Raw genomic sequence first — 53,608 nt, 5'->3', positions numbered from 1 at the left:
TCAACTCCCGAAACAAGTCCGCTGTGTCCAAGCTCAGTCTCGAACTGAGGGCAAAGGCACTGCAGTGGAACAGTGTTGACTGGAAGCTTTACAAACATTTCAATCGGAGCTTCTGGGAGAAAGTGGAGGCCTATGGAAGAGAGCGTATGGAAAGGGACGTCGCTGAGCTCAGGAGGAGGAATGCAGAGATGGCGAAAATTTGCATTGATGGACCTCAGTCTGTGGCAGCTGGAAGCATTCAGGACAACGCCATGCAGCCCTGGCAGCCTTTTGGAGAAAAGTTCATTGTGGGCTATAACCTAAATAAAAACATAGACGAAGCCAATCAGAAGCTGTGCCGAAAGATGTTGACCCAAGAAATTCAATATTTGAAAGACCTGGGAGCCAACGTGTGGTTCATCAACATTTTGAGACAGGTGCGATATATCATTAATTGGTGAAAAGCTGGGTTTGAGTTAAGAAATTATTAGGGAAGAAAGTTAATAAATTATTATAGATTGATTATAAGACTGGTGTCTGAGTTCAACATTTTTACTTAGTTTATCTGTAAAATACTTAATTTTAATTTTAATTATCTGACACTTTAGGTGACTGTATAATCAAGATGTGCATGTCGTGAATACCTCTTTTGAACAGCTCATCCTTCACTGCAGCTCTGTAAGGAGGCTAACATTAGCCTGTTGTGGAAAAGTTCCTTCCTCTGAGCAAAAGCAATATGCTGATAAATCAACCTTTGCTGGAGCCCCCTCCCACAATCAGTCTGCTGAAAAATTTCCTTGATTTTTCTTTCCAGATATCTGGTCATCTGTTGTGATTAGAAATTTTGGTGATGGCTTATCCTTTTCAAACTCTGGACTATAAATGGCTTTGCAATTTTATCAAGGATTCAAACCTTCTCACAAGCTGCAGCAGCAGATGTGGTCTTGGTGGTGGTCCTGGAAAAAAAAACTGGTTGAAGGGAATTACCACGAGGGGTTTTTTTTTTTTTGGTCTGGTACTGCACAAGATACCGTCACGCGGCATGTGAAAGCCAAGTGTGCTGAGTACTCAATACTGTTCAAATGAATACTGACAGCTCATGAGTTAGAATGCCATCACTTAACTGTTTTACCATCCAATACATATATTACATCTAAAACTGAGCACCACAATACATCGGTTTGAATGTAGAGAAGGGAATTTTATAGGTCAGCAGGGTGAAGGAACAGCGAGTGAGCAGGGCAGTAGGACTCCGGCAGCAGTGAGCATGGACCAGGAAATGCAGGATCACCTGGTCAGACAACATGCAGGTGGATTTCTTTCACATGCAGTTCTGGGTGCAGGCAGCCCACAACACTTTGCCAAACCCAGCAAACCTCCACATCTGGAGAAAGAGTGAGATACCCTCCTGTCCACTTTGATCTGGAAGATGCTCATTAGAACATCTGCTCAAAGGCTCTGGCAGATGGCTGCTATCGCTGGCAACATGACTGAGTGCTAAAGGCAGTTGCTGAGAATTTAGAGTTAGTCATTAACACTAGCAAACACCACTACACATCAAAGAATGTAGTCACCTTCATCAAAGCTGGAGAGAAACCCCAGACTCCAACCAACTACAGGCCTTCTCCACGCAGCCTCTGGGAAAGAGGCTGGCATTCCCACAGCACATTGCAATAACTTCCCTCCATCCAGACATGATCATCACCTCAGCGGCCTGGAAGCAGATGATCATGCAGGAACTGACAGTGCCTTGGGAAGAGCGCATTGAGGAAGCCAATGAGAGGGAGCCCGCCAAGTACCTAGTGAACTAGTGGAGGAGTGCAGGTGCAGAGGCTGGAAAACATTCTACAAGCACATAGGATTTGGCTGTAGAGGATTTGCAGGACATTCTTTCTGCAAGGTCCTCACTCAGCTGGGTGTCACAGGAGCAGTCAAGAAGAGGGCCATTCAACCTGCCAATGAGGCCGCAGAAAAAGCCAGGTGGTTTGATTAAAGAGGGCTGATCTGCAGGTAGCTGCTGGGACACAAGTCAGGACCTGACCAACCCTGGCTGGGTCGACTGGACGAGGGTGTATGTGGTGAGACCCAAAACACCTTATGAACCCAGGTCACAACGCTGATGATGCATCCCAGCGAATTCTGGAGAGGTTTCCTCAATACTGAGGTGACACTCTAATTTCCACATGCTGGGTTTTTAGTTCAGGTTTTTTTTTTTGTTTGTTTGTTTTTTAGCTTTCCAGCAGCACAATCTGAATCTGTTTCTAAAGTGTACATCACTTTCAGCGTCAGCCACTGGGAATTTCTCTTTGACTTTTCAAATCAAAAAAATTATTCACTTAGATGAGATTGCAGTTTTTGCTGCTGTTTTTTATATTTCACTCTTTCATTCTTGTTTTTCAGAATTGGTTGTTCATTGGGCTTTGCAGTTGTATTGCTTTGACTGATTGAATTGTGTTTTTCAACTGTAAAATGCCAAAAATTGAAAACAGACTGAGACTCAAGAGATTAAGACTGAGTGTGCACTGTTATCAAGACCTGCAGGGAAACTGGCTGATATCTCTGCTGAGATGTCATCTCACTCAGTGGGGCATTTGGCAGTAGTACATTTTATGTTACCGAAAATACAAAGTTATTGTTGGCAGCAGGTTAATCAACATTGTGACAAAATGAGCAGAACATTAAAGGGCTCACAGAGTTTTAGATCAGATACACGCGGACCTGGTTCACTACGGTCTTATTGCTTTGTTTAATCTCTTAAATAACGGTTGGGCCGGCTGCAGGGTCAGTCTCCAGCAGGGCGGCCATGCATGATTTCACCCTCCATTAGATTTTCTTGACAGAGCCACATTATGGTGCTGTCAGCTCACATTACCATTGAAACAACTGCCAAGCCTGAAACACCAGAATATTAGGAATGAATGGGTAAAGCACAGCTCGTCCATTCTTCTTAGTGATATGATTTTTATCGTACTTCAACCCAGCGACCACACAGTGAGATTGTGCACAGATGCTTTGCCATGAGTTGCACAGTAGATGGCACTGGAGTCCAGCATTACTGTTGCTGCCATCCAAGGAGAAGAGGATGACTCACTCCACAGACGAAGACCTTCACAGTGACTTTGGAGAAACGTGATTATGTAACCACCACAGACACACATGCATACTTGTGTACCCTCACAAAGAAAGCGAAAGACACACATTTAGCTATAAAAGAAAGAACTCAATTACACTCCAATGTCGTCCTTAGCAGAGAAACGATATAAAGCCTCCATGAGACTGAAATGGCTCAGACAGAGCAGATAAGAAAAAAGTAAAATGGCCTTCACGTAAGAGAGAACTGATGGGAAGCAATATCAGGACAACATTACCAGGAAGAAGGTGCAGTTTAAAGGACATTGTGTGAGGAGAAAAGTAGAGGAAATGGGACACGAGGAGATGGGCAGAAGTTTCTGATGCAATAAGTGCATTGAAATGAACGGACTGAAATTAGGTCAAAAGGCTTGATTAGTTAGGAGTGAAAGTCTAACTGCTGGTCCAGATGCAGCTTGTGTTGCATTCTTCATGAAGTGACTGCACTTACTTGACTGTTAATTTAAAGATTAAAGATATATTGTATATACTGATAAGCAAATTCAAATTAAATTCAAATTAGTGTTCTAGTTTCACTTCTAATTGGTTCATAGCAAATCATAATAAATAGAGTATTTTGCTGGAAAAAGAAGAGCTGGTAGCACTCAAAGCAATGGTGGTTTGTTTTTTTTTTTTTTTTGGTTTGGTTTTTTTTTTTTTTTTGGGGGGGGGGGTTGGTTTGGGTTTTTGTTTTTATAGCACATGAGCATGCCAGTGATGGCATTTCTTCTGCCTCACCCAGACAGAAGCAGCTGACTGTAGCATGTGTTTCTGTGTAATGTCTGTGGCTACCCAACACTTTTTGATTCCCCTCATGTGAAAACTAAATCAGAATTTTTGGTTTGTTTGTTTGTTTGTTTGTTTTTTGGTATTTTCTGGCACATGGCATCTTTTCCAATCTGGTCTCCAGAACTTTCAAAATGGGTCAGCAATGATTTCCTTGAGCCAAATTCTTTCACTTCAAAACTTCATATCCACATGCATTTCTCCTTGTTCCTTTGTTTTTTGATACTTGAACATAGTCAACACCAGGCTAAAAGATCCCTTAGGTTTTTACTGAGACTGAACATGGCTGGCTCAGCATTGATGAAATACTGTAGTTGATTTCCCTATTACCCCGGGCCAAAACCATCACATAACAGACTTATCTCTATCCCTGACTCATTAGTCCAGAAAATCACTAAACCAACTTAATCTGGTTCTCAAAAAAAAAAAAAAAAGTCCAAGCACGTGTTTGTGTGTGTGTGTGTGTGTTCCTGTGGCTATTTGTAGGTCTTATAACTGTGTCATGTTAGTAAAAAAACTTAGTTTTGAACATTATATTATTTATTCTTTGATATTTTATACTTCATTTTTGGGCAATGTGTATTTCTTATATGTAATATACAAAAAAACAAGATAGAATAATTTGCTTCTTATCACTTCTTTTATGTCAGATTTGCTGGTGTCCCTTAAATTTCCCAGTAGTAGTAATATTAATGATAAATCATATTCTTCATTCCTTATAGCTTATTTTTGTATGCCATTATGAAAATGAGATGTACAAAAAATAATCGACCAAACAACATGATTTTTGGAAAGGGGGGGATTGCAGTCGTGTTCAGCAGTCCTGATCCTTTTCCCTTTCCTCATCCCAACTTCCCCGCATGGCTCCTCCCACCTTCCTCTTTTCTCGCACGTGGATGTAGCAAGAGCAGCATGAGGGTCGATGAAAAAAGAGGCTCATCTGTTCTTGACTGGGGCAGCTGTGCTGCTTGACTGTCCCCTCTTTCCTTCTTCCATTTCCACCTATCCTATTCACCTCTGCTCTTTCTCTCTCCTCGTTTTTTTGTGATTTGTCTGTCAGTTTTCTAATCTCCGTTCCTCGCTTTTGACCTCATTTGTTTCTTCTTTCTGTATCCTCCTCACTGTGCTATGGGGCTCTTCCTATTTTCCTCTCCATAATTTTTCTTCATCATTCATCTTCCTTCTCTGGGGATTTAGAGGTCACTTGTAGAAAACTCATACACCTTTTGCTTCGTGCCTGTGTGAAGGCCCTGCAGTCCCATCGTTGCCAGATTTAGCTTTGATCTTTGAGATGAAATATCTTTTATTCCATCCACTGTCCAATAATAGATCCAGCTGTACAATCTTCATTCAGCGAAAATTAAAACTCTCGTTGTATTCCGGGAGCTGCGGAAACATGTTATTTCACAAAAGCACAGGCTGCACTTAAACTGAATCTTGTGGTTCAGATAGTTAGACACAGTCTCCACAATGATTACCGGAGAAGCATTGAAACCAGCAGAGGACTTTGAACCAGTCTGTTTTCTTTTATTTTTTGGTAGAGTGGGTCTAAAGGGGACAGGCAGCGCTTTACTTTGTCTCACGTCATTCATCCACTCTTTCACCAAGAGCAAAATTTTGGGAAATGCCCTTCCTCGTTTTTGTGCTAACATTGTTTAAACAGATCACGTTTGAATTTCTTTCCTGCCATAATTACACTGTTTTTGTGCCGAGCTGAACAGGCAGCTTATGTTTAACCTCCACACTGCACATGGTTAAAAATTTATGAAGACATTCAGAGGTGAAACATCTTCATCAATCTACAACAAGTCCAGTCCAGATTAAACTCTCATAGAACTATGACCTGGATGACTGAGAAACTAAACAGACTTCCTCCAGTGTCAACTGTAACTAGAAATGTGCAAACAGATATGAGGGTGGTTTCAAGTTTCCTGTCAGAATCTCAGAAGAAAGAAATATAAGTCAGTGATAACTGTGGAGCTAGTTCTTTAAAGTTCTGATTTGTTTTTGCCATGCTAATGAATATACCAGCAATGATCCTCGCTCTCCGTTAACCTCAAAAGGAACGCTGTGTTATTCAATCGCTTTTCTATAAACCCTCCCTCACTCAGTATTAAGTCCTTCACGCCGCCCAAAATAGCCAAGGGTTCTCCTTTGGGAACTACAGCAGAGCTTTTCTGCAATAATCTCTGCATGCCTGTGTGTGTGTGCGGTGATTTATATATGTATCTACTTGTGTGTTTCCTTCATGCTTTATTGTGATTTTGAACCATCTTGACCCCTCCTTAAAAACTGCTCATTCACAACAGTGAAACCATCTGAAGTGCATCTGAGGAAACTGTGTCAGAAAAGATGCCGAGGTTTCTGTGTTCATGTGTGTATAAACAAGCCTTTTTTTTTCTTTTGTTTTGTTTTGTTTTTGTTTTTTTTTTACCAGACTTGACACTAAGATTCATTATATCAATCAATGAAAAGTACATTTGTTTTTCTCTTTCTCTTGCTCTCTCTGTATCTGTGCGTGCTTTACATAGGATACAAAGTGTTGCTTAGTCAGCAGAGTCAGACAGGGGCCCTAACAGGAGAAAACGACCACGACAGCAGAAAGAATGAAAGAAAAATATCAGACAAGTATTCCAGATGGTGGGGTGAGAGAGAGAGAAACACAAGTGTGTGTGTATATGTGCACACACACACACAAGCATAGTGGAAAAGAGAGAGAAAGACAGAAAGTGAGTGTAACTGGACAAAAAAAAAACAAAACATAATCTTTCCCCAAATATGACACCACCTGATCCCAAAGTCAGAGTTGGTCGTTGGACAGCAGGGGGATGATGTAAAAGCCTGGAGCAGAGAGAACAATAGAGACAAACACATTCCTGTTGGTTGGACTGAGATAATCATGACAGGTTAAATGTTTTAACAACACAAACATTGTCATTTGTCTCCTGGTATTTTTTAAAACTAATAATCTAACATCACTGAAATGCTGATAAATCTTTGTTTGTGTCATGAAAAGAAATTCAGCAGTGTGCATATGCTAAAATAAATCTTCATCAGTACAAATATAATCTCCAGGACTGGAAACACAAAACTCAGCAACAACATGTTAGTTCATCGATGCATGTTTACATGTATGTGAACGCACTGCAGTCACCCCTCTGCCTGTAGGCTTCCTTCCTTCCTACAGTCTCTCCCTGCTGGGGCCTGGGGACCACAGATAAGGATCACCAGAAAAAAATGGTTTTCTTACTCCATTATTCAGGGTGGTGTAGGTCAGTCTCTCTCTTGCCTCCCCCCTGGAAATTTGGGTGCTGGTTTTTTTTTTTTTTTGTTTTTTTGTTTTTTTTTTTTGCGTGTGCGTGTGTTTTTGTATGCTTGTTTTGTTTTGCTTTCTGCACAATGTAACATTCCTAAATCATCCCACGCTGCTAGACCGATGTTGCAAACAGCTTCCCCAATATTTGTTCACTATTGCTTGATTTTGCTTCTTTTGTATTTTATTGGCTGGAAAAACATATTTGCAATATACAGATAAATAGAATAAGGAAACGATTAGCAACACACAACAAGAAGGCTACAGTTCATACTAATGTTCACATGCAGATTGACAGGCTTGTCAAGTTTTGTTCAAGAGGCCAAGTCTACTGTAACTACAGAGTTATAAAAACTTATGGATAGCACTCTGGGACTGCAATATGACCTTTTGGTTGAATGCATGTCAAATAGGTTGTTTTAAAATGAAGCATGATTGTGAAGTTTTTATGAGTTTTTGGGTGGGTCAAACTTATCAAAACTGACCTGGTAACACAGTTACTGTAACTGATTCACGGACATCACGTCATCATCAGCAGTGTTTCAGCGTAGCCACAACCAGCGGTAGAGACCTGAACACTCAGGCTGGGAGAGGAACAGCAGACAGAGAAATGAGAGCGAATAAACAGGGGTCACAGTGGCTGACAGCTGTTTGCGATGAATGGACCATTATATAGAACAGCGGGCACAGACGGCTAGTCAGCAGACTGATACACACAACGCTACTGAGTTACAGTTTTAAAAGGCTTGTGAGGTCACAAAACATAAAACACTGACAGTTTGCATGTAATAGATTTTTAGAACTGAGATGAGATTTTAATAAAAAAAAACACTTGATATTTTTATATTTTGCTGTTTTATCTCTCAAGGTCTTTCTTGTGTTAATACAGAAAGTAAAGCCCATATGATTGATTTAGAATCAGCGATTGATGTGCGGAAAGCTTATCAGCACTGATGGACATGCTTATAATCAGTATCTCTCATATTAGTCATGTATTCATCACAGCCACTCCAGTGCACATGCACAAACCACAAACTGTTATCTGGAAAAAAGAGCAGGTTCAAACAAAATCTCTCAAGCCCAGCCACGGCAGATGAGAGTTGATTTAGAAACACTCAGCATTAAATGACCTCAGCTGCAAACAGTAACAGATTAACATGGCTTTTTTTTAACTTCTAAAATGCTTTGTTTGAGGAAACGTTTTGGTGTGCATGTGATTTCCCTTTGGCAAGTTCAGCTGACTGGTGAAAGGCCTTGACCCCTGAGCAGCTTCATATTAATCTCAAATCTCATGAAAAAAAGCTCAGAGATATTTTGGTATTTTGGTTTATGTGTCCTGCTGGATAGGTAATGGAACATGACATGCTTTAACCATTAACCTTGGCAAAGGGTTTTTTTCTTTTTTTGCACCAATGGATGCCTAAAATATCTTTACAAATAGTCAAACTCTTGATAGAAAATGACTGATTACCTGAAGAATAAAGGATAATGTGAATAATTGTTCACATTGTTTATATTGTTTTAAATATTATCATTGTTTTTTACTTAATATGCACATTTTATTGGAATACTGATTTGACTTGTTTCTGGGCTCAGTTTTTAAAAAGTTCATTTTCAAAACCTGTTGGTCCAATTTTAAAATGATACACAATGGATCATGTGGACCATTTCTTTATGTAAGGAAATGTTTAACCCAGTTCCTCCATGACTAAGAACAGTGATCGCTGATGCAAGCAGCTGAGCATTTGCCCACAGCGCATGACTTTTTCTAAGACACTCTGAGACATATTGTTGAAAGAAAGGGGATGTTTGCTGATGTCAACACAGCATGCAGTCAACAACTTGTAGACTCTTTAAACAAGCCCAAGATGCACACACAAATGTATTCAAACACTTGCACACACACCCATGAGTCTCACCTGCTGCTCATGCAGGCCAAAAAGATTCAATCTGAGTCGGTAGCTGTGTTTGTCAAAGCGAGAGTGAAGGAGAGCATTTATATTCGGGCTGTGTCAACGAAAATCTGTTGACTTTGGAGGCTGGTGCATCACAAGGATACGGTCAAATCAGTCACAAAGCTGTATGAGCATGATCCTTTGTGCAATGACAGCGTTACTGGTGTAACCAGTGAACTATTCAGGACACAGTATCTTACAACAGAGCAGTGTCAGGAGCAGATCTGGAGCATTTATTACACTTCATCAACTGTGAATTTCAGTGAGACAATAATAAGATGTTGGTGTTTTTCCTGAGGACATGCCGAACTAGACTATCCATAGTTGATACAATGTTTCACTTATGCCATATGAACCCGCTGATCTGTGAACAGACGTCAATGTGTAGAACGAGCTATAGCCACAAAAATAATGATCTTTCAACACCTCTCTGGCATAATGTAAACAAAAATTTTGAAATTAATTTATACAACCAAGTGGATTTATTCTCAAATATCATCTGAACCACATTAACTAGAACACTGATATAAAAGTAAAAATAAAGTCCCGTTTGTAAAAAAAAAAACAAAAAACTGCAGCCATACAGTGTGTAGAAATTGGTCGGTGGGGTCACAGTTTATTGGAATGAATTGTTTCCAAGCAGTTCCCAGAACATTTAGAAACACAGTAGCTCCAGGAACAGTGACCTCATTCACTGACTTTGTATAAGTGGGACACTCCACGAGGAATGCAAGAGAATTCATTCCTCTCTATGAGCTTATAAGTCAGTAAAACACTGTGCACAGAACAGTATACATAAATGGGACAAACACATATCTTTCACAAAACGCTGTCAGTAATTGAGGAGTTGTGGTAATTAATAGTGCATTGTGACTCGTAGCCCGCAATCCACACATTTTAATTCCAGTGCATACAGCACAAACACACATCCTGCATATATCATGTACTGTAAACAGCAGCTTTGAACATCATCAATGGGTTTGGCTGCACAGTGGCCTATTCAGCCACCCGTTAATGTTTCTTCTGATTTTATCTGATGAATTCTTTCTCAAAAATAAAATAATAATAATAATTTCAAAAAGCACTTGTGCTGTGATAGGTCCTTTAACAGCGCTCTGTAACAGGGTGATGCATGCAAAGTGATGCCACTGTTCAAAAAGTTCCTCCGACATTTGATGTCAAAGCAGAGAACATATGATTTGTTTCCTATCTGTTGACAAAGACTAAAATCGTCAATTTCTTTTCAGAAATTGCTGTTAAATCTTTGTGGAAGTCTTTCTGGCTAATCCCTCGCCAAGGTTTTCCATTGCTAACCTGATTTTATTCATCATAGATGGATGAAATAAGGTGGGGATACTACAGGATTAGGAAATGTACCTGAGATCACTGTATGATTATAACATTGGGGCATCTTGAAAAATAAAGTCATTTTGTTTACCAACCATTTCATTTTGCTTTTGAATACTGTCACTTCAAAACTATTGCACACCTTTCAAACCCTCTGCTTGAATCAACCAGGTTTATATTCAGTTATCCTCCTGTTGTTCACAGACATGACACATTTCTTAGCCGATAAGATTGCTTCTCATTGCTATGCTGCTAAATAACAATTTCCAGTGACCCAGGGGCAGTTTTTGTTCACCTACGTCGCTCCCAGCCAAACAGTGACGTCATTCCCCTTTCACCCAGTTCTCTGATGGCTGCGGTCTCTGCGAGGTAACCAGCGGTCAAACCGACGGTGCATTCACGTACTCCTCCACAACTCCAGCATATCCTGCATCCGGGTAACACTCGTGAGATACATTGATTGTTTTAGCCAGAATAAACAATGATGAAAATTGGCATACGTCACATATGTTGCTATACGGATTGTCGGTGTGTTACATAATTGAAGCCATATGTGAAGTCGGTCTGTGGGATGTAGGAATGCATTGCCTTTAATGGATTACCAGAGAATCTGTAAACAAAGTTGTTGTCTCGGTAGCTGTGCTATTTATATTTTAACTCGTGTGTAATTTAAAATCCTGCCTAGCTGAATCCGCTTTGGCTGATTGATTTCCTCTGTCCTCTTGATCAATGCTTGTCCGCATTTCAAGTTATTTCCGACAGCACTTTAAGGCCACATTAGTGTCGACGTTGCGAGCTAGAAAAAGCGACTGGAGGAGAAACTTGGTCGGTGTTTTTTTTTTTTTTTTTTCCTTTTTCGATCTCGACTCGCACAGCCGAGATCAATCTTTGCGTCGGCACCACGACATTTTTGATAAATACAAATGATCGATTGTTCATCGGCCATTCGAGCCATCCAGTGTTAACTGCGACGTGAATAGATCTGAAACAAAACCCAGTGCCCTCCTCTCAGGACGCTGACTCTGCCAGCCAGTCTGATGTGGCATTGACATGGTTTCAAATGATGAGTGCATTTTGAGAGAGAGAGAGAGAAATCTATCTTTTCTTTCAGCAAACCAAACAGATGTGACACATTTTTGCACAGCAGAGTTAAATATAGGCTTTGCGTGCACCAACCCCCCCTTCCTACCACCGGGGTTACTATCGGACAAATCTCCCCTCCTCCTTCATGCTCTGTGCTGGGGTTACTATCAGACAAAGCCTCCACATTCCTCGTCTTCCTCTTCTTCCTCCCATCCTGGCCGTGTGTGCCAATATCATACACAGATACAGACCCCTATCTGGTTTCTGTAGCACAGGCACAGCTTTTGGGAGACAGAAATGACACAGTGAAAACAGAAATGTACACGTTCTTTCCTCTGAGAGAAAGACTTAAAAAAAAAAAGACGGTCTGTTTCAGTTTATGTCTGGGGTTACTATCGGTCAAATTAGAAAACTAGGAAGTCTTTCATTCCAACTTGACGAGTCACGTTAAAAAAAGGAAACCATTCGTTTCCATGCAATGAATTCAGTCATCTACGGGCACATTTTCTCAGAAATCGACTGACTATTACATTCCAGCGTAAAACAGCTGCAATTTCTCCCGAGCCCATAATCTCACACCCCCAAAATACAAGCTGTTAGTCAATAAACAAAGACTGTATGGGCCAAATGAAGTCATGTGTGGGCCAGGTTATTCACTTCATCCTCCCCGCTCAAACGTTCACACCACTGTGCTCCATTTTCTGATTTCCCTTGATTGTGCATAGACAACTCTCTAAATTAAAAAGCTATATGAGAGACTCTCCAGAGATCTCTGAATTGGTTATAGTGGATTTTTTGGCCAAATGAGGACTCAACCAATCTTATCCTGTTTTCAGCTCCTAGAGACGATCACAGCGATGTACCACGGTCAGCATCGGGGTCCATAAACAAGGTTATTGGCTTATAGACTATAAATGGTCAAGATCAGCAGCTACTGTGGATTATAGAGATTCTTTCGGTGCGCTCTTTGAATGGTAAAGAGATTGCATTGGTTCAGTCAAGGCTGTAGGCAGCAGACGAACAGAAAAGTTTTAATGCGTCAAAGACTAACATTTTACCTTTTCATAATCACACCCCAGCTGAAGATAAGAGCATGGCATTATAGAGAGTGAAGAATCCTATGAATGTGCACTTTGACTGCTCTAAGATGAAGATGTGTATGAATTTTATCTCTGACTGAAAGGCACAGTTTGGCTCTTACTTTTGTTAGATCTCTGAAATGAAAGTCTGACATTTTAACTCTCTTTTGGCTAAATTGACTTGGATAAACTCTTCTAAAAAGAAGCTTAACTATGAGGAATGTGGAAATTTGATAAAGATGCAGCTCAATAGTTAAACAAATGCCCATCTTCATGATGAACAAAGAACAGAAAAGGAAACTGACTGATAGTCAATCTAAGCCTTTGTTTTATAGATCATGCCAATAAACTACACGTCCCTGTTTTTCTGTACATGCTGACAACATTCAATTCCCTCACTTTTATGTAATCAGTGCTTACACCCCTTTTTACGAAGTATTATCATGGCTCCTTTAGAGGAGGAATCACCTATTAAAATGGTAATATCATTACATGAAGGTATTAAATTGTTCTATGATAAAGTTAATGTACGCACTCCAGTGCAAGTTATTGCACAGATTGAAATGGTTGCATGAAGCCAGAAAACGATTAACTGTGAGTGCTTTATTTGTTGTTCACTCTCACAGTATCATAAAATAAAATAACCCAGTGTATTCTTACAGAACATGAATAAACAACTGTTTTATAGCAGATTGACAAAAATCCTGTTCACCAACCGGTTCATCAACTTTTTACCTCTTGCCTTCGAATTACCCTGAGTTGCCCTATTTAAACAAATATCCTCCTTTCAGCTATAATAACCACAGCTTCTGCACTTTCCTTTGTGTCTTTGTTGAATTCCACCTTTTTGAACACTGTGTACCATTGCAAGAGGCCCAAGTTTGGGACTTTCCCATCTTCGCTGTTGTGTCCTTGCAGCCACAGCTCCAAGACAGTCCAAGTGGGTTGTCCTACAGTGATCCCATAAGCGTTGACTGTGTAGGTTCGCTCATGCTGCGCCAGCCAAAACAAACCATTGTCCTCCGGCCAGCGGGAATAACTGCACTTGACAGTTCACTCTATGCATAATCACACCGAATGAGTGGTGAACTGATGAACTCTCCACAAAAAAGAGATATTTGTCAGTTCCAAATACTACCAACTTTATAGTCAAGCATTTTCTCTGTTATTTCAGTCTCATTTGAGGAAAATTGGCTTCTTTGCTTGAATTCATTATCTGATTCCAACTTTTGTCCTGGTAAAGTTAACACTTTGTATTTGTAAATTTTACTAGGATTGTATTATGTGATTACAGTAAGTTTCATACTTGCATCTTTGTGCCTTCAAATAGCCCGAAATAAGACAATGATGCTCTGTGTCTCCAGAGTGACCTCTGACCTGTTTATTTCCAAGAGTCAATGAATCATTCTGTTGTTCTGATTTAACCAAATAAATTTCGCACAAATTATTAAATGAAAGAAATCATTTAGAAGTTATTTGCATCACTCTCTTGGCTGTAGAAATAAATCATTAGGCTAGTTTATTATATTTTAGTACCAAGAACGACTTTAATTATTCTAAGAATCCCGGGTTCATAAAATCCGGCCTTCCATTAGACTCAACCCTGTAACTTCACAGTAAAGGTTTAAAGCACTTTGGGAGTCATATTTGATAATAATAAGTCATATTTCATTCTCTGTAGCCATTTTTACACCAATAGATTTCAACACCTTGAAATACCCAACATCTTTGGTGCACTTCACTGACTTACTTCTGAGAAAAAAAGATTTGTTTTATAATCCAGTCATCTTGGATGATTATCGTCCATCTTTGTCAGTGTTCTAAAGCTGATCAGAGAACCTGTTTTAATGAGACCCCACAGGACACAGTGTACCCGATCCACGGTGGAAGAAGACGCAATCAAATGATATACGTTTCCCAACTTTCGCCATGTTGTTTGGGCTTCAGGGAACTAGGCAGGTTTTACTATGCCATATATGCATGTTGGCATATTCACTTATCAACTCCATTCAAATGTTTCTGCAAGACTCCGTAGTTAATCCAGACAAACTTAGAATGTGTGAAAGGTTTGTGGTATTTGAGTAGAAAAATTAAAATAAGGTCTCATTCTCACCTTACTTAACTTCAACAAAACCCGTCAGGAAAATGTCCTGCATTTCATTTAAGGGCTGTTATAATAGGCTTGAGTGGAAACGTAGGAGTAGCAAAAGAAAGGAACAGTTTAAATGCCCACCATCTTTAAACTAATTGTACCCTTAAGCGAAGAGAACAGACAGGCTGAGCTACATAATCAGTGCCAGATGGCTGCCAGGTTGTGTACATTAGTACACCAGACCAACAGCAAAAACTAACTGTGACACAAAGCGGAAAGGAGATGGGAACTGGTGTGATTTTGGTTGATTTCTAATTTATTTAAGGTAGTTATTTCTTCAGAATAATAATGCACTGCATATAGGATGGAGGAGCAGAGACAGACTGACAATGAATCTCAGAACCAACCAGATGAAGTTGCCACTGCACTTTGTATCTGATGGACATCTTAGCTGTTTTGACTTGAAATATGAATGATAATCAACCGACTTTTCTAAAATGAAACATGAGGAGTGTGCAGCCATGCATCCCCTCTGGAGTACGACTTTGTCTTCATTAACGTAAAATTCCTACTGTGGTCCCTCAGAATAGCTTTTCACTTCTGCTTAATCTGTTGTGAGTGGCAGGGGGCCACTAGGCCTTGGTGTCCGATGACATGTCAAGTGTTTACAGTGGCTCCTGAACAGAATGTTGCTGGATGGCAGTGCGGTCCTGCGATCCAGAGGCCATGTCAGGACAATCAAGTCATTGTTTAGCCACACAAAGTGGGACAATTTGTACAGGCAAGAAGACTGTGGAAAACCGAATGATTTTAACTTTAAGCAGGAAAATGCACCAGTTCATAGTTGATACAAATATCTGTCTCATAAAAAGTCTAGAGAAAGAAAGACATTCATTTAGCTATTTGAATTCATATACAATTTTATGTTCATGTTTGGCATTTGTATTGTAGTGTCCTGTGTAAACTATTCTCAACTTAATAATATTTGACTATCTTAATATAGTATAATATTTAGTTGACAAAATAAAGAGACACTCTCTTTTAAAACAAATGATCTCAGTGTGGAAGCTTTACAGGAAAATGCATTATTTAATCAGTCTAACAATCAGCTGCAAATATCACAACAGGTATTAGATGTAATTTTACCAACAACATAACAGACATGAGTCACAGCAGCTAGACTAAGGCAAATAAGATGTTAAAAAAATCTGCATCAGTAGCTCAAACCATATGTTGTCTAAGAAATATTTCCAAAAACTAGATATGAAGTGGGAAAAAAATTATTAGGTAACACAAAGCAGAAACACACGTTACAGCTATGCAGTGATGTACAGCAGGTACACTATATACATGTATTGTGCAATGCAGCAAGCATTACTGCAAATGGGCAACTGTTTTTACCCTGCTGTGTGCCGAGTCTAGGTTTGATGCATGAAAACATCGAGTGCAAATGAAGCAATGACAAGTTGGCAGCTACTTGTTGATAGATTATCCCATATGTCCGATTACCAACACATTAACTCAAATGCATCCACACTCACCTAAAGTAAAACCCACTATTTACACCGGCAAGGAATTTGGAAACTGTTGTGGCTTTTAGATGCAAACCTTCACATGTAACCATAAAAAAAATTCAAATGTTGTCATATTTTCCAAATCATGTATTTTGCAAACGCCTGGGACAATGTTTCAAGCTCCGGGACACTAAGAGCACTCCCCAGGGCTGCTCAGCTCATCATCCACAAGCACTGCTCACCCCCCGTTTGACCCTGCCCCCCACAGTGACGCACACTTTTGAGCCTTTAACCTTACTTCTGTTTTTTGCATGGCACGATATCGCCCTTGCTATAATGTAGAGGTGTGCCAAAAAATGTATTCATATAATAATTGCGATTCTCATTTACTACAGTTCAGAATCGATTTAAGATGGCCGGGAAGACCTAGCTTGGCATGAGTCACAGTGAGCAAGTTTTGCAAAATGAGGATTAAGCACTTCAGGGACCCATGTTTAACTGCACTATTTGTTTTTTTTTATAAAGAGACACTTTTATTTTTGTTACTTAAGCAATATTTATATTGCTTTTGTGCAACAATTCCATCTAAGCATGGATAAATGTTTCAAACGTAATAAATGTGAAAATGACAATTTAAAGTCTCCATTTGTCATTCTGTCTTGCAAATCATTTTGAAAATCGATTTTGAATTGAATCGTAGCCCCAAAAATCTGAATCGAATCGAATCTTGAGATAGTAAAAGATTCCCACCCCTACTATAATGTCCACAGTTGTGCTTTTTGTGTCTTTTCCATGTCTTTTTTATTATGTTTGCAATCCTTTCTGCCTTTGGAAACGAATAAAAAAATTCCTTCTTGCATAATGACTACAGTAGCAGAGGTGTCATGTCAGTGGTGGAGTCATGCCAAGCTCTTGCTGAATCTCTTCCTGAGACCTTTTTGATCCTGAGTGTGAACGCAGAGGAGGCCGCTGTGTTAACGAAGCCGAAAGCGTCGCTGGCCCTTTAAGAGATGTTTTGACGCCGCACGTGCTTCCCTTATAAGGGAGCAGCAACAAAACGGTGACCGAGAGTTACCTCCGCGGCTCCGCATCGATCCGCCGTATAAAAGCCTGCCGAGGAGAAAAGACTCAGGTCTGTCACACTGAGACAGCTGCCGAGGACTACCGTCAATGCACCACATATGAAGCTATGTTCCTAACGTGGCATTTCAATTCATGAAAACAGTGAGTGGATATACACACCTTTCCGGATTTAAGGCCGGTGAGTTACACGTTTGGTTGTTTTTTTTGTTTGTTTGTTTGTTTTTTTTTTTGGGGGGGGGGTGTGTTGTGTGTAGGGGATTCGTGAGTTTCTTTGTTGGAGCAACAAAGAGACGAGCCTTTGTCCAAAGTTAATTTAGCATAATTATTTGTTAGTTTAGTTGTTTGTGTGCGGATTTAAGCACTTTCTTTGCGACAGGAAAGATATTTTTGCTGTTGAATGCGCTTCATATTATTAGCAGAGTTTTGATGTTTGCTTCCTTTTGCCGTCACGGATTTAAACGGGAAGTGCAGCGTGTCGACTGGATGTTACACTTTCGATGCGAAGCTGCTCTTTCTGTAAAATGACAATAGTTTTTTTCCCCTGCTGTTTTCTTCTTTATCGTGAAACCCAGTTTTCCCTTCGTCTGAGTGGTTACATCTTGGGAAGCTAGTTTACAGTCTACGCATGGTTTCCGGTGAACGGGTAGAAAAATAAAAGCTTCTTTGTTGCAACATTTTTCAAACGTTAAAGCTTTTCGACCAAGGAGAGCAGAAAAAGTTGTGAATATAAAATAAACCGCCCCGCCGCACTTTATTCACTTCAAACTATACATTTCTAGAGGAGACTGGATATTTCTTCACTATCTCCTGAGCGTGGTTTTATGTCCCGTTTTCTGCAGCTTTTATGCTGAAAGCTCATTCGCTTTACCTGCAGCTGCATTGTTTCTGACTCGAACTCTGCAGCTCAGCATCTCGAAGCTGAATGTCCGACAGTAACCTCAGTCACACAGAACAATGAAATACAAGTCAGTCAGTCCGACGACGAGTCAAAGCAATTTTATTCAAACGTTGGCAGCGCAAATGGAGAGATAAATGTGGCTGTGAACTGCAGCTTGCTTTCCATTCCTCTCATTAACCCTTCGTTTTTTTTCTCTTCTTTTCCGAAGATTTGCACAGTAACGTCTTTTATTCTTCTTCTCTTTAGTTTTTCTTATCATTGATATATAACTCTGTAATTGAGCTGCAGCATTGATGAAAAGCACCCATCTGTTCCTGGTCCGAGGAGGGGGGTCCTCGAAAAAAAAAATCTTCGACGTTCTTTCATTGTCCTTATGGGTCGTCGCAAAAAATAATTGCTATTATTTTTGGCCTCTTTTTTTTGCACTTTTGTGACCTGCCAAGCGTGTTTGTTCTGAAGATAATGGTGACAATGGCGTTTAGCAAAAAAATAATAAATAAATCCTGTATGAGTGTGATATAACACGTGAGTCAGGATTGATGGTAAACAAGTAAAAAAAACTGAAAAATGGTGTGAGCGCCACTAGAGGCGCGCTGGCTCTGCACCATTTGGTCTGGTCAACAGTGGGAAGGAACCCCCCACCCCCACCACCTCTCTACGTGTGATGTTTCTCCATCCATGTTTGCCAGAATCATCCTGTTCCTGGAAGTGAGCGGACAATCGGCACAAAAGATGACTCAATACTGGTCTGTAACAAAATCGAAGCGAAAGATGATGATGCAATCACAAAGGAATAAAAGAAAATCGATTTCATTCGCGGCAAAGATGATGTCTTTTACCTCCCAACTACACACAGTATAAATTGAGTATGGGAATGAAAATGGTGCATTCCCCTCGTTTATTGCACATCACAGTGAAAAAAAAAAAAAAAAAAACATCTATCTCAGCATGGCCAAAGAAGATGTTGATTTGAGAGCAAAAATTAGATCATGCTGATGTGGTTTCTGCCTTTCAGCAGATATCTCTGTTGGCAGTGTTGGTTAGGATCATTCAAGAGTTCTATTTTGTTTCCTTAAGTCGCCATTTTCGCTTTTCCATTAATTAATTCAGTGAATTGCGCTGTATTGTGAATATCTGCTTTTGCTTGGATTCCGTGTATGAGTGAATCTCGAGTGGGTATTTTCAATCTCTTCTCAGTTCAGAATCTGCCCTGAGTGCTGACATTTAATAGAGCGAGACATTGAAAAATAGGTTTACCCGTACAGCAGATATTGCACATCGGCCACTGTTTTGTTTGTTGATTACAAAGTTCCTGTTGATTTTTTTATTGCAACATATTAAAGTATCCAGTGTATTTATTTAATACAGCCAAGGGCAGTGGACAGTGGAAAATTTGAGTGTTGTAACTGAGTAACTGGCCATAAAAGCTGAAGTTTTTTTTTTTTTTTTTTTTTTTTTTTGTTGTGTTGTTTTGTTTTGTTTTATATTGATACCTACTGCTCTTTTTGTCCACCCGATATTGCATTTATTACCATAAAGAAAAAAAAAGATTTTATTGTTTGATTATGGAAAGCTCAGTTCCAACTTGGAGAAAAAGCTTTATGGCTGTTCACATTAAATATTGTTCATTAGATTAAAAAAATAATAGACAGGGTATAATGTGAGGTTAATTTAATTAGTTTTTTAGATTACATAAATCTTTTCCTCTTGTGGTAGGCATGATTAATGAGCCTAATGAGAAGTTAAGGGTCTCACTGTTTACTGTCTGACCTGATTTATCACTTATCTTAAAAGGATTACCAAATGACTCCAGTTTTATTGACTTTTTACATAACAAAGTAATCATTTTATGTTCTAAAAGAAAGTCAAGTACAAAATTACAACAAGTATTCTTATTTGGGTTGGTTGGAAGGTCCCATTTGAGCATGTTGCATAAAACAAGCCTGAACATGAGTCCAAGGACTTTTGAGCCTGCAAACAGAATAAACAAATGTAATCGAACATTGTTTCTCACGAATAACATGCCCTTTAATAATGCTGACAAAACTTTGAGTCTAACAGAGAAATAAGTGTAACGCTGTATTTGTTTTTCCGAATACTTAAAGTAAACTCACTACTGCTGTTAAATCAGCAGGCTATTTTCTTTAGAGTGAACAATTGGGTTGTTGTGGGTTTAAAGTGGCATTTTGTTGAAGCATTTACATCAAACGCCTGTTGAACATGATAATGAGGCATGAAAAGGATGACATTTGCGATAATGAAAGGATTGGCGACAACTTTCTCAGTATGAAAACAGCCCAACACCCACTCATCCTCCCAGCTGAACTGCAGCTTGACCTTTGGCCAGATGAGTCTACATCAAGTGGACCTCAATTTGCAGCAGTGAGTAGCTTTCCTCAGTCATCAGTCGACTTCATGTGCTGAGGGCTGCTGCGCCTTAGACTGGTCTGCATTTCCGAGTGAAGAGGTTTTCTACAATAGGTGAATCTGTAGTCATGATTGTTTTCTGTCAGCTGTGATTCTTGGTTGTTTTTTCTGATTCTTGTTAGTGACTGTTTTGAAAAAAACAAACAAAAAAAAAAAAAAACAGCAGCTTGTTGTGCTCCCGTTTGCCTCTTTCCCCTGGTTGTTGTTTGCACTGAATTTTCTTGATGACACGTTTCTTTGGACTTTTTGCTTTTCATGGCCTGTCTTGATAGGATCAAATGGACATATTTGATGGTCTTGGGTACATTTGATGATGTGATGAAATTCTTTTCTGTTTTTATATCATTCGAATTTGTCAGTGTAAATGGGAATTATGTTTTTGTAGACCACAAGGACAAAAATGGGCTAGAAAAGGTTATGTAGCTATTTGGTCAATCCCACTGAAGAAAGTTTTACTTGTTGAATTTTTGAGTATTAGTTTTGCTTGTTGATCATGTACGTATTTGCCATCATTGACCTTCTGCCTTTGTCTTTTTTGGTTTGCAGTAAGTAGGTGGAGTGAGCTCAGCGGGGTTAGGAAGACGGCAACATGGCAGTCTCCACTCAACTGGGTTTACTGCTTTGGAAGAACTTCACCTACCGACGGAGACAGACTGTAAGTATGAGTGTCTCAAATTACTGGGTCACAAGAAGAACTGACTGAATTATTGGACTCTGAATTAAGAACTTTTTTTAAAAAATTTTCTAATCATTTTGTGTTCTTTAGACTTTTTTCTATGTTCAGAAGTTTTTACCTTTCAATTCAATTCATTTTTAAGTCCATTCACAATTCCATAACTTTGAAAACAGAAAATAAATTTTTAATTTATCATGAGTGACTCAGAATCACATTTTCAGTGATTAATTTTTCAATACAAAAACTTTCACCACATTTATGATTTTCCTCATTAATATGGATGGATCCAATGAATTTTCAGCCCACAATAAAAATGAGGTAATTTTCTTGTCGGCCATTTGCACTGAAAAGGGATGCAGTTAACAGAATACTGTGAGTCAGTCAAGATGTGATGATGACACATTTACATGTCAAAGCCATTATCGAGTTACAGTTTTGTGCCCACACACTCAAAATAATGTGAATCAGACTCAGTTCCAAGCTGAAGCACAATAGGTGTTTATGTGTGAGGATGCTGATCTGCATACACTTGAGCCATTTGTATATTAAACAGAAAACTCTCCTTAAAGTGCAAACTGGGCAAACGCTCCAATTATTTCTAACAAAGGGCTACAGTGCAAACTCTAAGACACTGTGTTTCTTCTTTATCCCCACACTGCTTGTCTGCCATGCTGGTTTAAAGCTGAGACACATGCAACTGAAGGGGAGGGGCCATATGGAGCAGATGGACAACACGTAGTCTTCTAAATCCTGCAGACCTCTTTCTCTGTGTCTCCCCTAATTAACCCATATACTTTAACTTAAATCAGACTCATTGTGGGATTACTCTTTATAAGGGACCATCGCTGATAGCCCCCTCCACACACACACATACACAAATACACAGGGGATTATATCATGTTCTTTTCTTAAAGCAGTACTTTACTTGAGTTGAACTGATTGAGTCATCCTTTTCATGTGTTTAATGTCCCACTATTGGAAAAGCTTTGACAATTTACTTGATTAGCATCCCCTTTGTCTTCCGTTGTTAGATCCAGCTGCTGATTGAGATCGTCTGGCCCCTGTTCATCTTCTTCATCCTAATCTCTGTCCGGATACATTATCCACCCTACGAGCAACATGAATGTAAGTAAACCTGGAGAGAGGTAGAGAACAAGGGGGGATTGCATCTAAAAAAATGGTTTTACACACACAAATGCAAACACATTTGATGATAAGTAGTCTGTTCTAATACAGTGTTTTCTCTAGCATTTGCCCTTGGTTCTTGGTAAAACCAGTACATTAGTTAGTAAAGGTTTGTCTGCTACTGTCACAAGGATCTGTTGGATTTGTCAATATTTGTGTTCACTGTGTGAATATAGACCCTCAACTCCTGGAAAAGAATTACACTATTTTTGTCACAACAGCTGGTTTCACAACTTTTAGCAAGTTTCAACTCAATACAGTTACCTCCATTTGAATGCACAAACGAAATCTCTTCAAATGTGTCTTCCCATTTAAAAAGATGCTCAAGAGATACTCCCTCTGTTCCTATTTACTAATTTAAGTGCTTCCAGGTATTCTGCAGTGAACTTTTCATCAACATTTGTTTTTATACACTTGAAATATTATTTTATGAGGTTTACGTGAGTCAGTGTACTCGAGGAGATTTTGATGGGAGCAGAAAACAGGCACCTGCATTTGGTCTGATCAGGTGTAGTTATGTAATCACTGTGATCGATCTGCTTGCCAGCAGCCCAGTTCTTTTGTTCATTCATTCATTTATCTTCTACCGCTCATCCATTTCTGGATTGCGTGGAGCGCTGGAGACAATCCCAGCTCCCATTGGGTGAGGGTGGGGTCACCCTGGACAGGTCTCTAGTCCATCGCAGGGCCAACACACAGAGACAGAAAACCACTCACACTCAGACCTATGAACAATTTAGTCATCATTCAACCTAAACATGATGTCTGGAAGGTGGGAGGAAACCCATGCAATCACGGGGAATATGAAAACTCCACACAGAAAGGCCCCAGGTCCAGGAACCAAACCCAATTTAGAGTTGTGGGGCAACAGTGGTAACCACTATGCTGCCATGCTGCCTCCTGGTTCTTTTAATTGGAACAAAATCACACACACCAAATTGCAGTGTATAACACGTCAGTCCCAGAACCAAGTAAACCCAGTAAACCCAGTGAACTCCAAAGAAGTGTGTCAATTTCCTGAGCTCTTGTCTCTTTGTATCCTTATCTATTTAATAGCTAGTTAACCTCACTGAATTGCTGCAGTAGCAGAAAAATCAGCTGATAAGAACTTACAAAGTTGACATTGTTTCGCTCATTCCAAAGGCATTGATGGCCATGGTTTGTGCACTATTGCCATATTGGTTTATAATTCACAAAAGATTTTGTTGGGTTTTTGTTTTTGTAACAGTTCATTTGGAAATATTCAAAACAGGTTATGTCGGTTCCTTTGCAGCCGCATTGTGTTTTGTTGGCATTAGCACAGAGAAACTATCAAACAACAGTTTCTGCTCTGCAGAACAACCAACATGATCATTTACAGACAACAAAGTAGTTTTTCCCCCTCACAATTACTAGCTTTGCAAGAATGACAGCTATCCAAATATTCTCCACTTAGGTCTCATAATGCACAGTATGTGAATGTTGACTTACCTCTGCCCTTATTTAATTCCAAACAGAAATCTCACCATAATTCTTTTCTTATTTTTTTTAGGCCATTTTCCTAACAAGGCCATGCCCTCAGCAGGTACCCTGCCCTGGGTACAAGGTATCATCTGTAATGCCAACAACCCCTGCTTCCGCAACCCTACCCCTGGCGAGAGCCCCGGGGTGGTGGGAAACTTCAATGACTCAATGTGAGTGACATGAAATTCATACTTAATCATAGTTAAATCATTACACTTTGAAAAGTTTTTTGTGACTTCATAGTAATAACTAATTACAACAAATTTCATGCATAAACAAAACGGAGAAGATGTCAATGTCTGTCTCTGTGCCTTTTTCTATCTCTGACATGATCAGAATCTCTCGACTGGTCAACGATGCAAAGAAGATCCTGCTCTACACTCAGAGTGATAAGAGCTATGATGGCTACAAGGGACTTCTGAGGGCCCTCAGGAAGCTGCAGAAGAACACTCCTCGTAAGGACACTCATTTGATTGCCCTCTTTTCTTTTCTTTTTTTCTTTTTTATAAATTTTATTAAGTTGGTCAATGAAAAGCTGATTGATCAGTTAATCCCCATCACCTACCCCCTATTAAGATTGATCATCCATTCACCCCTTTCCTATTTCCTATTCCTATTAAATTAGAACCCCCCCACACACACGAGTGCATGTGCTTATGTCCTCACACTAAGACCTGTGCTGTTGAAGCTGAATTAGCTCTAAATTGCTACAGTTAACAAGCTTATAAGATATGTATTTAATGTTTCAAATATATGCCACAACCTGCAATAAGGGAACTAAAAGTGAACAGTAACTTATATATAAAAGGACTCAGGTTGCCTCCGTGGTGTTGCAGCTTTGTACCTTCAAGTAAATGATGTAAACTGTAAGTCTTCAGGCGGTTGTTGAGTAAGGTTGTGTAACATGTCCACTTCTTATCTCTGCTCACCATTCATGGTGGGCCCATCTCCCAGAAGCTCCAGTGACGCATTAATGGTTGTTGTTGAAGATAGGGGGGGGGAACTGAAAATTGTGCACCACCCTGGCAGTTACGATACAATCACAGCACAGATCTGTAGTAAAATGGCACATTATCCTGACTGGAATATTGCTGCTTCCTGTCTACGAGGACAGACAGCAGACATTGCCTTCCGCTGACGGAGTGCAAGCTCATCAACAAACTCCGTTATCAACTTTACTGACACATTCAAATGTTATCTCATTTATTAGTGCTAAGGATACAGTTTCATCATGACCTCTGCTGTTCTGAAGTGGAGAAAGATCATCTTTCTAAAATGACATCTTGTTTATGCGTTTGCTTTGCTGACCCAGTCAAAGCAACCTGAAAATAGGAAGAGGGGCTGCACTGAAGGCTGGATCTACTTTAATTTACTTGAGGAGAGGTCACACAAACATATTCCCTATGCTTTGGAAAAATCAGAAACCGTTAAGAATTTTGAATTTGATTCTTTTGTTTAGGGAAGTCATGCTGGGAGGAATATCTAATCTAACATAATACCCTAGACAGCCAGGACAAAAAGAAAAAGGAAAACATATTAGTGTGTGAAATGGAGGATAACAAGACAAGAAAGGGTGTTACAGAGTGCAGGAACAGCAAGGGGTTGTGATATAACTACTGACCTTAGTTAATTGCCAGAGTGAATTGACTGAGTTGTCTTTTGTTTATTTCATTAATGTCCTACTGATGTGACAATCAGTCTCTTTAGTGGCTTTAAATAGTAAAGTATTTGCTTGCTTTCACATGAGACCCTAATGTAAGACTACATTGAGCAGAACTTAATATCAGATATTATGCAATAAAACTGAACTATCAATGTTTTCATTGTTTTGAGTACAATCTGCTCTGTTCACCCAGAGGGACAGTTTGTTTTGCAGTGATTCATGCATGTAATGGCATGGCCTCAAAAAAAAAAGAAATACAAAAAAGGCACGACTCAAAGGAACCTTTTCTTCTGCTGTCTCTGTGGGTCCTGTTGTTTATAGTATACATTACATGCCGGTAACAACTGGTAGAGCTTCTCTTTAATGTGTCATTGTATTTTAATTTTGAATTACTTTTAATATTCTTGATTATTTATTATTTCAATTAAGCTTCTGGAGCTCTATGTACTCTATCACAGTTATTTCTAAATGCATAGCGGCCTGACATCAGTCAATCTCATACCACTCAATCCTACCCTGTACTTCTACGTAAGCCACGTGAGGGAATGCACTAATGCAGGAGAAAGCAAACACTATAGGAACCGCAGCAGCCATCTAAAAGCCCCTCACGTGGATGTTAATAATTCAGCAAATCAGATTTACACTGACTGGGGAGGGGAGCTGGAAAGGTCACAACGGTGTATGAGCTATTTCTCAACAGTATAACTAGAATATCTCTTTTTGTGAGCAAGTTAAATGCATTTTTCTTGTATGAGACAAAAGATAAAAATCACCAGACATTTTAAGAACAGTCATGCAAAATTTTGGTGGGGAAAAAGGTTATCTTACTAACAAATTGATGAGACAAGCCATAGGTTCTTTTCTTGTCTTCCCAACTGTCTTTTCAGAGGGAAGCTGAGAGTGAAATTGCACAACAAGAAAGAACATTTTATATTTTTAGCATTTTACCACCTCCATAATTTATCTGGCTGGCTGCCTTAAAAGTATCCATTTGATTCAGAGGCTTGACACATCTGAGTCAGATCTTTTGAAATGGAGACTGTTGAATTTAGCCGAGTTGCCTTTTTTCTTGAATGGACATGATCAAGTTTTTACAGACACACAGAAACACACACAGATCCTTGTATTTCTATCTTCATAGGGAACTCAAGGACTAACTCCTTTCTTTGTTCAACATGTCCACTGTAACCCTGACCCCAACCTCATATCTGTAACCTAAAAACAGCATCACTTCTTAGACATTCAGATTTAGAGGATCTGAAGCATAAAGTTCTCACAGTCACTTCACTGCTAGTGAGACATAAAATCTAGCAAATTAATTTTCTTCCTCACTACATCAAGTCAATTACAAAACCATTTTGTGAATTTGTTTCTCTGATGTCAAAATACAGCATTTATGCAGTTATGCAGCAGTGATTTTTTTATTTATTTTTTTGTTAATCTGACTGAAAAGCCATTCAGGATTGGTATTTTGTGCTTGTTCAACACATACATTTGGGATTGTACACTGTGCGACAACAGAAATTACAACCTGTCTGGATGACTTTGGCCAGTGATGACACTGCGGTTGTTAAGGTGTGTGATGTCAGTACTATTTAATTTAAAACAGGACTGGCACCACCAGAAGCAAGTACAGACTTGGAGCATGTTAAATTAGGACTCACCTTAGTCTACAGCTGGCTCCAATAGTGGAAACACACACACAAACAAACAATGATAAGACTTGTCAGTTCTTATGCTGTCTTGCTTCAAGAAAAATGTCTTTTCGTGATAAGTCAGGGGAAAACCACTTAAACAGTGCACCTACGGACAAACACAAACAGATAAGACATGGAAATTAAATGCGCGCACACACACACACACACACACACACACACACACACACACACACACAGTTTTAATGCAGTAGTCTAGAACACCTAAGAGTTCTAGACTATCCATTTTAACCAGGTTGCACCATCTAATCTGGTGCATCCTCAAGGGCTTTTGGATGCAGTGACTCTTTGGAGCTTTGACTTCCTACTGGGACACTAATTAGACCTTATTATTACTCCTCGGTTGTTCACCCCTGAGAGTTGAGGTCACATACATGTGTATCACACATCCCCTCCATAGAGACAGTTAGACAGAACGACAACTCATATGTGCTTTCCCAACAGACGAGAAACACACTGTTCTCTTTTCACTTCCTCCCAAATGATATTTGGTTCAGCAGTGTTTCCTGTTAGTGTTTGTGTATGTGCGTGTAGGTGCATATGGTTGTCATTTTATAGTTATAACAAAGAGAAAGTAGAAAAAGATTTTAAACAGATTAAGGGAAGGGAAGGTTAATGGAGCCAAGAAGGAGGGAGATTCGGGAGATGTTTTAAAACAACTAATCAAAATTCAACCCAGCTTTTATCTAAATAAGAACAGATTGAAGGACAACAGATCTGAACAAAATAGAAAATAGGTGAAAGGCAGAGAGCAGAAATTTAGGGAGGGAGAGAGGCAGGAAGAAGAAGGTGATGGCAGATAGCATCTGGGCTGAAGTGGAATGCCCTATAGTAACCCCCTGACTGACTTCACAGGGTGGAAAAGAAGAAAGCAGTGTGTGTGTGTGTGTGTGTGTTCGTTTGTTTGCGTGCAACCACACAGCTGACTGGGGCCAAGTTTCAGGAACAGTTTGACTTCTCAAGAATGCAGTAGAAGTACAAAAAGTTCTCAGATCACAGTGAGAAGGCCATCTCTATCTCCGTAAATTTAAAATTACCATCCGATTTGGATTCAATCATTCAATCCAGTGAAGCATTTTGTATGTTCTCCAATTGTGTCCATTTGTTATTGATTTTAACATTGTGGATAAATCATGCATTCCTTCCTTGGGGTTTCCATGGGTCATAAATAGTTCCTGGAACATCAGCAGCTGTAATCCAGAGAGGAAAGTTTGGGAATTTGTTAAATACTAGTATCCTGCAATATGCCAATATGCTTTGCTTTTTCATTGCATCTGAAAGTGCTTGGAAGCGTTAAAATGTGAAAACAGGGAAAAGGAATTAAATTTTACCATCTAGCCCTCTTGGAACTGTGCTGAATGTCCTGGTATAAATATCAATCACCAAATAAAGACACCTTATCTTTATTTGTCTCTTTCTTTAGGGTCTGGATGACTTAATGCATTAATTTCCTTATTTATTTACAGATTTCAAGTTGAAGGACTTTTTGCGAGATGACGAGACTCTTTCCCATTTCCTGCACCACAATGCTTCACTTCCACATCACGCACTGAAGCAGATACTGGAGGCTGACGTCAATCTGGAGAAGGTAACCGATCACATTTGTTCTTCTAAATGTGCCTCTTAATAGTCACTGTGCATTAATTTATTCCAGTATTAATAAGAAACCCTCATCTCTTATCATTGCCCCTCTTGGTTTATTTGATATTTTGAAAATTTCTAATGATAAAGCCACATGGATTAAGCAGTATCAGATGTTCATCGAGTCTCAGGACCAGAGCATTATACTCTGACAGTCTCTTTATTGTGTGCTTTTCATTCGAAATAATCATACTCAACTGGCCGCAGTGTTTGCGTATAATTCCAGTGACCCTGGCTTGACAGTGTCTGTTGGGCTGTAGGACTCTGCTGTGGCACAGTTAAGCCCTTAATACCCATCATAAAAATCATTGTGTTGCAGTATCTGTGGGTGTAGAATCGGACATCCACCCCCGCCCCCCCCAATCTTTTCTTTCCTCCCTTTTTTTTTCAAATTCTTTTCATGATGCACTTCCTGTCCTGTGCCATTCAAATCAGGTTTATTTCGCGAACCCCATATCGCGTACATTTACTAATCAGGCTACACAGCCACACCCCCAACAACAACAGCTCCCAACCCAGCTCATCACATCACCACCACTCTGTTGTTGGTGGGCTTGAGTCACATGACAAGACTGCTCCTCCTCCTCCTCCCCCCTTTCCCCTATTTCTCCTCACGTGGAGCGACGAAGGCTGAAAGACAAATTCACTTTAGACGTATGTCTGTGGAACATAACTTTTTCTGCCAAGCATGTATTGATCAAAGAGAATATAGTCAGCCTTTGGGGCATAGAGTATCCATTAGTATGGATTGGTCAATAAAAGGGAAAAGAATGGTTTTATGGAATGAAAAATATTTCAGTTTGACAATCATTTTGATGCACGACAACAATCACAGACATAGACAGTAATGCAAATTTGTTGAAGCAAAGCTATATTTTGAATTTCCTACATTGCCCGATGAGTATGACTCTCATTCCTGACTGCTCTAAGCCCTTAAGTGCTTCCAGTGAAAAGAACGGAGAGTGATCAAGGACATTTAGAGGACATCAGTCGGCTCCTCTCTCTGTCTCATACACAAGCCTAAGCACATGATTACATATTTATATGAACATCTTGACTTTGTCAGAGGAACCAGAGCCTCTGTCCAGCGGTGTCTATCCCAGAGAAAAGGACGTCAATTACCCAGACTATGGAGGTTCAGCTGAATAATTTTATATAATGTGTATAATTTTGTATAATGTGTTCAACCAGTCAGCCAAAACAATGCAGCCTTTTTATCACCAGACAAGTCTCTTGGAGTAGAGCTAAATTTGGATTACGTGCCAAAAAGCCTTCCTGTAGCTATCCTTGATATGGTATATTTCATCTTCTGAGTGACACAGTTACATCCTTAAGGTCAGATTTTGGGAACCCAACTTTTTAATACTGGTACATAACACAATCTCAAGAAAAGAGCTCTTTTGAAATACATTTTTTACTTTGGCATTTATAAATGCATTATAACTCAAGGTCAAATCTACATCTCCACAAACCTGCATTGAATTTCTTTAGTTGAGTTAGATTTTGTGCCTTTGAATGGGAATCAAGCTTGTTAATCTGTTAATATTAATAACAGAATGCTGTATGTTGTTTTAAAGTGAACATTTATAGTTTATTTAAAGCCAAAAATGAACACACAATAAATTCAACTTTAAGTTCACACCTTTTTTTTCGGTATGTTGTCAAATTTTCATCAACAAAAGCAATTTTTTTTCTCCTCTTGTGTCTTCTCATAGGCTCACACAAGTTTTCATTATTGTGTACCTGAACCACTGCGTGCTTTTCTTCTCTTCATTCAGGTGCTGACTAAAGGTTTTGGCTTCCATCTCAGAGACCTCTGTAACAGTACACCTCTGGAAGAGTTTGTTCACATTGCTGACAACAACGTGTCCCGTATGACTCAAGAAATTATCTGCAAGTCCTCCAGTGATTGGCTTGACAAGGCTCAAAGCCACTTCCTGTCCAACTTGGACTTCCTTAAACCCATTCGCGTGAGTAAATGTGTTGAGGCACATACACCAATTGCTGAATGCAATGGTCACATCTTCTGGAACATCCTTGGTTAAATTATTCATCAAATGTAAACATTTGAGCAAAAAAATAAACAAGCATCCAAACCATCAGACTGCAATTACCAAACCCATAGTCCATGGGGTTAAAGGACAGGCACTTCATTCCATTTTTTTTTATGAGAAAACACATAGTTTGATCATAGTTCATGCTGAATCAACAATGACTGGCCTCCAGCATAAGCCAGAATCTGGTATCTTTGCCAAGAGGTCAATTTCAACATTTCTGGAACTCAACAGGGAGTCATTCGCAATCAGGAACGCCAGTATGTCTCCTCTGTCTTTACAAATGAAGTCATTTTATTTGCTTTTCCTTCGAGGTGGTTGGGTGTTCACAAAATAAGAAGTGGAAAATGATGAACAAGTGCACACACAAAGATACACAAAGTCATAAGCAAACACACGTACATCTGCATGGCAGATGATTGTCCTGACACTTCAGAAACAGGTTGGGATAGCTTTTTGAGATCATTGTGCTTACATGGACTGGTTTACTGACAGACGGAATCACTGTTTGACTCTTAGCAGTTCTATTCATCCATTTAAACTAAATCCCCTGATCTATTGCCTTTTCTGTAAGTTTTTGGTCCTTGTCTTTCCTCCTTCCACCACCTCTTTCCTCTCTGTCGCCAGCTCTCACTGTATCTTCCCAAACAGCCTGCCCCCTTTCCATAAAACCCATGACCTACATGTGAGTCACGATGGCGAAAGATGGCAAGAGGTGAAAAAAAAAAAAAACTCAGATCAGCACTACACACTAGCTCTGATCTTTAGAGGGACTACAGACAAAGGGGGAGACTTACAAAATGAAAAATCATCACAAAGTCAACAAAGCTTAGTAATGAAGATCTCCAATGTGCTGTTAAGAGATTAGAGAGGCTTCACTCTTACCTCTTGGCATTGGCCCCTCATTGTGGGTCTGAAACCCCCAAACTCATATGTTGTTCTTATTCTTTGTCCAAACTCTAGTGCAGACTGGAAATACCTTTCCAAAAGTAATAAAACTAAGCAAAATTGACGTTGGGAACGCTGACATAATTCATGAATTATTCTGTGCATAAGTGTGTGTACACCAATTAGTCAGAGCATTTTGACACGAGTTGTGTAAGTGTAAGACAGAGAAAGCAAGGGAAAGACATTGGGAAAGAGATAAAAAATGAAATGGAAGAGAATATACTACAGAACAAGTTACAGTAGCTTTCATTCTTTCTCTATGGCTGTTCTGTTTTAATTAGCAACGCTTGTGCTTTTACAAGTGCCAGATGTTCCAGCAGCTGACAGCTTAATGTGATAGATGAGAGCACACACACTGAACAGTTTGACAGATAAGGACACAGGAGGTCAAAGCCAGACTGACCCGTTGTTCTTTCTTGCCTCTTCCCTGACCTGCAATCAAAATGTTATTCTTTCTCCCCCCATTAGTCCTACATCACAGTTCCCCTCCCCCATCATCCCACTTAGAATAACAAAAAAAAAAAATGCTAAAAGGCAATTGTATTGTCTTCGTGGATATATAATGTAAAGTAAATAATGTAAAGATGTAGACAAAGCATATGACATATGTTTTACATAAAACATAAGAGTTTTAGCTTAAGTTATGTGTCTGTTTTTTAATTTGAGATTGTGTTGTCTCGAATATGCGGATGAACCAAAACACAGGAAAGACTCTGCAGCATAGTAATGATCCCCTTTCTCTTCAACAGAAGGATGTGAGGTCGGACCCCAAAGTCGTTCAGGAGGTCTCAGCTGCAACCGATAATCTTCTGGAAAGCTTGGGAGCACTGGCTGTGGAGGTAGATAAACAAAACACCCACAGATCACACGACTCACACATGTTATAACAAGTGCAAACAGGACTGCTGAAGTATTTGTTTCCAAAGTTCAGTAATAGTGTTTGTGAACAAAATCAATTCTTACCAAGAATCCTCTCTCAGTGGACCTTTGATGCATTACAACTAGGGGAAGTTAAGGTCAGGGTCATACTGACAATATTAACAATGTTATATATAAGTGCTGTCAAATGATAAAAAGTTTTAATCATATTTTTCTCATGGCCACTGTGGATTAATTTACATGAACCACAATTAAGAGACGCGTTAATTACGCTAAAGTATTTATCAAATAACTGATCTGGGAAATTCTATTTGTTTTGTGAGTGGCCTCTGGGACACAAGTGAGAAAGTGTCAGTAAAAATAAATAAAAGAATTAAGAAGTCAAGGCACACTCCTATAAAAACAGGTGGCAAACTTAAAAGAACGATGCTAAGTGAAAAAATAAGACACGACATGACATACCTCAACTGGTCCTCTTTAAATTCAGCCAACTCATTTGTGTTTTTTAGTATTTAGCTGCTTTAATACTATTTGTCTTTATTTATTCCACAGAGACAGTGTACTCTGGTATTCTGAGTATTCCGTATCACTTCTTGGGTGACAAATTAGAGTCTGCAAAATGTACCTTTCTCATGAACAAAGTAGCTCTGTGAAATGGTCTTTTTCCGCTGAGTTGGCTGATTATACGACACCAGCTGCATGTGCATGAGAGGTTTGCAGCTGTGATAGCACTTCTTGTCTAAGCAGGTGTATGAAGGGAAGTCAGCTGATTGTTTCCTGTGTCATCAATCATTAAAGTTACATCCTATAGCAATCCTATTTACCCCTTTCTGCCACATGTAATTCAGTTTTTCTTGGCACTCTGTGAGTAGCCAATCATTTACAAATATCAATGGTCGGCCTCACCGTGTTTCAACGTGTTTTTTGTTTCTGGACCAACTCTTATTGATCTTTTATACTCCCATGAAGACTTTGTGCTTATTTCAGGCCCTTGGTTAATCAGGTATGACATGTCAACCCTGTGTGACAATAGCCGTTGGTGTGTATTTCTGTGCTTAAAGCAAATTATGCGTGTCTGCTTGATAGATTTGTAGATTAGTTATGAGGCTGGGATGGAGAAGCGGGACTCATGTGAACTCTATGCAATCATCTGCCTATCTGTGTTTCAGTCCAGGGCTTATCATTATTGGAAGGCCAAAAGAACTGCAGCCATAATATATTTTCAAAATGTCCTCTGAGGAGAGAACAAAAAGCTAATTTTCACATGGAAGCACGCATAACAAAGAACAGGAAAATGCTGCCAGTTGGATTAATATGTAGAAATAAATCTTGGTTGCTGTGTCCTTAAACTTCTTTCAGGGTTTTTGAATGAATATTTTGACATTGGTCTGAAACAAGTTTAACTGCATTTTAAAAAGTGACAAATTTTCTTCCTCTCAGAAAATATGAAAAATGTATTTTTAATAATAAGTATAACATTGTGTACAGGTTTTATAGCCCCATATTACATTTGAAATGGAATAATGTGCAGTAAAGAAACTCAGCAAAAAGTCATTCACTGTTTACATACATCCGTTCTGTTTACTGCTTGCCTGAAGCTTTGCAAGATGTGAAGGAAAAGGTTTGAGTCTGTTACAGTGTAGGAATGAACTGTGGTGTCTCGCAGCCAGTTTAAAGGCCCATGGAAGATTATATAAGCCTTAAAACTGTATATAATCCCCATCAACAGGATGAAATAAATTAATAGAATATCTTTGATTAAGTTTTCTGTAAATTCTCCATACTCATGCTCTTCTCTGTTTGTCAGCAGATTGTTTTCATTGTCCTCATGAGGCTGACAGCCGACACTAATGATTTGGATGCCCACTCATTCCCAAACTATTACAGCGCCTTTTACTAACAACTTCATTATGTTGGTTGATAATTAAGCTACAGATGACATGAAATTTCTTCCCTGACAAGCCGGGCCAGTGTTTAGTTTTTTTAATCATTTGCTCAGATTTTAATCAACATGTTATTGACATGTATCGCCTTTGTATTGTTTGCCTTAAGTAGCTTATGCGATTGCTGAGCAAAGCAGTGGGGAGTGCACAAACTCAAGTAACCGCCATCCCAAAGCCTCATCACTGTCATCCTGGAGAAATCTTATCACCTGATATTTGAATTGTTATTTGTTCTCAAAATTTAAAATAGGTTTTTACCCTTTGGAGTTTGCATGATAGCCCTGGAAAAGCATGCCAGTTTTAATAAGACCAAGTCTTTGATTTACACTACTGTCACAGGAAGCAGAAGTGAACTCTACTTAATTAATTGTACTGCAAAATCTAACATATTCAGGTTCCAAGCTAGTTTGGATGTGTTTAAAATCTTAGTTTCTTATACGTTTTTATCAATTTATGAATAGCCCCTGAGCTACTCCAGCAAGCAACTGTGAGCTGGAGTGGAAATTGACCTCAAGTAACCTCATAGAGCCTAGTGTGAATAAGGTTACTCTAGGACAATCCTCTCCTGCTGCCTGCCTGTCTGCATGTGTGTGTATTACTCACTTAGTTAACATGGCCATCTTCCCTAGAGGGAAATGACACATACATTCAGTTGTGCACAGACCAACACAAACACACGTTTTAGCTGGCAAGAGACATAAACTTGAGCACTGGTTCTTAAATATGTGAATATTAAACAATAGCAAGAGAAGGATGAGGGTTTTGTCAGTCATTGCTGTGTTTCTGCAGCTTCCATAGACCTTGGTAATTAAGTGCAGGTGCATATTTACACCAAATTTGCACCACCAGCAACCCTTTAATGCATAAATATACAAAGACAGCAAAGAAAACCACACACACAAAGACTATGATATGCAGCCAATTCCAGACACAAACACGCACATTATCACACCCAGTGTTTTGCGCATCAGCAAGCATAAAAGTATGTGACAGTTTGATGTGGCTGAGAGTTCAGCTGTGGAGAACCACATACAGAACGATCTCAGCAAAGTGCAGTTACGTTGGTCCATGTTTGTGTACACATTCAGCATTTAAAATGCAACAGTTCTCTTGTGTCTCACTTTCTCATTGTTTGAGAACAGTGTTGAATATCCTGTTAATAGACAGAAGACAAATTACACACTATGGAAAGGACAACAGTTTGCTTAAAATGACGCACAGTCAAGGAGGGAAATGTTATTTGCTGTGAAACACATTGTGTGTCAGGATGTCTTGAATGTCCGTGCCTCAGCTCAGTTTATGTGTTGCTGGGTGTTTGTATTGGTGTGAGAGTAAATTCAGTAAAAATTGTCAGTGTAATTATGCTCTGCTTGAAAAGCCTGCAGAGTGCCTATTAGGAGAGTGACCGATAGTAACCTCCCTTTGTTCTCACTCCTTCCACTCTGGCGTTCATTTTCATATCCTTTCTTTCTTTCATTCTTTCTCTCATTTTTTGTGACCTTTCTTTGCCCTCCTTCCATTTTCATCTCAGGAAATTCTTACTTCATCAGCCTCCATTCTTTGTACACATGCAATGTGAGCTTACACTAAGCCCAAGTACCAGGCTCTGGTTTACATTTAGGAAACAAAAGCTTTCATCTCATTCTACCCTTCTTTATTTTAGCTACATGAGAAACCGAAGCCAACTCCTTTCATTCCCTCCCTATCACGGGTTTGGTGGGATAATTGTGTGCAGTTGAACCATTTGTATTCATAAATGAGGAATCTGTGGTTAGTTTCCTTGTGACCTGTAGTTACCTCCCTGTGAAACAAAATGAACTTCCTGCTCAAATCCTCATTCACATGCAAACTCACTGGCGCAAGATCAGGGACAGCAGTCAATTTTATCTTGGTCAGGCAGACAACTAAGTGCTAAGTGTCTCCACCCCCAAGTGTAACACTGGACTTCCATGTCCAGAATACCAGCACTCATGGTGCAGATGATAACCTTTGATAACTACATCACCAAACACACACACACAAACATCCTGTTGTGACATAGTCTTTCAAATATGGTTACAGAAATATTAGTTGCAGTATATGATGCATGTACAGAGAATGCCTGAGGAAGGTACATTATAGAAGCTTATCAACAAACTCTTAAAGTATGCAGGGTTGTTGGGGGCTAAAGTCATGTTGTGCTAATTTCACAGGTCGGATAGTCCTACTAAAAGAATTTTTTAAAAATAACAAATCTATTCCTATCCATATTCTGCAATCACATTAAAGTGTGACGTGAAAATGTATTTGTATCAAAGCATTACTGTAAACTTCAAAAGCCAACATCAACACCCACAACTTTGTGTCTGGGTATTTATTTTTTCTGGATTGGTGGAAAAGAGTGCGTTGTCAGTGTTGTTTGATATAGTAAATCTTCCAAAAAACATTGTAATGCTAATATTTCAGTTTTGTTTTGTTTTTTTTTTGTGTGTGTCTCCACCAGCTTGCCAGTATGAAGAGTTGGAAGGATATGCGAAAGGAGATCCTCTATCTCACAGCGAATGCTACAGACCCTCCAAACCAGATCTACCAGGCTGTGTCACGTATTGTCTGTGGGCACCCTGAAGGTGGTGGCCTCAAAATTAAGTCTCTCAACTGGTATGAAGACAACAACTACAAGGCCCTGTTTGGAAACCATGGCAATGACAGTGACAGCGAACCTCTCTCAGCTTATGACAACTCCTCAAGTAAGTGTGCAGATCAGATCTAAAGTTCAGTCTTCTGAATCAAGTTGAAATCAGAAGACTCAAAATGACTTTGTGCTTATTTCTCAGCCCCCTATTGCAACAACTTGGTCCGGGGCCTCGAGTCGAGTCCCATTTCCAGGATGATCTGGAGAGCTCTGAAGCCACTGCTCATGGGGAAGATCCTGTACACCCCCGATACTCCAGCAACGCAGAGGATTATTAGTGAGGTAAAAAAAAGGTCCCTCTCATGTCTAAAAGCCCATTGCAATTATCACTTCAAATCATTTTCATGACTAAGGATGTATTTTTGTGTGCAGGTTAATAAGACCTTCCAAGAATTTGGTGTTCTGAGGGACCTCGGAGGGATGTGGGATGAGATGAGGCCAAAAATTTGGAACTTCATGGAGAATAGCGAGGAAATGGACTTGGTTAGGGTGAGTGGGACGCACTCACAGCAGTCTGTGCTTCAATGTGACTGAAGTGTCATTTTCCCCTTACAAAGGAAAGGCCAGTCAAGAATTATGCAGGAAGGGGTTATCCTTTATCTTTTTCTTTGCAGGCTGACCAAAGTACCTCTAATTGTACAGAAATGGGGTAGAGGCAGGGAAGATTAACATGAGAGATAAAAATCAGTAACTAACACAGACACGTGCAGATTAAAAGGACAGAGTCTGGTTCAACCATAAAACTTGATTAATTGAGACAGACAGATGTGGCATTAACATGTGGATCTGGCACTAAAAAACATTTAGAACATGAAGCCAAACAATGTTTGGCCTCATTTAAAACATTTGCTTTCACTAATCAGATCAAAGCACAGACAAGAGTCTTTAATCTCGCTTACAGGAGTATGTGTTCTGTCTTGGTTTATGTGGTTTAAAACTCAGCCTGTTGTACAGGATCAGACATAGACTATCATGTCGTTATAAAAAAAAAAGTCAAATATATTTCTTTCTAGTTTTCATGTGAATCTATAAGCACTACTTCCACCTAGTGGTGAAATGTGATATTTTTGAGTCATTTACTCATGCGTCACAATGCATTTTCAACACAGCTGTTTGAATTCACTTTAAAGCTGTCTTAATTTTGTCTATAATAATAATAACACAGCTTCAAAAAATTGTCTGTTTGTACAGTAATTCAATTGTAAGGGATAGGTTTCTCTGTCAGGGAAAGAGGTAATTGCTGCAATAACAGAGACACCATTTTATGAGAAACCTTGAACTGGGACCCCAGAACATAAAATGAGAGTAAAATAGGTCACAAGTCAAACACACAAAGACACCAAAGAGGCCAACAGTAATAAAAAGGTCAGAGAAGCAAACATGCCTTCAGGCATGAAGTCTGCTTTCAGCTGTTTATGCTTTCACTGCTGCTTGACACACATTTTGAGTGCAATGAAATGAGCTCTTCTTAATCTCTCTAATTTAACATGTAACACAACACATTGGCCCTCAGACATCATCACTGCTTTGTATATAATTGTATATATAAATGTAAATATTTCACCTTTTTTTGCAGACCCTGCTCCAGAATAATGCCAGTGCAGCATTCCTTAACACCCAGCTGAGTGAGACTGAGTGGCAGGTGTCAGATGTGTCTGAATTCCTGTCCAAGGCCTCAGAGGACCAAAGACCTGCAGGATCCACCTTTACCTGGAGAGATGTCTTCAACGAGACAGACCAGGCCATACAGACTATATCACGCTTCATGGAGGTTAGTGTGTCAGTGAAAGATGATGTATTTATTTATCATCACCAAAAGAACAATATGCAAAAAGTAAAGAATAATAGTATAAGCATAAATAAGAAATGGCATGGCAACCTATAATTTTATGGGCCTTAGGTTGTGTCTGAAAAGTAGTATCGAAAAAAGAAGCAAAACGTGAGGGAAGGGGTAAAATGCCAATTGTCCATTTAGGTCAGAACATTTCAAAATCACCCATATCTTCTATTGTATCTTAATGCAAATCAAATGTTCTTTTCCTTTCATTTTCTTGTCAAGTTAAATCATTGTTATGCCTAGTGTGTTAGTCTGTGTTTACTGGGTCAGTATGCCAGAGCCAAGCTTCAGCGATAAACAATTGCTCTTAAGATCTTGCCAAATTTTGATCAATGTGAATTGGCTATTGTTTTTATTTGTTTGTGTGAGTAGACTTAATCATTGATATGCCCATAACAAAACCATCATGGTTCAGTAGTCAAAGAGATTTAAGAGCTTGCTGATGCCTCTAATTAACGATCTGATTACTTCAAGAATGTGATGTTTTTCACTTCATAGCGTGATGACATAAACAACTGATAAGGGACACATGTAGGTTATAATCCTAACATCAAAATTCTTTGATGCAGCTTTGAATTGACCTTGTCACTTTTACTCAACTCAGCTTCCTCATTCCTCTTAACACTGCGGTCATGTACAAATAGAAAATTTCAATTTGTCAGCCTTGTTAGAGAACATTGAACTCAGTGAATTTTCCTTGACCCTGTTTACATCTAGCAGTACAGAAAGCCACCCACTGACCTACTGACTTCACTTAAGTCTTTAAGAGGATCTTATGTGATGTAAAGTTACATTGTTCACACCAGAAACTATGTCAAGGCTGTACACGGCCATTAAAGACTGTCGCCCACATGGTATTAGGAATCTGAGCCTGGTGACTTCTCATAAACTCTAAGGGCCTGGCGGACAATTCAACTTATGTCAGCTGAATATGCTCAAGGCAAATTTTTAGGAGGTCTCAAAGTTACTCATTGTCTAACATTGAATGCTGTTAGCCTGTTATCTTCATTCCACTTTCCTGTTTTCCTTGTCCATCAGCATTTATCAAATACATCATTCAATAGCTAATGCTCTTTATAGTTGGATTGATCAATACGTGGCATAAACCCACTCTCTCTCCTTCAGTGTGTGAACCTGGACAAGCTGGAGCCCGTAGCTAATGAAGAGCGACTGGTCAACAAATCCATGGGCCTCCTGGACCACCAGAAATTCTGGGCTGGAATTGTGTTTCCTGACATCGCCCATAGCAACAGCACTGACCTGCCTCCCAATGTCAACTACAAGATTCGGATGGACATTGATAATGTTGAGAGGACGAACAAGATTAAGGACGGGTAAGGGGCTGTGCCCAGTTGTTATTTAACCTGTGAGGAGGTTGGCACTCTTTTTTTGTATTGCTATTAGGATGCTAACCTTGAATCATCTTGAATTTCAGGTATTGGGACCCTGGTCCCAGAGCAGATCCTTTTGAGGACCTTCGCTATGTCTGGGGTGGATTTTCCTACCTGCAGGATGTCATCGAACAGGGAATCATCAGAGCCATCACTGGCACCAAGGAAAAGACAGGCATATACATTCAGCAGATGCCGTACCCCTGTTATGTTGATGACATGTAAGTGTGGGAAGAAAAACTGAAAACCCTCCCTGTGCTGGTGATTGAGGAGGCGTGTGACTCATTTTTGCTCACTTTTGCCACAGTTTCCTTCGGGTGATGAGTCGATCGATGCCTCTCTTCATGACGTTGGCGTGGATGTACTCTGTAGCCATCATCATCAAGGGCGTTGTGTATGAGAAAGAGGCACGGCTCAAGGAAACCATGAGGATCATGGGCCTGAATAATTGCACCCTGTGGCTCAGCTGGTTCATCAGCAGTTTAATCCCACTGCTCATCAGCGCCGGCTTGCTGGTGATGTTATTAAAGGTTGGTGTTGGGCTCGGAAAAACACATACATCTTGATGCAAGGACTGAAGGCTGTTATTACAGGGATCTCAGCAAATGAAATCATGAATTCAATACTTAATTGTCTAGAAATATCATTCATTGTGGAAAACAAGTGATATCACATTTCTATAAACTGTTTAACGCAGCTGTTTTCTTTCCCTCTCTGCCACCTTTCACAGATGGGCAACCTGCTCCCCTACAGTGACCCGGGTGTTGTGTTTCTTTTTCTGGGATCATTTGGCATAGTCACCATCATGCAGTGCTTTCTCATCAGCACCCTGTTTTCTCGAGCTAACTTGGCAGCCGCCTGCGGTGGGATCATCTACTTCACCCTCTACTTGCCCTATGTGCTTTGTGTCGCCTGGCAAGACTACGTCGGCTTTGGAGCAAAAGTGGTTGTGGTGTGTTGAAAAATTAAACAATACACACACAAATACATGCATGGATACTCAGCTTTTAATGTTTAGCTGAGTTGTTCAGATTTGACCCTCACATTTATTTATTTTTTTTGTATACACATTTGGCTGTCAGTGTCTCTTTCTCTTCAATAAACCCTGGTTTCTCTGTTCTGCTCTCAGAGTCTGCTGTCTCCTGTTGCCTTTGGGTTTGGCTGTGAGTACTTCGCCCTATTTGAAGAGCAAGGGGTGGGCATCCAGTGGTCCAACCTGCTGGCTAGCCCCCTGGAGGAAGACAGCTACAACCTGACCACCTCAATCTGCCTCATGCTGTTTGATGCTGTTTTGTACGGACTGATGACCTGGTACATTGAAGCTGTGTTTCCCGGTAAGTCACGGATGAAGTTTATAATTCTCTGTGTTATTTAATTAATGATGACAATAATGATGATTTTTTTATTGTCAGTAATTATTGTTCTGTTGTTATTATTCTTTTAGAGCTAAAAAAAAAATCCTTCTATTTCAGGTCAGTATGGGATTCCCAGGCCTTGGTATTTCCCTTTCACCAGGACATACTGGTGTGGGGAGAAAGAGAACAAGAACATCTCCGCCACTCTGTCAAAGAAGGGCAATGCTGAAGGTACAAATAATTCATTATTTCATGTCTGTCTTTGTTTTTCTAGGAAAATTTTAAGATAGAAAAACCATCAGTAAACCATTCTCACAAGCTGTTTCTTCTTCAAAAACCATCATCCGTTGTCGCTAAAACACTGTTGTCATTGTGTTTATTATATCCACAGCTGTGTGTATTGAGGAAGAGCCAGGACACATCGACCCCGGTGTTTACATTGAGAATCTAGTTAAGGTGTACAGCCACGGAAACAAGCTGGCTGTGGACGGACTGTCCCTGAGGTTCTATGAAGGACAAATCACCTCATTCCTTGGACACAATGGAGCCGGCAAAACCACGACTATGTGAGATGATACACACTTTTTTATACAAACAACTTCAATGAGTTATGGCAATTTAAAATCTACTCGGTCGACATGCTGACTGACTGTTGTATCCCTTCCTGGTATCTGATAGGTCAATCCTGACAGGCTTGTTCCCACCCACCTCTGGTACTGCTTATATTCTCGGCAAGGACATCCGCACTGAGCTCAGCACCATCCGACAGAATCTGGGCGTCTGTCCCCAGCACAACGTACTGTTTAGCATGTATGTATTCTGGATCAAGAAGAGAAACTCTTAGAACACATTAAGGCCCTTCAGTTTTGGTAATCATGTGATTTGCTGCTTTGCTGTAATCCAGGCTGACGGTTGAGGAGCACATCTGGTTCTACGGACGTCTGAAAGGTCTGCCAGAGGAGAAGGTTAAGGCTGAGATGGAGCAGATTGTGAATGATGTAGGACTGCCTCACAAACGAAATTCCCGAACAAGTACCCTCTCTGGTCAGTTCGATTGTCATCACTTTTGTTTTTCAGTAGTTACACAAAAAGTAAGGGACTTTCCATGAAGATGGCATCTTTATCTTTTTATCGCTGCTGTCTTTTTTAGGTGGGATGCAGAGGAAGTTATCAGTGGCTTTGGCTTTTGTTGGGGGTTCAAAGGTTGTGATCCTGGATGAACCTACTGCTGGGGTCGATCCTTATGCACGCAGGGGCATCTGGGACCTGCTGCTTAAATACAGACAAGGTAACTGCGATTACAGTCTAGTTTTAGACATCACTACACTCCTCAGAAGCTATTAGCTTAAGCTGCTTGTATTTTTCCCTCATTCAGGCCGCACCATTATCCTCTCTACGCATCACATGGATGAGGCTGACATCCTTGGTGATCGAATTGCTATCATTTCCCATGGCAAGCTGTGCTGTGTAGGCTCCTCTCTCTTCCTGAAGACTCATCTGGGGACTGGCTACTACCTGACATTAGTCAAGAGAGACTATGACTTGACACTTCAGTCATGCAGGAATTCTGCCAGCACTGTCTGCTACAGCAAGAAAACTGAGAAGGTACAAATGATGTAACATTAGAAATTTGCTTTGTCAGGGCCAAAAAGAAATTGTCTAATTTAGATTAACACTACAACATGCGAAATTCACAAGTTAGGAATGTTTAATAGGCTAACATTGTGTCCAAAGCCAATAACAAGAGTTATTGGCTTTTTTGTGTCAGGCTCCACCAAGTTGAAATAGTAAGGGGTTAACAAAAACAGAAAGAAAGAAAATTACAATCAGAAAGAAATTCAATGTTTAGCATGGTCTTACTTAACTGCTTACTTTTTTTGTCAAATGTTCAGGAGGACAGTGTATCAGAGAGCAGTTCAGATGCAGGTTTGGGCAGCGAACCAGAGAGTGAAACCACCACTATTGGTAAGAATTGACAATAAATTGGCTTAACTTAGCAAAGGACATTTTTTGCCTGTAGAAATCAAGACAGAAGATGTTGATGATCTTAATTTCCTTTTTCCTTTAATAGATGTCTCCCTCATCTCTAACGTGATATTCAAGCATGTCCGAGAGGCTCGCCTGGTGGAGGATCTTGGGCATGAGCTCACCTATGTCTTGCCATACCAGTCAGCTAAAGATGGAGCCTTTGTGGAGCTTTTCCATGAACTTGACGACAGACTCACTGACCTGGGAATATCCAGCTATGGAATATCTGATACCACCCTGGAAGAGGTAAAGCGCACTACAAACCTGACTGACATTTTTGTCTGGTCTTCCACAGTCGGTCCTCCATTGTTGGTTGGGAATAAAGTGATCAGTCAACGTCTGTTTTAGCCGATGTTTTGATCCTTTGTCCTCCAACTTTTCAGATTTTCTTGAAAGTGGCTGAGGACAGTGGAGTGGACTCTGTCGAGCTTTCAGGTGAGCTTTATTCGCCTTTCCACTCTTGACCATGGTTAGATTTACAGTATTGATCAGACAGCCATTATCGTGGTATCATCTTTAAAACTGAAAATAAGAAACTAAAGTGTGTTGTGCTAATTTTTCCACTCTTCTGTGACTGCAGATGGTGTCGTACCAACCAGGACTCGCCGTCATCATGCTTTTGGAGACCACCAGAGCTGCTTGAAGCCTTTCACGGAGGATGACTTTGATTTCAACGACTCTGAAGGTGATCCAGGTAGAACTGCACTACCCAGCATGCAGTGCAATGATAGCAACAGTCTTGTTGCTGTCATTCATATATATAGTGTTTTCTTATTTTCAACCACCTATCCATCCAGGTCGCAGGGGGTGCTGGAGCCAATCCCAGCTAGCATGGCAATAAGATTTATTCAGTAAAATTTTTTAATAAGTTGCTTTGTGCCAGTAAAATTGCCAGACAAACAGTTATGATTAGCCATATGACAAAATCAGGAGAGACAGTTACCATGTTGTAAGTTTGCTCATGTGCATTCTGATGTTTCTCACTACAGAATCCCGAGAGACTGACTGGCTGAGTGGAACAGATGGGAAAGGGTCGTACCAGGTCAAAGGCTGGAGTCTGAAGAGACAGCAGTTCGTTGCACTACTCTGGAAAAGATTCCTCTACGCTCGGCGTTCAAGGAAAGGCTTCTTTGCACAGGTATGCAAATACTATTTTCAATACACTCATTTTCTGTGTAGACCTAACCACTGCCGGAGTCTCTGCTGTGGATCAACATACTCTTACCAGTCTCATTTTAAGTTTCCATGTGTGCTTGATGGTGTTCTTTCAGATTGTTCTGCCTGCAGTGTTTGTGTGCATTGCCCTGGTGTTCAGCCTGATTGTTCCTCCTTTCGGAAAGTATCCCAGTCTGGCTCTGGATCCCAGCATGTATGGAGAGCAGTTTACCTTCATTAGGTGAGATTCTGTTAATCTCATTACTATAATGATAATAAAAATAATACTTTTCCAATCAATTATCCGTCAAACCACCTTTTCCTTCATCATAGTCTGAACTGAGTAATTTTCATGTTCTTTCAGCAAAAAAGGAATGATCTAGCACATTTTCCCAAAGAAATCTGTTGTTTCCACCAACAAAGTGCACAGCTGATGAAATATGTAAAAGGTTATCTAACTGTACTCTGATTCACATCTTACCCAACAGTCAAAAACTCAAAAGTGCTGAAACTGCATTGAATACAGTTATTTAAGGGATTTCTAGTAACATTGAGAAGTAACTTTAAATGTCTGTCCAGATGACCAAATGATTGCATTTTTCCTCAATGACAACAGAAAAATATATGTGTTATTTCATGGGCTGTCTGTGTCTCTGTAGTAATGACATCCCTGAGGACCCTCACACCAACAAACTTCTGGGAGCTCTGACAGCAAAACCTGGATTTGGAACACGCTGCATGAAAGGAGAGCCCATACCGTGAGTTTAGATTTTTATTTAATTTCTTTTTTTTATTCTAAAATATGTAGTAGTGATAATGCAAATCATGATTTGAAGTATGGTCTGAACTTGTCTGAACTTCATTCTCCAGGGACACAGCCTGCACTGCAGTAGAGGATGAGTGGTCGGTCCCACAAATCTCTTTATCGGTGAAGGACATGTTTGAAAAGGGCAACTGGACCATGGAGAATCCATCTCCCCTGTGCGAGTGCAGCTGCAAAGGGCGCAAGCGGATGCTGCCGGAGTGTCCAGCTGGTGCTGGGGGACTTCCACCTCCTCAGGTTAGTAACACACATACATATAATCTTTATATCAAAAATAAAATAGAAATCACGATTTTTTAATGCTTAATCCTTAGATAAAAAAAAAAAGCAGAACACAAAAAATAAATGTCCATTAACAGTTTTTCCATTTGTGTGTCCAGATGAAGATCAGTGAAGAAGACACTCTTCAGAATTTGACTGGCAGAAACATCTCAGACTATCTGGTTAAAACTTACGCACAGATTATTGGCAAGAGGTAACAATCATCGCACATATGCATGTTAAATGTGGCTCCATTATGTCATTTTTCACTCAATGAAGGACAAATTGTTTCCTTTAAATGTGCTCTTCTTTGGTTTCAGCCTAAAGAACAAGATTTGGGTCAACGAGTTCAGGTACATTATTAGACACGATCAATCTTGAGTTCGGGGTATGTCAATAATATTGAACTGAATGCAACTCTGTGCATCTTTCACTAATAGCAAATGACTGTCTTCTCCACAGATATGGTGGCTTCTCACTGGGGGCCAGGAATACTCAGCTTCTGTCCAACAGAGAAGAAATTGACAATGCAATCACTGAGCTGAGGAGACGCTTCCGCCTGGAAAGGGTAAGAAATTTCATGATGGTATTATTTTACATTCCTCACATTTCAGTTTTTTAGGATAAAATGCCAACTTTCATTTTCAAATTTTAGAGTAAAAACTGTAGTTAAATCTGATTAGATAGGGTAATGTTATTGTAGCTGTCGGTTTATTCATGTGCTAAAGAGCATTCTATCTTCTATCCCACCCTCCTTCTTGCTCCAGGGAACAGCCACAGATCGCTTCTTTGGAAGCCTCTCCACTTTCATCCAAGGTCTGGACACTAAGAATAACGTCAAGGTTAGCACAGACCCAAACCCACACACACACACACACACACACACTCATACAGGTTATCTGAAGGTTACTGCCAAGCACCACTGAAAAAAGTCATTAAGCCTAAACAAGGAGGCAAGTAAATAGAGAGTGCCAGTGCACAGCAAACAATTTAGTGCCAACAAAGTCATGTGAGGTACTTTTAAAGGAAAAAAAAATCCACTTTAGGATGATTAGAAAGCTAGTAAATTACTTCCAGTTTCCTCTATTTTCCCTCTGAGATTACAGAAGCTGAAATGTCATATCTGCTGCTTGTTTCTCCAGATATGGTTTAACAACAAGGGCTGGCACAGCATGAGCTCCTTCCTCAACGTGATGAACAACGGCATCCTGCGGGCAAGTCTGCCTGCCGGCAAAGATCCCTCGAAGTTTGGAATCACTGCCTACAATCACCCACTCAACCTCACCAAGGAGCAGCTTTCGCAGGTCGCATTGTGAGTATTATGAAAAGCTGATGAAATTTGACTGAAAATTTCGCCGAAATTTTCTGAGGACTTCAAGACTGGTTCTCATTTCTCCTCTATCTTTGGACTCTTCTCTATCACCCAGGATGACAACATCAGTGGACGTGTTGGTGTCCATCTGTGTGATCTTCGCCATGTCCTTTGTCCCTGCCAGTTTTGTGGTTTTCCTCATCCAGGAGAGAGTGAACAAGGCAAAACACATGCAGTTTATCAGTGGAGTGCAGCCTTTCCTCTACTGGCTGGCCAACTTTGTGTGGGATATGGTAAGACAGCCCCGTTCAGTCGGCCTCTTTCTTCGAACTCTACAAACGGCGCGAGAAAGGGAATTCAAAATAGATGAACAAAACACACCAGTTCTTACCGAAGCCTCCTTTTCTTCTTGTATTGCAGTGCAACTACATCGTCCCAGCTACACTGGTTATCATTATTTTTGTGTGTTTCCAACAAGACGCCTACGTGTCCTCTACCAATCTGCCAGTTCTGGCCCTGCTGCTGCTGCTCTACGGGTGAGTGTGACACAAGTTAATTTGATTAGCTTTTACTTCTTTCATTCATCATTTTTGTGTCATCTAAAATGTTCTTTGTATCTCCTTTCAGATGGTCAATCACCCCTCTGATGTACCCAGCCTCATTTTTCTTTAAGATCCCCAGCACAGCCTACGTGGTCCTGACCAGTGTTAACATACTCATAGGAATAAATGGCAGCGTCTCCACTTTTGTATTGGAGCTGTTTGGGAGCAATGTGAGTAAAGAGTCTGTGGAGCAGTCACAATTGATTTTTGATTCAAAAATGTGAAGAAAGGAACAACTTTGATGGCAAAGGACTTTGAAGGAGCTCTAGCCATCTCATTGAAATATTAACTACGAATGTTGACATCATTCATGTTCCAGGAGATCGGTGGTATCAACGATATCCTGAAGAACGTGTTCCTCATCTTCCCGCACTTCTGTTTGGGCAGAGGACTGATTGACATGGTGAAGAATCAGGCAATGGCTGATGCTTTAGAGCGATTTGGTAAGCGCAGCAGTCACCTACTCGTAATCTTCATATATACATTCCTAGTGCTAAAATGTTGGTTCTGTTGTAGGTGAGAATCGATTCCGCTCCCCTCTTGCCTGGGACATGGTGGGAAAAAACCTGTTTGCAATGGCCATAGAGGGTGTTATCTTCTTCTGCATCACCGTCCTCATTCAATACCGCTTCTGCATAAAGGCCAGGTGGGGGAAACCTGTCTTATCTGACAAATTCATTTCAAGTTACACCTCCATATAACACAGCATAGCCTTGTCTAAGAGCTCATAACTAAGAATGATTAACTCTGGGAAAAGGATCCAAATTTAAAACCTGTCTTAACTTTGACTTTTCCTCACTTTACTGCCTGCAATCTTCCAGGTCGTCCACCAGTCATCTGAAGCCTATTGGAGAAGAGGATGAGGATGTGGCCAGGGAGCGATGTAGGATCCTGAGTGGCGGAGGACAGTCAGACATCTTGGAGCTCAGGCAGCTTACTAAGATTTACAAGCGGAAACAGAAGCCAGCAGTGGACCGGCTGTGTGTTGGCATCCCCCCTGGAGAGGTACAGCACAGATTCAGCCAGGCCGCCAGAAAAACTGTGTACTACAGATATAGCAGCTGCTTCATTTTCAAAGCAGATTAAAATTTATCATCAGCACTTGTCTTGAATTTAGCATTGTCTGTCTTTTCGCAGTGTTTCGGATTGCTGGGGGTGAATGGAGCAGGGAAAACCAGCACCTTTAAAATGCTCACAGGAGACTCACTGGTGACAAGTGGAGAGGCCTATCTGGCAGGCAAAAGGTGAGAACAGTTCATGACACAAAATAAATGATAAATCAAATTGCTAGTTTAAAATTACAGAATAAAAAGGATATTTTATCAAAATTGAGATTCAATTGAAAGCATTTTAAATAGACATTAAAGACATCAAGATGGAATAAAGCAACTCCTACCCACTCGTCTTGATAAAAACCTGAATAAATATTCTTAGAACAAGCACATGTCATGAGGCCACATATTAATCATGTATCCTGTTCATTTCTCTCCAGTGTGACCACAGAGATTGATGAAGTACATCAGAACATGGGTTACTGTCCTCAGTTTGATGCTATCAATGACCTGCTGACTGGCAGAGAGCATCTGGAGTTTTACGCCATCCTGAGGGGGGTGCCTGAGAAAGAAGTCTGTGAGGTCAGCAGGAAAAGACACACAAACTAATGTTGTAATCGACACATTTATATATACAATGCAATGGAGTTTATAATTGCAGTCATATATTAAATGGTTGATAACTTGTCCTGTCCACTAGGTGGCAGAGTGGGGCATCCGGAAACTGGGGTTGGTCAAATATGTGGACAAGGCAGCCGGCAGCTACAGTGGAGGAAACATGAGGAAACTGTCTACTGCCATTGCACTCATAGGAGGACCACCTGTTGTGTTTCTGGTCAGTGAAACTAAACAAAAACATTTATTTTTCATAAAAATAATTTATTAATAATTTTAGTTGCAGCTTATATTTTACACAATATTTTAGCACAAGCTGAGCATGTTTGGTTTCCTGTTTATAGGACGAACCAACAACAGGCATGGACCCTAAGGCGCGTCGGGCATTGTGGAACGCCATCCTCAGCATCATTAAAGAGGGGCGATCTGTAGTCTTGACCTCTCACAGGTTCGACTGGCCATTCAATAATTTGTTGAACAACACACCAAGAACTGTTTGTTTCACCCCCAATAAACCATTTCTTCTCTTTTGTCCTTAATTTATTGAACCTTGTTTACCTAATTCTTCTGCTTTTTTTCTGTGTTTTATTACAGTATGGAGGAGTGTGAGGCACTTTGCACCAGGATGGCCATTATGGTCAACGGCAGGTTCCGCTGTCTGGGCAGTGTGCAGCACCTCAAAAACAGGTACAAACACACTTACCCAGATTTCTGACGCGACAAACGAAAGTCAAGCACAAAAGAAACGTCATACCATGTCTTTGGTTTGGTGAAAGTATGCCTCTTTTCTTTCTTGTCAGGTTTGGTGATGGTTACACAATCATCCTGCGGGTGGCAGGGCCGAATCCAGACCTCCGGCCAGTAATGGTTTTTATCGAACAGGAGCTGCCAGGCAGCACACTGAAGGAGAAACATCGCAACATGCTGCAGTACCAGCTGCCTTCATCCCTCACCTCCCTCGCCCGCATTTTCTCCCTGCTCTCCAAGAACAAGGAGGTGCTCAGCATAGAGGACTACTCTGTGTCTCAGACCACTCTAGACCAAGTAAGCAAATGTATCTGAGGCGCTGACTGTAATTTGGTTTCATCTTTTAATAAAGTGAAGGTTCATTTCCTTTTCCTCTCCCCTCCTTCAGGTGTTTGTAAATTTTGCCAAGGACCAAAGTGATGAGGACCATTTGAAAGACGTCCATCTGAGTAAGCGAGACGCTGTGGTAGTGGACTTTTCCCAGCTAAACTCTTTCCTCACGGACAAGACAAGGGAGAGCTGCGTCTGAATCCAGAAACATACCATCAGCGAGAGTTGCTTTGCTTCACCCACTCTCCCCTCACCCCAAATATGGACCACTTATCTGAGGGGGGGGGTAAAGTGTTTTCTTTTTTTTTTTCAATTTTTTAGTCTTTTTTAATTGTTATCATTTCTCAGTGGACCTGCACTTAAGCGCACAGCCTCTTGAAAAGGCAGAGACTGCAGGTATTGTGAAAAAACACTGAAACAATGAAAACTCAATGCAAATCAATGCAAGATACATATAAATATATTTAAAATGAGAGGATGTTCTAGTGAGGGTTGGAGACTGGTGCTTCTCCTTCACTAGGTGGAGAGAGGGAAAAAGACTCAGATCACTTGAAATAACAGCAGGATTTGAATGCTGTTTGAGTTTGAAATGGACAAGGTTTTGGGGTGACAGAAGGAAATATCTCGAGTTTTTAATCCCCAGTCCTAGAAGTAGTTAGCAGTAGGAAGTAGGGCTCCGTTTGTGCTAATCTGTATGGTGGAATAGCAGCAGTATAAAGCAAACAAAACAAGTTTGGAACATTCACTGCCAACTGCTAAAGGGCGGACTGACTGACTACTTTTTTTATTCAGGGTCAACTTCTCTCAATCTCACTTAATTACCAAGCGCAATTGTTGTGTAATCAAAGTGATGGTAAGAAAAAGTATTTTCAATCAGTGATTTCAGTCAGAAACATGCTATCATATAAGATTTAAATTTTTACTAATTGGATTTTTTTGTTCCTTTTGACAAATATAATCTCTGGTTTTTGTTTTTTTGTGTGTTTTTTTTTTTTTAAATAACAATTAAGACTGATAACTAAGTTTTTTTTTTTTTATTTGTTGTTCTCGGTAATCTTGACATTGTCCAGCACAGTGCCTATACTGTATCATGGTGGAGAGAAGAATCTGAGCACTCCAAATAAATATGTAGATAGGCTGCCAAGGAATGTATAAGACAGACACCAACTGACATCAAAGCACAAAAAGGAGCTTTATTATTGAGATGATGTAACAAATATGACCTTTTTTTATTATTTGTGTCCTTAATTGTCAAAAACAAAACAACAATGATTGATGTCTGATGTGCATCAAGATGTGCATTCTGCCATATTGACTTGTTTTGCTCAACATGCCCTCTTGAAACTGGCAGCTACAGGAGGCTGCGGATTGCTGAAGAGCATGGACTGGTTTTGAAGGTTCATTGGACATGTAATTTTGCATGCTTTCCATTGGCACACGCTCTGAGTACTCCTGTGTGTGTGCGCCAACGCATGCCGTAGGATAAACTTGTAAAGGACTGGAGAGAGGACTGAATTTTGCTTCACTGTTGTTGGATTACCGCTGCATACAGGCACACATATGCATGTGGAGTCTACATGCAAATTCTGTCGATAAAAAAAACAAAAAAACGCAAAATATTGTGATTTTTGGCAACAAGATGAATCAGTTCCTGCAGCTTATATCTATAGCAAACAGGGAGACAGTTTCACATCTTTTTATGGAATCTGAAGTTGGCATCGTATGTAGTAACATATGCTTTTATACATGTGCGCTGAGGGCATGATGGGAGCGTTATAGACCAGTCAGCTCTGTTATGGATATTATGTACAGTCGCAGTCTTGTGATGTCAAGTAAAAAAAAAAAATCGTTACCAGTGGAGTGAACAAAACGTATCTGTGCCAAAATGGATCCCAATATGTATCTTTGATCAACCAGCATAAACTGGAGGAGGCAACTGTTTAGTTTAGCTTTCATTTCAGTTTTCCCATCATCTCACCTACAGAAATCCTCCTCTGTTCACTGTAAGCAGCTCAAGCTCAAAAGCACATATTATGTGATATATGTGCTCTTTCGTTCAGTCATTTAGACATTGTGTCGTTCCTATCTTCTAGTGCCGTTGCCAAAATCCAACCTTTGAGCCTGTTCACAATAATCTGCTGCCACAGTGAAGTTAGCTGTACTGTCAGTAACTCAAATATGTTTGAGGTTCAGATACATATTGTGTTTCCAGAGCTAATCAATAAACCAGGCTACATGTCAACAGGGACCACTTTGATTAAAATTGTGTTGTCTATACTTTATATTCCAAGAAAAAAAAATCGAATCCAGGGTTTCTTTAGATAATTTTCACTACGGGTGCTCCTGTGTCATGTAAAATCTTGGAAGGAGTTTCCTATATCACGGGGATCTGTTTTGGGGCTCCAGGCTAAATCTGCTACCAGCACCTGAGGGCCTGATCCAGACCACCCAGTCCTTCTGTTAAATGCGAGCACTTTAGGGGCTAAGCAGCCATTTGTTTCAAATATATAGACAGGGATTTGAAATTAGACATCTGG

General features: G+C 40.0%; 2 protein-coding genes across 3 annotated transcripts in view; both read left to right on the top strand.

The window, feature by feature from the left end:
- LOC115039260 (galactosylceramide sulfotransferase-like) overlaps positions 1-648 on the top strand; it is a 4,929-nt gene extending 4,281 nt beyond the window's left edge. Inside the window, exons 2-3 of the mRNA XM_029497292.1 lie at positions 1-416; positions 588-648. The exon at positions 1-416 is cut by the window's left edge and continues 667 nt beyond it. Coding sequence (XP_029353152.1) covers positions 1-416; positions 588-599 — 428 coding nt within the window. The 3' untranslated portion in view covers positions 600-648. The remainder of the gene's footprint in view (positions 417-587) is intronic.
- A 20,626-nt stretch (positions 649-21,274) lies between these two features.
- LOC115035431 (ATP-binding cassette sub-family A member 1-like) lies at positions 21,275-51,270 on the top strand. 2 transcript variants are annotated; one of them, XM_029494376.1, is made up of 48 exons: positions 21,275-21,340; positions 22,393-22,486; positions 24,078-24,219; positions 24,386-24,504; positions 28,894-29,015; positions 30,847-31,038; positions 32,820-32,909; positions 37,375-37,618; positions 37,706-37,845; positions 37,936-38,052; positions 39,140-39,334; positions 40,526-40,734; positions 40,836-41,012; positions 41,099-41,321; positions 41,522-41,743; positions 41,921-42,125; positions 42,264-42,377; positions 42,538-42,712; positions 42,825-42,956; positions 43,051-43,190; positions 43,297-43,434; positions 43,522-43,751; positions 44,039-44,111; positions 44,218-44,420; positions 44,558-44,609; positions 44,755-44,859; positions 45,164-45,312; positions 45,446-45,570; positions 45,989-46,087; positions 46,200-46,389; positions 46,533-46,627; positions 46,734-46,766; positions 46,876-46,981; positions 47,181-47,255; positions 47,556-47,725; positions 47,841-48,018; positions 48,146-48,261; positions 48,353-48,497; positions 48,647-48,770; positions 48,844-48,973; positions 49,149-49,332; positions 49,465-49,571; positions 49,820-49,961; positions 50,080-50,214; positions 50,339-50,442; positions 50,589-50,681; positions 50,795-51,038; positions 51,130-51,270. In XM_029494376.1, exons 1-48 carry the CDS (start codon positions 21,275-21,277, stop codon positions 51,268-51,270), a joined length of 6,804 nt encoding a protein of 2,267 aa, XP_029350236.1. The 2 variants fall into 2 exon arrangements, with proteins under 2 accessions (XP_029350236.1, XP_029349487.1); XM_029493627.1 differs by having other exon boundaries at positions 44,755-44,868.
- Positions 51,271-53,608: the final 2,338 nt, after the last annotated feature.

Source organism: Echeneis naucrates, chromosome 1, assembly GCF_900963305.1.
Source record: "Echeneis naucrates chromosome 1, fEcheNa1.1, whole genome shotgun sequence".
NCBI classification, from domain to species: Eukaryota; Metazoa; Chordata; class Actinopteri; order Carangiformes; family Echeneidae; genus Echeneis; species Echeneis naucrates.
The sequence above is the reverse complement of the archived record's forward strand: the minus strand, read 5'-3'. Positions and strand labels throughout refer to the sequence as shown.

Excerpts from the sequence above, each read along its gene's own strand:
- LOC115035431 (XM_029493627.1), top strand. The coding sequence starts at position 21,275 with ATGGCAGTCTCCACTCAACTGGGTTTACTGCTTTGGAAGAACTTCACC. Across the intron at positions 42,957-43,050 it reads CACAACGTACTGTTTAGCAT|GCTGACGGTTGAGGAGCACA; the intron begins GTATGTATTCTG and ends GCTGTAATCCAG. Across the intron at positions 45,313-45,445 it reads GGAAAGGCTTCTTTGCACAG|ATTGTTCTGCCTGCAGTGTT; the intron begins GTATGCAAATAC and ends GTGTTCTTTCAG.